Consider the following 72,089-nt stretch of genomic DNA (forward strand, 5'->3'; position numbering starts at 1 on the left):
TGTACCCTCTACCATCCCAAACCAGGAATATAACCCCTACATTACTGTACCCTCTACCATCCCAAAACCAGGAATATAACCCCTACATTACTGTACCCTCTACCATCCCAAACCAGGAATATAACCCCTACATTACTGTACCCTCTACCATCCCAAACCAGGAATATAACCCCTACATTACTGTACCCTCTACCATCCCAAACCAGGAATATAACCCCCTACATTACTGTACCCTCTACCATCCCAAACCAGGAATATAACCCCCTACATTACTGTACCCTCTACCATCCCAAACCAGGAATATAACCCCCTACATTACTGTACCCTCTACCATCCCAAACCAGGAATATAACCCCCTACATTACTGTACCCTCTACCATCCCAAACCGGGAATATAACCCCTACATTACTGTACCCTCGACCATCCCAAACCGGGAATATAACCCCTACATTACTGTACCCTCTACCATCCCAAACCAGGAATATAACCCCTACATTACTGTACCCTCTACCATCCCAAACCAGGAATATAACCCCTACATTACTGTACCCTCTATCATCCCAAACCGGGGAATATACCCCTACATTACTGTACCGTCTACCATCCCAAACCAGGAATATAACCCCTACATTACTGTACCCTCTACCATCCCAAACCAGGAATATAACCCCTACATTACTGTACCCTCTACCATCCCAAACCGGGAATATAACCCCCTACATTACTGTACCCTCTACCATCCCAAACCGGGAATATAAACCCCTACATTACTGTACCCTCGACCATCCCAAACCGGGAATATAACCCCTACATTACTGTACCCTCTACCATCCCAAACCGGGAATATAAACCCCTACCATACTGTACCCTCTACCATCCCAAACCGGGAATATAACCCCTACATTACTGTACCCTCTACCATCCCAAACCAGGAATATAACCCCTACATTACTGTACCCTCCACCATCCCAAACCAGGAATATAACCCCTACATTACTGTACCCTCTACCATCCCAAACCAGGAATATAACCCCTACATTACTGTACCCTCTACCATCCCAAACCAGGAATATAACGCCTCGTACATTACTGTACCCTCTACCATCCCAAACCAGGAATATAACCCTACATTACTGTACCCTCTACCATCCCAAACCAGGAATATAACCCCTACATTACTGTACCCTCTACCATCCCAAACCAGGAATATAACCCCTACATTACTGTACCCTCTACCATCCCAAACCAGGAATATAACCCCCTACATTACTGTACCCTCTACCATCCCAAACCAGGAATATAACCCCCTACCATTACTGTACCCTCTACCATCCCAAACCAGGAATATAACCCCTACATTACTGTACCCTCTACCATCCCACACCAGGAATATAACCCCCTACATTACTGTACCCTCTACCATCCCAAACCAGGAATATAAACCCCTACATTACTGTACCTCTACCATCCCAAACCGGAATATAACCCCTACATTACTGTACCCTCTACCATCCCAAACGCAGGAATATAACCCCCTACATTACTGTACCCTCTACCATCCCAAACCAGGGAATATAACCCCCTACATTACTGTACCCTCTACCATCCCAAACCAGGAATATAACCACCTATATTACTGTACCCTCTACCATCCCAAACCAGGAATATAACCCCCTACATTACTGTACCCTCTACCATCCCAAACCAGGAATATAACCCCCTACATTACTGTACCCTCTACCATCCAAACCAGGAATATAACCCCCTACATTACTGTACCCTCTACCATCCCAAACCGGGAATATAACCCCCTACATTACTGTACCCTCTACCATCCCAAACCAGGAATATAACCCCTACATTACTGTACTCCTCGACCATCCCAAACCAGGAATATAACCCCTACATTACTGTACCCTCTACCATCCAAAACCGGGAATATAACCCCTACATTACTGTACCCTTCTACCATCCCAAACCAGGAATATAACCCCCTACATTACTGTACGCTCTACCATCCCAAACCGGGAATATAACCCCTACATTACTGTACCCTCTACCATCCCAAACCAGGAATATAACCCCTACATTACTGTACCCTCTACCATCCCAAACCGGGAATATAACCCCCTACATTACTGTACCCTCTACCATCCACAAACCGGGAATATAACCCCTACATTACTGTACCCTCTACCATCCCAAACCAGGAATATAACCCCCTACATTACTGTACCCTCTACCATCCCAAACCAGGAATATAACCCCTACATTACTGTACCCTCTATCATCCCAAACCGGGAATATAACCCCTACATTACTGTACCCTCTACCATCCCAAACCAGGAATATAACCCCCTACATTACTGTACCCTCTACCATCCCAAACCAGGAATATAACCCCTACATTACTGTACCCTCGACCATCCCAAACCGGGAATATAACCCCCTACATTACTGTACCCTCTACCATCCCAAACCGGGAATATAAACCCCTACATTACTGTACCCTCTACATCCCAAACCAGAATATAACCCCTACATTACTGTACCCTCGACCATCCCAAACCGGGAATATAACCCCTACATTACTGTACCCTCTACCATCCCAACCAGGAATATAACCCCCTACATTACTGTACCCTCTACCATCCCAACCGGGAATATAACCCCCTACATTACTGTACCCTCGACCATCCCAAACCAGGATATAACCCTACATTACTGTACCCTCTATCATCCCAAACCGGGAAATATAACCCCCTACATTACTGTACCCTCTACCATCCCAAACCAGGAATATAACCCCTACATTACTGTACCCTCTATCATCCCAAACCTGGGAATATAAACCCCTACATTACTGTACCCTCTACCATCCCAAACAGGAATATAACCCCTACATTACTGTACCCTCGACCATCCCAAACCGGGAATATAACCCCCTACATTACTGTACCCTCTACCATCCCAAACCAGGAATATAACCCCCTACATTACTGTACCCTCTACCATCCCAAACCGGGAATATAACCCCCTACATTACTGTACCCCTCTACCATCCCAAACCAGGAATATAAACCCCTACATTACTGTACCCTCTACCATCCCAAACCGGGAATATAAACCCCTACATTACTGTACCCTCGACCATCCCAAACCAGGAATATAACCCCCTACATTACTGTACCCTCGACCATCCCAAACCGGGAATATAACCCCCTACATTACTGTACCCTCTACCATCCCAAACCAGGAATATAACCCCTACATTACTGTACCCTCTACCATCCCAAACCGGGAATATAACCCCCTACATTACTGTACCCTCTACCATCCCAAACCAGGAATATAACCCCTACATTACTGTACCCTCTACCATCCCAAACCGGGAATATAACCCCCTACATTACTGTACCCTCGACCATCCCAAACCGGGAATATAACCCCTACATTACTGTACCCTCTACCATCCCAAACCAGGAATATAACCCCTACATTACTGTACCCTCTACCATCCCAAACCAGGAATATAACCCCTACATTACTGTACCCTCTATCATCCCAAACCGGGAATATAACCCCTACATTACTGTACCGTCTACCATCCCAAACCAGGAATATAACCCCCTACATTACTGTACCCTCTACCATCCCAAACCAGGAATATAACCCCTACATTACTGTACCCTCTACCATCCCAAACCGGGAATATAACCCCCTACATTACTGTACCCTCTACCATCCCAAACCGGAATATAAACCCCTACATTACTGTACCTCGACCATCCCAAACCGGGAATATAACCCCCTACATTACTGTACCCTCTACCATCCCAAACCGGGAATATAACCCCCTACATTACTGTACCCTCTACCATCCCAAACCGGGAAATATAACCCCTACATTACTGTACCCTCTACCATCCCAAACCAGGAATATAACCCCTACATTACTTGTACCCTCCACCATCCCAAACCAGGAATATAACCCCTACATTACTGTACCCTCTACCATCCAAACCAGGAATATAACCCTACATTACTGTACCCTCTACCATCCCAAACCAGGAATATAACCCTCTACATTACTGTACCCTCTACCATCCCAAACCAGGAATATAACCCCTACATTACTGTACCCTCTACCATCCCAAACCAGGAATATAACCCCTACATTACTGTACCCTCTACCATCCCAAACCAGGAATATAACCCCCTACATTACTGTACCCTCTACCATCCCAAACCAGGAATATAACCCCCTACATTACTGTACCCTCTACCATCCCAAACCAGGAATATAACCCCCTACATTACTGTACCCTCTACCATCCCAAACCAGGAATATAACCCCCTACATTACTGTACCCTCTACCATCCCACACCAGGAATATAACCCCCTACATTACTGTACCCTCTACCATCCCAAACCAGGAATATAAACCCTACATTACTGTACCTCTACCATCCCAAACGGGAATATAAACCCCTACATTACTGTACCCTCTACCATCCCAAACCAGGAATATAACCCCCTACATTACTGTACCCTCTACCATCCCAAACCAGGAATATAACCCCCTACATTACTGTTCCCTCTACCATCCCAAACCAGGAATATAACACCTATATTCTGTACCTCTACCATCCCAAACCAGGAAGTATAACCCCTACATACTGTACCCCTCTACCATCCCAAACCAGGAATATAACCCCCTACATTACTGTAACCCCTCTACCATCCCAAACCAGGAATATAACCCCCTACATTACTGTACCCTCTACCATCCCAAACCGGGAATATAACCCCCTACATTACTGTACCCTCTACCATCCCAAACCAGGAATATAACCCCTACATTACTGTACCCTCGACCATCCCAAACCAGGAATATAACCCCCTACATTACTGTACCCTCTACCATCCCAAACCGGGAATATAACCCCTACATTACTGTACCCTCTACCATCCCAAACCAGGAATATAACCCCCTACATTACTGTACGCTCTACCATCCCAAACCGGGAATATAACCCCTACATTACTGTACCCCTCTACCATCCCAAACCAGGAATATAACCCCCTACATTACTGTACCCTCTACCATCCCAAACCGGGAATATAACCCCCTACATTACTGTACTCTCTACCATCCCAAACCGGGAATATAACCCCTACATTACTGTACCCTCTACCATCCCAAACCAGGAATATAACCCCTACATTACTGTACCCTCTACCATCCCAAACCAGGAATATAACCCCTACATTACTGTACCCTCTATCATCCCAAACCGGGAATATAACCCCTACATTACTGTACCCTCTACCATCCCAAACCAGGAATATAACCCCCTACATTACGTACCCTCTACCATCCCAAACCAGGAATATAACCCCTACATTACTGTACCCTCGACCATCCAAACCGGAATATAACCCCCTACATTACTGTACCCTCTACATCCAAACCGGGAATATAAACCCCTACATTACTGTACCCTCTACCATCCCAAACCAGGAATATAACCCCTACATACTGTACCCTCGACCATCCCAAACCGGGAATATAACCCCCTACATTACTGTACCCTCTACCATCCCAACCAGGAATATAACCCCCTACATTACTGTACCCTCTACCATCCCAAACCGGGAATATAACCCCGCTACATTACTGTAACCCTCGACCATCCAAACCAGGATATAACCCCTACATTACTGTACCCTCTATCATCCCAAACCGGGAATATAACCCCCTACATTACTGTACCCTCTACCATCCCAAACCAGGAATATAACCCCTACATTACTGTACCCTCTATCATCCCAAACCGGGAATATAAACCCCTACATTACTGTACCCTCTACCATCCCAAACCAGGAATATAACCCCTACATTACTGTACCCTCGACCATCCCAAACCGGGAATATAACCCCCTACATTACTGTACCCTCTACCATCCCAAACCAGGAATATAACCCCTACATTACTGTACCCTCTACCATCCCCAAACCGGGAATATAACCCCTACATTACTGTACCCTCTACCATCCCAAACCAGGAATATAAACCCCTACATTACTGTACCCTCTACCATCCCAAACCGGGAATATAAACCCCTACATTACTGTACCCTCGACCATCCCAAACCAGGAATATAACCCCCTACATTACTGTACCCTCGACCATCCCAAACCGGGAATATAACCCCCTACATTACTGTACCCTCTACCATCCCAAACCAGGAATATAACCCCTACATTACTGTACCCTCTACCATCCCAAACCGGGAATATAACCCCCTACATTACTGTACCCTCTACCATCCCAAACCAGGAATATAACCCCTACATTACTGTACCCTCTACCATCCCAAACCGGGAATATAAACCCCTACATTACTGTACCCTCTACCATCACAAACCAGGAATATAACCCCTACATTACTGTACCCTCTACCATCCCAAACCGGGAATATAAAACCCCTACATTACTGTACCCTCGACCATCCCAAACCAGGAATATAACCCCCTACATTACTGTACCCCTCGACCATCCCAAACCGGGAATATAACCCCCTACATTACTGTACCCTCTACCATCCCAAACCAGGAATATAACCCCCTACATTACTGTACCCTCTACCATCACAAACCAGGAATATAACCCCTACATTACTGTCCCCTCTACCATCCCAAACCAGGAATATAACCCCTACATTACTGTACCCTCTACCATCCCAAACCGGGAATATAAACCCCTACATTACTGTACCCTCTACCATCCCAAACCAGGAATATAACCCCCTACATTACTGTACCCTCTACCATCCCAAACCAGGAATATAACCCCCTACATTACTGTACCCTCTACCATCCCAAACCAGGATTATAACACCCTACATTACTGTACCCTCTATCATCCCAAACCAGGAATATAACCCCCTACATTACTGTCCCCTCTACCATCCCAAACCAGGAATATAACCCCTACATTACTGTACCCTCTACCATCCCAAACCAGGAATATAACCCCCTACATTACTGTACCCTCTACCATCCCAAACCGGGAATATAACCCCCTACATTACTGTACCCTCTACCATCCCAAACCAGGAATATAACCCCTACATTACTGTACCCTCTACCATCCCAAACCAGGAATATAACCCCTACATTACTGTACCCTCTACCATCCCAAACCAGGAATATAACCCCTACATTACTGTACCCTCTATCATCCCAAACCGGGAATATAACCCCTACATTACTGTACCCTCTACCATCCCAAACCAGGAATATAACCCCCTACATTACTGTACCCTCTACCATCCCAAACCAGGAATATAACCCCTACATTACTGTACCCTCGACCATCCCAAACCGGGAATATAACCCCCTACATTACTGTACCCTCTACCATCCCAAACCGGGAATATAAACCCCTACATTACTGTACCCTCTACCATCCCAAACCAGGAATATAACCCCTACATTACTGTACCCTCGACCATCCCAAACCGGGAATATAACCCCCTACATTACTGTACCCTCTACCATCCCAAACCAGGAATATAACCCCCTACATTACTGTACCCTCTACCATCCCAAACCGGGAATATAACCCCCTACATTACTGTACCCTCGACCATCCCAAACCAGGAATATAACCCCTACATTACTGTACCCTCTATCATCCCAAACCGGGAATATAACCCCCTACATTACTGTACCCTCTACCATCCCAAACCAGGAATATAACCCCTACATTACTGTACCCTCTATCATCCCAAACCGGGAATATAAACCCCTACATTACTGTACCCTCTACCATCCCAAACCAGGAATATAACCCCTACATTACTGTACCCTCGACCATCCCAAACCGGGAATATAACCCCCTACATTACTGTACCCTCTACCATCCCAAACCAGGAATATAACCCCCTACATTACTGTACCCTCTACCATCCCAAACCGGGAATATAACCCCCTACATTACTGTACCCTCTACCATCCCAAACCAGGAATATAAACCCCTACATTACTGTACCCTCTACCATCCCAAACCGGTAATATAAACCCCTACATTACTGTACCCTCGACCATCCCAAACCAGGAATATAACCCCCTACATTACTGTACCCTCGACCATCCCAAACCGGGAATATAACCCCCTACATTACTGTACCCTCTACCATCCCAAACCAGGAATATAACCCCTACATTACTGTACCCTCTACCATCCCAAACCGGGAATATAACCCCCTACATTACTGTACCCTCTACCATCCCAAACCAGGAATATAACCCCTACATTACTGTACCCTCTACCATCCCAAACCGGGAATATAAACCCCTACATTACTGTACCCTCTACCATCACAAACCAGGAATATAACCCCTACATTACTGTACCCTCTACCATCCCAAACCGGGAATATAAACCCCTACATTACTGTACCCTCGACCATCCCAAACCAGGAATATAACCCCCTACATTACTGTACCCTCGACCATCCCAAACCGGGAATATAACCCCCTACATTACTGTACCCTCTACCATCCCAAACCAGGAATATAACCCCCTACATTACTGTACCCTCTACCATCACAAACCAGGAATATAACCCCTACATTACTGTCCCCTCTACCATCCCAAACCAGGAATATAACCCCTACATTACTGTACCCTCTACCATCCCAAACCGGGAATATAAACCCCTACATTACTGTACCCTCTACCATCCCAAACCAGGAATATAACCCCCTACATTACTGTACCCTCTACCATCCCAAACCAGGAATATAACCCCCTACATTACTGTACCCTCTACCATCCCAAACCAGGATTATAACACCCTACATTACTGTACCCTCTATCATCCCAAACCAGGAATATAACCCCCTACATTACTGTCCCCTCTACCATCCCAAACCAGGAATATAACCCCTACATTACTGTACCCTCTACCATCCCAAACCAGGAATATAACCCCCTACATTACTGTACCCTCGACCATCCCAAACCGGGAATATAAACCCCTACATTACTGTTCCCTCTACCATCCCAAACCGGGAATATAACCCCCTACATTACTGTACCCTCTACCATCCCAAACCAGGAATATAACCCCTACATTACTGTACCCTCGACCATCCCAAACCAGGAATATAACCCCTACATTACTGTACCCTCTACCATCCCAAACCAGGAATATAACCCTCTACATTACTGTACCCTCTACCATCCCAAACCAGGAATATAACCCCTACATTACTGTACCCTCTACCATCCCAAACCAGGAATATAACCCCCTACATTACTGTACCCTCTACCATCCCAAACCGGGAATATAACCCCCTACATTACTGTACCCTCTACCATCCCAAACCGGGAATATAACCCCTACATTACTGTACCCTCTATCATCCCAAACCAGGAATATAACCCCTACATTACTGTACCCTCTACCATCCCAAACCGGGAATATAACCCCTACATTACTGTACCCTCTACCATCACAAACCAGGAATATAACCCCTACATTACTGTACCCTCTACCATCCCAAACCGGGAATATAACCCCCTACATTACTGTACCCTCTACCATCCCAAACCGGGAATATAACCCCTACATTACTGTACCCTCTACCATCCCAAACCAGGAATATAACCCCCTACATTACTGTACCCTCTACCATCCCAAACCGGGAATATAACCCCCTACATTACTGTACCCTCTACCATCCCAAACCAGGAATATAACCCCCTACATTACTGTACCCTCTACCATCCCAAACCAGGAATATAACCCCTACATTACTGTACCCTCTACCATCCCAAACCAGGAATATAACCCCTACATTACTGTACCCTCTACCATCCCAAACCAGGAATATAACCCCTACATTACTGTACCCTCTACCATCCCAAACCAGGAATATAACCCCCTACATTACTGTACCCTCGACCATCCCAAACCAGGAATATAACCCCCTACATTACTGTACCCTCTACCATCCCAAACCAGGAATATAACCCCCTACATTACTGTACCCTCTACCATCCCAAACCTGGAATATAACCCCTACATTACTGTACCCTCTACCATCCCAAACCAGGAATATAACCCCTACATTACTGTACCCTCTACCATCACAAACCAGGAATATAACCCTCTACATTACTGTACCCTCGACCATCCCAAACCAGGAATATAACCCCTACATTACTGTACCCTCGACCATCCCAAACCGGGAATATAACCCCTACATTACTGTACCCTCTACCATCCCAAACCAGGAATATAACCCCTACATTACTGTACCCTCTACCATCCCAAACCAGGAATATAACCCCCTACATTACTGTACCCTCTACCATCCCAAACCGGGAATATAACCCCCTACATTACTGTACCCTCTACCATCCCAAACCGGGAATATAACCCCTACATTACTGTACCCTCTACCATCCCAAACCAGGAATATAACCCCCTACATTACTGTACCCTCTACCATCCCAAACCGGGAATATAACCCCCTACATTACTGTACCCTCTACCATCCCAAACCAGGAATATAACCCCCTACATTACTGTACCCTCTACCATCCCAAACCAGGAATATAACCCCTACATTACTGTACCCTCTACCATCCCAAACCAGGAATATAACCCCTACATTACTGTACCCTCTACCATCCCAAACCAGGAATATAACCCCTACATTACTGTACCCTCTACCATCCCAAACCAGGAATATAACCCCCTACATTACTGTACCCTCGACCATCCCAAACCAGGAATATAACCCCCTACATTACTGTACCCTCTACCATCCCAAACCAGGAATATAACCCCTACATTACTGTACCCTCTACCATCCCAAACCAGGAATATAACCCCCTACATTACTGTACCCTCGACCATCCCAAACCAGGAATATAACCCCTACATTACTGTACCCTCAACCATCCCAAACCAGGATTATAACCCCTACATTACTGTACCCTCTACCATCCCAAACCAGGAATATAACCCCTACATTTCTGTACCCTCTACCATCCCAAACCAGGATTATAACCCCTACATTACTGTACCCTCGACCATCCCAAACCAGGAATATAACCCCTACATTACTGTACCCTCGACCATCCCAAACCAGGATTATAACCCCTACATTACTGTACCCTCTACCATCCCAAACCAGGAATATAACCCCCTACATTACTGTACCCTCTACCATCCCAAACCAGGAATATAACCCCCTACATTACTGTACCCTCTACCATCCCAAACCAGGAATATAACCCCCTACATTACTGTACCCTCTACCATCCCAAACCAGGAATATAACCCCCTACATTACTGTACCCTCTACCATCCCAAACCAGGAATATAACCCCTACATTACTGTACCCTCTAACATCCCAAACCAGGAATATAACCTCTACATTACTGTACCCTCTATCATCCCAAACCAGGAATATAACCCCTACATTACTGTACCCTCTACCATCCCAAACCAGGAATATAACCCCTACATTACTGTACCCTCTACCATCCCAAACCAGGAATATAACCCCTTCATTACCCAACCCTCTACCATCCCAAACCAGGAATATAACCCCCTACATTACTGTACCCTCGACCATCCCAAACCAGGAATATAACACCTACATTACTGTACCTTCTACCATCCCAAACCAGGAATATAACCCCTACATTACTGTACCCTCTACCATCCCAAACCAGGAATATAACCCCCTACATTACTGTACCCCCTACCATCCCAAACCAGGAATATAACCCCTACATTACTGTACCCTCTACCATCCCAAACCAGGAATATAACCCCCTACATTACTGTACCCCCTACCATCCCAAACCAGGAATATAACCCCTACATTACTGTACCCTCTACCATCCCAAACCAGGAATATAACACCTACATTACTGTACCCTCTACCATCCCAAACCAGGAATATAACCCCTACATTACTGTACCCTCTACCATCCCAAACCAGGAATATAACCCCTACATTACTGTACCCTCGACCATCCCAAACCAGGAATATAACCCCTACATTACTGTACCCTCGACCATCCCAAACCAGGAATATAACCTCTACATTACTGAATCCTCTACCATCCCAAACCAGGAATATAACCCCTACATTACTGTACCCTCTACCATCCCAAACCAGGAATATAACCCCTACATTACTGTACCCTCTACCATCCCAAACCAGGAATATAACCCCCTAGATGTCTGTCCCCTCCTGATTTATCACCCTGTCATGTCCCCACTGTCCGATATAAAGTTTGAATTGTGAACTGATTTATTGTTGTTGGTTTCTCTTGGAATGGTCGCGATGTGGTTGAAGGTGAACACGGGCACAACTCTCCCAGTGCTGCCGGCGCAGAGTTTGGAGTGTGGGAGAGATTGGTCAGGGGAGAGAGAGCCATCCCTATCACAGACTGTTGGATGATGGGGGGGGTGAGAGGGTGGGGATTCAATCCGGGGTCCCAGGCTGGGTGAGACAGCAGCACTAACCTCTGTCCCCGTGAAGGGGCAGTCTGGGTTCCCTGCTCAGTGATCTCCCCAAGAACAGCCGATACCCTCTGGGATCTGAGTGCTGTCCGATACCCACGGTGCGGTGATATGCTGCAGATCCTGATCCACCAGGAGGGAAGCTCGCTCTTGGATTCTCCTTGGGACTGGAGCAGTGAGATTAGCTGCACAAACTGCATTGTGGTCGCGAAGGGAACTGGGACACTTCCTACTTTCAGTTTGAGGTTGGGGACTGCTCTGACTCACCGAGGGAGGAAGTGGTTGGAAGGGGGATAAGACTGGCATTTCCCTTCCCCATTCCCGAAATCGAAAGGACAACTTGGGGGAGTGACTGGAAACAGCAAATACCAGCAGGACGCCATTGACGCTGAGATACAAAACGGTCCTCTGGGACACTGACCGACCCCTCAGATTGGGTTCCCCCCTCCCCCCCCACCACCGACCCTGGGTCTCTCTGAGAAACCAAACAAACACACAGGCACAGGGAGTGGGCACGGTCAGGGGGTCCGCGCTGAGGGAGTGGGCACGGTCAGGGGGTCCGCGCTGAGGGAGTGGGCACGGTCAGGGGGTCAGCGCTGAGGGAGTGGGCGCGGTCAGGGGGTCAGCGCTGAGGGAGTGGGCGCGGTCAGGGGGTCAGCGCTGAGGGAGTGGGCACGGTCAGGGGGTCAGCGCTGAGGGAGTGGGCACGGTCAGGGGGTCAGCGCTGAGGGAGTGGGCACGGTCAGGGGGTCCGCGCTGAGGGAGTGGGCACGGTCAGGGGGTCAGCGCTGAGGGAGTGGGCACGGTCAGGGGGTCCGCGCTGAGGGAGTGGGCACGGTCAGGGGGTCAGCGCTGAGGGAGTGGGCACGGTCAGGGGGTCAGTGCTGAGGGAGTGGGCGCGGTCAGGGGGTCAGCGCTGAGGGAGTGGGCACGGTCAGGGGGTCAGCGCTGAGGGAGTGGGCACGGTCAGGGGGTCAGCGCTGAGGGAGGGGGCACTGTCGGAGGGTCAGCGCTGAGGGAGTGGGCACGGTCAGGGGGTCCGCGCTGAGGGAGTGGGCACGGTCAGGGGGTCAGCGCTGAGGGAGTGGGCACGGTCAGGGGGTCAGCGCTGAGGGATTGGGCACGGTCAGGGGGTCAGCGCTGAGGGAGTGGGCACGGTCAGGGGGTCCGCGCTGAGGGAGTGGGCACGGTCAGGGGGTCAGCGCTGAGGGAGTGGGCACGGTCAGGGGGTCAGTGCTGAGGGAGTGGGCACAGTCAGGGGGTCCGCGCTGAGGGAGTGGGCACGGTCAGGGGGTCCGCGCTGAGGGAGTGGGCACGGTCAGGTGGTCAGCGCTGAGGGAGTGGGCACAGTCAGGGGGTCAGCGCTGAGGGAGTGGGCACGGTCAGGTGGTCAGCGCTGAGGGAGTGGGCACTGTCGGAGGGTCAGTGCTGAGGGAGTGGACACTGTTGGAGGGTCAGTGCTGAGGGAGTGGGCATTGTCGGAAGGTCAGTGCTGAGGGATTGGGCACTGTCGGAGGGTAGTGCTGAGGGAGTGGGCACGGTCAGGGGGTCAGCGCTGAGGGAGTGGGCACTGTCGGAGGGTCCGTGCTGAGGGAGTGGGCACTGTCGGAGGGTCAGTGCTGAGGGAGTGGGCACTGTCGGAGGGTCAGTGCTGAGGGAGTGGACACTGTTGGAGGGTCAGTGCTGAGGGAGTGGGCACTGTCGGAGGGTCAGTGCTGAGGGAGTGGACACTGTCGGAGGGTAGTGCTGAGGGAGTGGGCACGGTCAGGGGGTCAGCGCTGAGGGAGTGGGCCCTGTCGGAGGCTCCGTGCTGAGGGAGTGGGCACTGTCGGAGGGTCAGTGCTGAGGGATTGGGCACTGTCGGAGGGTCAGTGCTGTGGGAGTGGGCACGGTCAGGGGGTCAGCTCTGAGGGAGTGGGCACTGTCGGAGGGTCAGTGCTGAGGGAGTGGGCACTGTCGGAGGGTCAGTGTTGAGGGAGTGGGCACTGTCGGAGGGTCAGTGCTGAGGGAGTGGACACTGTCGGAGGGTCAGTGCTGAGGGAGTGGGCACTGTCGGAGGGTCAGTGCTGAGGGAGTGGGCACTGTCGGAGGGTCAGTGCTGAGGGAGTGGGCACTGTCGGAGGGTCAGTGTCGAGGGAGTGGGCACTGTCGGAGGGTAGTGCTGAGGGAGTGGGCACGGTCAGGGGGTCAGCGCTGAGGGAGTGGGCACTGTTGGAGGGTCAGTGCTGAGGGAGTGGGCACTGTCGGAAGGTCAGTGCTGAGGGAGTGGGCACTGTCGGAGGGTCAGTGCTGAGGGAGTGGGCCCTGTCGGAGGGTCAGTGCTGAGGGAGTGGGCACTGTCAGAGGGTCAGTGCTGAGGGAGTGGGCACGGTCAGGGGGTCAGCGCTGAGGGAGTGGGCACTGTTGGAGGGTCAGTGCTGAGGGAGTGGACAATGTTGGAGGGTCAGTGCTGAGGGAGTGGGCACTGTCGGAAGGTCAGTGCTGAGGGAGTGGGCACTGTCGGAGGGTCAGTGCTGAGGGAGTGGGCCCTGTCGGAGGGTCAGTGCTGAGGGAGTGGGCCCTGTCGGAGGGTCAGTGCTGAGGGAGTGGGCACTGTCAGTGGGTCAGTGCTGAGGGAGTGGGCACTGTCGGAGGGTCAGTGCTGAGGGAGTGGGCACTGTCGGAGGGTCAGTGCTGAGGGAGTGGGCACTGTTGGAGGGTCAGTGCTGAGGGAGTGCCGCACTGTTGGAGGGTCAGTGCTGAGGGAGTGGGCACTGTCGGAGGGTCAGTGCTGAGGGAGTGGGCCCTGTCGGAGGGTCAGTGCTGAGGGAGTGGGCACTGTCGGAGGGTCAGTGTCGAGGGAGTGGGCACTGTCGGAGGGTCACTACTGAGGGAGTGGGCACTGTCGGAGGGTCAGTGCTGAGGGAGTGGGGACTGTCAGAGGGTCAGTGCTGAGGGAGTGGGGACTGTCAGAGGGTCAGTGCTGAGGGAGTGGGCACTGTCGAAGGGTCATTGCTGAGGGAGTGGGCACTGTCGGAGGGTCAGTGCTGAGGGAGTGGGCACTGTCGGAGGGTCAGTGCTGAGGGAGAGGGCACTGTCGGAGTGTCAGTGCTGAGGGATTGGGCCCTGTCGGAGGGTCAGTGCTGAGGGAGTGGGCACTGTCGGAGGGTCAGTGCTGAGGGATTGGGCCCTGTCGGAGGGTCAGTGCTGAGGGAGTGGGCACTGTCAGAGGGTCAGTGCTGAGGGATTGGGCCCTGTCGGAGGGTCAGTGCTGAGGGAGTGGGCACTGTCAGAGGGTCAGTGCTGAGGGAGTGGGCACTGTCGGAGGGTCAGTGCTGAGGGAATGGGCCCTGTCGGAGGGTCAGTGCTGAGGGAGTGGGCCCTGTCGGAGGGTCAGTGCTGAGGGAGTGGGCACTGTCAGAGGGTCAGTGCTGAGGGAGTGGGCACTGTCGGAGGGTCAGTGCTGAGGGAGTGGGCACTGTCGGAGGGTCAGTGCTGAGGGAGTGGGCACTGTCGGAGGGTCAGTGCTGAGGGAGTGGGCACTGTCGGAGGGTCAGTGCTGAGGGAGTGGGCACTGTCGGAGGGTCAGTGCTGAGGGAGTGGGCACTGTCGGAGGGTCAGTGCTGAGGGAGTGGGCACTGTCGGAGGGTCAGTGCTGAGGGAGTGGGCACTGTTGGAGGGTCAGTGCTGAGGGAGTGGACAATGTTGGAGGGTCAGTGCTGAGGGAGTGGGCACTGTCGGAAGGTCAGTGCTGAGGGAGTGGGCACTGTCGGAGGGTCAGTGCTGAGGGAGTGGGCCCTGTCGGAGGGTCAGTGCTGAGGGAGTGGGCCCTGTCGGAGGGTCAGTGCTGAGGGAGTGGGCACTGTCAGTGGGTCAGTGCTGAGGGAGTGGGCACTGTCGGAGGGTCAGTGCTGAGGGAGTGGGCACTGTTGGAGGGTCAGTGCTGAGGGAGTGGACAATGTTGGAGGGTCAGTGCTGAGGGAGTGGGCACTGTCGGAAGGTCAGTGCTGAGGGAGTGGGCACTGTCGGAGGGTCAGTGCTGAGGGAGTGGGCCCTGTCGGAGGGTCAGTGCTGAGGGAGTGGGCCCTGTCGGAGGGTCAGTGCTGAGGGAGTGGGCACTGTCAGTGGGTCAGTGCTGAGGGAGTGGGCACTGTCGGAGGGTCAGTGCTGAGGGAGTGGGCACTGTCGGAGGGTCAGTGCTGAGGGAGTGGGCACTGTTGGAGGGTCAGTGTCGAGGGAGTGGGCACTGTCGGAGGGTCACTACTGAGGGAGTGGGCACTGTCGGAGGGTCAGTGCTGAGGGAGTGGGGACTGTCAGAGGGTCAGTGCTGAGGGAGTGGGGACTGTCAGAGGGTCAGTGCTGAGGGAGTGGGCACTGTCGAAGGGTCATTGCTGAGGGAGTGGGCACTGTCGGAGGGTCAGTGCTGAGGGAGAGGGCACTGTCGGAGTGTCAGTGCTGAGGGAGTGGGCACTGTCGGAGGGTCAGTGCTGAGGGAGAGGGCACTGTCGGAGTGTCAGTGCTGAGGGAGTGGGCCCTGTCGGAGGGTCAGTGTCGAGGGAGTGGGCACTGTCGGAGGGTCACTACTGAGGGAGTGGGCACTGTCGGAGGGTCAGTGCTGAGGGAGTGGGCACTGTCGGAGGGTCAGTGCTGAGGGAGTGGGCACTGTCGGAGGGTCAGTGCTGAGGGAGTGTGCACTGTCAGAGGGTCAGTGCTGAGGGAGTGGGCACTGTCGGAGGGTCAGTGCTGAGGGAGTCGGCACTGTCGGAGGGTCAGTACTGAGGGAGTGGGCACTGTCGGAGGGTCAGTGCTGAGGGAGTGGGCCCTGTCGGAGGGTCAGTGCTGAGGGAGTGGGCACTGTCGGAGGGTCAGTGCTGAGGGAGTGGGCACTGTCGGAGGGTCAGTGCTGAGGGAGTGGGCACTGTCGGAGGGTCAGTGCTGAGGGAATGGGCCCTGTCGGAGGGTCAGTGCTGAGGGAGTGGGCACTGTCGGAGGGTCAGTGCTGAGGGAGAGGGCACTGTCGGAGGGTCAGTGCTGAGGTAGTGGGCACTGTCGGAGGGTCAGTGCTGAGGGAGTGGGCCCTGTCGGAGGGTCAGTGCTGAGGGAGTGGGCACTGTCGGAGGGTCAGTGCTGAGGGAGTGGGCACTGTCGGAGGGTCAGTGCTGAGGGAGTGGGCACTGTCGAAGGGTCATTGCTGAGGGAGTGGGCCCTGTCGGAGGGTCAGTGCTGAGGGTGTGGGCACTGTCGGAGGGTCAGTGCTGAGGGAGTGGGCACTGTCGGAGGGTCAGTGCTGAGGGAGTGGGCACTGTCAGAGGTTCCCAGCGAGGGACAGACTGTGTGACACACACACAAACACCCACAGACAGAGACAGAGACAGGGAGCCAGTGTTCCCTGGGATGAGCCCTTCCCTGGGATGTGCCCGTCCCTGGGATGTGCCCTTCCCTGGGATCTCCCTGTCCCTGGGATGTACCCTTCCCTGGGATGTACCCTTCCCTGGGATGTGCCCTTCCCTGGGATGTGCCCTTCCCTGCGATGTGCCCTTCCCTGCGATGTGCCCTTCCCTGGGATGTGCCCTTCCCTGGGATCTCCCTGTCGCTGTGTTGTGTCCTTCTCTGGGATGTGCCCTTCCCTGGGATCTCCCTGTCGCTGTGTTGTGTCCTTCTCTGGGATGTGCCCTTCCCTGGGATGTGCCCTTCCCTGGGATCTCCCTGTCCCGGGGATGCACCCTTCCCTGGGATGTACTCTTCCCTGGGATGTGCCCTTCCCTGGGATCTCCCTGTCCCGGGGATGCACCCTTCCCTGGGATGTACTCTTCCCTGGGATGTGCCCTTCCCTGGGATCTCCCTGTCCCGGGGATGTACCCTTCCCTGGAATGTGCCCTTCCCTGGGATGTACCCTTCCCTGGGATCTCCCTGTCCTGGGATGTACCCTTCCCTGGGATGAGCCCTTCCCTGGGATGTGCCCTTCCCTGGGATCTCCCTATCCCTGGGATCTCCCTATCCCTGGGATCTCCCTATCCCTGACCCTGTCCCTGGGATCGCCCTGTCCCTGGGATGCTCCCGAACACTTACCCTGTGTTAACGGTGGGACGTCCGGTGTTTGTTGAAGTCTGGGTGTAGAGACGGTGCCCAGTCTCTCCCTGATTCCTGAGGACAGACCAGAGCAATCCCACAGTCAGGAATGTGATCTGTCTTCCCCAACCCCCACTCCCTGGAGCCTGGCCAAGGTCATTCACACAGTGAGCAGACTGAGCACTCACTCACTCACTCACACACACACACACTCACTCACACACACTCACACACACTCACACACACTCACACACACTCACTCACACACACACTCACTCACTCACACACTCACACACACACTCACTCACACACACTCACACACACACTCACTCACTCACACACACTCACACACACTCACACACACTCACTCACACTCACTCACACACACACTCACTCACACACACACTCACACACACTCACACACACTCACACACACTCACTCACACACACACTCACTCACTCACACACTCACACACACACTCACTCACACACACTCACACACACACTCACTCACTCACACACTCACACACACACTCACTCACTCACACACACTCACTCACACACACACTCACTCACTCACACACTCACACACACACTCACTCACTCACACACTCACACTCACTCACACACACTCACACACACACTCACTCACTCACACACTCACACACACACTCACTCACTCACACACACTCACTCACACACACACTCACTCACTCACACACTCACACACACACTCACTCACACACACTCACACACACTCACTCACTCACTCACTAACTCACACTCACTCACTCACACACACTCACACTCACTCACACACACTCACACACACTCACACACACACTCACTCACTCACACTCACTCACTCACACACTCACTCACTCACACTCACTCACTCACACTCACTCACACTCACTCACACTCACACACACTCACAGAGAGAGAGAGACCTTCACCAGGAGACAGGGCACAATCCCTCAGACTCACGGCACATCAACACCGGCTCCTGGAACATACTGTTCCCCGGCAACACATCCCAACCCCCTCACTATCCACGTCACCCCCACTACACCCCCTCCCTGTCTCTGTAACCCCCCTACACCCCCTCCCTGTCTCTCTAACCCCCTACACCCCCTCCCTGTCTCTGTAACCCCCTACACCCCCTCCCGATCTCTGGACCCCCCCTACACCCCCTCCCTATCTCTGTAACCCCATACACCCCCTCCCTGTCTCTCTAACCCCCTACACCCCCTCCCTGTCTCTGTAACCCCCTACACACCCTCCCTGTCTCTGTAACCCCCCTACACACCCTCCCTGTCTCTGTAACCCACCTTCACCCCCTCCCTGTCTCTGCAACCCCCCTCCACCCCCTCCCGGTCTCTGTAACCCCCTACACCCCCTCCCTGTCTCTGTAACCCCCCACACCCCCTCCCTAACTCTGTAACTCACTACTCCCCCAACCTGTCTCTGAAACCCCACTACACCCCCTCCCTGTCTCTGTAACCCCCCGAAACCCCCTCCCTATTCACGTCACCCCCACTACACCCCCTCCCTGTCTCTGTAACCCCCCTACACCCCCTGCCTGTCTCTGTAACCCCCACACACCCTCCATGTCTCTGTAACCCCCCTACACCCCCTGCCTGTCTCTGTAACCCCCTACACACCCTCCATGTCTCTGTAACCCCCCTACACCCACTTCCTGTCTCTGTAACCCCCTACACCCCCTCCCTATCTCTGTAACCCCCCTACACCCCCTTCCTGTCTCTGTAACCCCCTACACCCCCTCCCTATCCCTGTAACCCCCCTACACCCCCTCCCTGTCTCTGTAACCCCCCTACACCCCCTCCCTGTCTCTCTAACCCCCTACACCCCCTCCCTGTCTCTGTAACCCCCCTACACCCCCTCCCTATCTCTGTAACCCCCCTACACCCCCTTCCTGTCTCTGTAACCCCCTACGCCCCCTCCCTATCCCTGTAACCCCCTACACCCCCTCCCTATCTCTGTAACCCCCCTACACCCCCTCCCTATCTCTGTAACCCCCCTACACCCCCTTCCTGTCTCTGTAACCCCCTACGCCCCCTCCCTGTCCCTGTAACCCCCCTACACCCCCTCCCTGTCTCTGTAACCCCCCTACACCCCTTCCCTGTCTCTGTAACCCCCTACACCCCCTCCCTGTCTCTGTAACCCCCTACACACCCTCCATGTCTCTGTAACCCCCCTACACCCACTTCCTGTCTCTGTAACCCCCTACACCCCCTCCCTATCTCTGTAACCCCCCTACACTCCCTCCCTGTCTCTGTAAACCCCCTCCACCCCCGCCCTGTCTCTGTAACCCCCCCTACACCCCCTCCCTGTCTCTGTAACCCCCTACACCCCCTCCCTGTCTCTGTAAACCCCCTACACCCCCTCCCTGTCACTGTAACCCCCCTACACCCCCTCCCTGTCTCTGTAACCCCCTCCACCCCCTCCCTGTCTCTGTAACCCCCTACACCCCCTCCCTGTCTCTGTAACCCCCCTACACCCACTCCCTATCTCTGTAACCCCCCTACACCCCCTCCCTATCTCTGTAACCCCCCTACACCCCCTCCCTATCTCTGTAACCCCCTACACCCCCTCCCTATCTCTGTAACCCCCTACACCCCCTCCCTGTCTCTGTAACCCCCCTACACCCCCTCCCTATCTCTGTAACCCCCTACACCCCCTCCCTATCTCTGTAACCCCCTACACCCCCTCCCTATCTCTGTAACCCCCTACACCCCCTCCCTGTCTCTGTAACCCCCTACACACCCTCCCTATCTCTGTAACACCCCAACACCCCCTCCCTGTCTCTGTAACCCCCCTACACCCCCTCCCTATCTCTGTAACCCCCTACACCCCCTCCCTATCTCTGTAACCCCCCTACACCCCCTTCCTGTCTCTGTAACCCCCTACACCCCCTCCCTATCCCTGTAACCCCCTACACCCCCTCCCTAACTCTGTAACCCACTACTCCCCCTCCCAGTCTCTGTAACCCCCCTACACCCCCTCCCTGTCTCTGTACCCCCCTACACACCCTCCCTATCTCTGGAACCCCCCTACACCTCCTCCCTGTTTCTGTAACCCCCTACACCCCCTCGCAGTCTCTGTAACCCCCCTACACCCCCTCCCTGTCTCTGTAACCCCCTACACCCCCTCCCTGTCTCTGTAACCCCCCTACACCCCCTCCCTATCTCTGTAACCCCCCTACACCCCCTCCCTATCTCTGTAACCCCCCTACACCCCCTCCCGGTCTCTGTATCCCCCTACACCCCCTCCCTGTCTCTGTAACCCCCCTACACCCCCTCCCTATCTCTGTAACCCCCCTACACCCCCTCCCTATCTCTGTAACCCCCCCACACCACCTCCCTGACTCTGTAACCCCCCTACACCCCCCTCCCTGTCTCTGTAACCCCCCTCCACCTCCTCCCTGTCTCTATAAACCCCTACACACCCTCCCTGTCTCTGTAACCCCCCGAAACTCCCTCCCTGTCTCTGTAATCCCCTACACACCCGCCCTGTCTCTGTAACCCCCCACACCCCCTCCCTAACTCTGTAACCCACTACTCCCCCAACCTGTCTCTGTAACCCCCCTCCACCCCCTCCCGGTCTCTGTAACCCCCTACACCCACTACCTATCTCTGGAACCCCCTACCACCCCCTCCCTGTCCCTGTAACCCCCTACACCCCCTCCCTGTCTCTATAACCCCCCTACACACCCTCCCTGTCTCTGTAACCCACCTTCACCCCCTCTCTGTCTCTGCAACCCCCCTCCACCCCCTCCCGGTCTCTGTAACCCCCTACACCCACTCCCTATTTCTGTAACCCCCCTACACCCCTCCCTATCCCTGTAACTCCCCTACTCCCCCTCCCTGTCTCTGTAACCCCCTACACCCCCTCCCTGTCTCTGTAACCCCCCAACACCCCCTCCCGGTCTCTGTAACCCCCGACACACCCTCCCTATCTCTGTAACCCACTACTCCCCCAACCTGTCTCTGTAACCCCACTACACCCCCTCCCTGTCTCTGTAACCCCCTGAAACCCCCTCCCTATCCCTGTAACCCCCTACACCCCCTCCCTATTCACGTCACCCCCACTACACACCCTCCCTGACTCTGTAATCCCCCCTACACCCCCTCCCTATCTCTGTAACCCCCCTATACCCCCTCCCTATCTCTGTAACCCCCTACACCCTCTCCAGGTCTCTGTAACCCCCTATACACCCTCCCTATCTCTGTAACCCCCTACATCCTCTCCCTGTCTCTGTAACTCCCTACACCGCCTCCCTGTCTCTGTAACCCCCCTACACACCCTCCTGGTCTCTGTAACCCCCTACACCCCCTCCCTATCTCTGTAATCCCCTACACCCCCTCCCTGTCTCTGTAACCCCCCTACACCCCCTCCCTATCTCAGTAACCCCCTACACCCCCTCCCGGTCTCTGTAACCCCCTACACGCCCTCCCTGTCTCTGTAAACCCCTATACACCCTCCCTGTCTCTGTAACCCCCCTACACCCCCTCCCTGTCACTGTAACCCCCTACACCCCCTCCCTGTCTCTGTAACCCCCTCCACCCCCTCCCTGTCACTGTAACCCCCTACACACCCTCCCTGTCTCTGTAACCCCCTACACCCCCTCCCTGTCTCTGTAACCCCCTACACACCCTCCCTGTCTCTGTAACCCCCTACACCCCCTCCCTGTCTCTGTAACCCCCTACACCCCCTCCCTGTCTCTGTAACCCCCCTACACCCCCTCCCTGTCTTTGTAACCCCCTACACCCCCTCCCTATCTCTGTAACCCCCCTACACCCCCTCCCTGTCTTTGTAACCCCCTACACCCCCTCCCTGTCTCTGTAACCCCCCTACACCCCCTCCCTGTCTTTGTAACCCCCTACACCCCCTCCCTATCTCTGTAACCCCCCTACACACCCTCCCTGTGTCTGTAACCCCCTACACCCCCTCCCTAACTCTGTAACCCCCTACACCCCCTCGCAGTCTCTGTAACCCCCCTACACCCCCTCCCTGTCTCTGTAACCCCCTACACCCCCTCCCTGTCTCTGTAACCCCCCTACACCCCCTCCCTGTCTCTGTAACCCCCTACACCCCCTTCCTGTCTCTGTAACCCCCTACACCCCCTCCCTGTCTCTGTAACCCCCTACACCCCCTCCCTGTCTCTGTAACCCCCTACACCCCCTCCCTGTCTCTGTAACCCCCTACACCCCCTCCCTCTCTATGTAACCCCCCTACACCCCCTCCCTGTCTATGTAACCCCGCTACACCCCCTCCCTCTCTCTGTAACCCCCTACACCCCCTCCATGTCTCTGTAACCCCCTACACACCCCCCCTATCTCTGTAAACCCTTACACCCCCTCGCTATCTCAGTCACCCCCAAGACGCTTCCCTATCTTTGTAACACCCCTACATCACCTCCCTATCTCTGTTACCCCCCTACACCCCCCCTATCTCTGTAACCCCCTACACCCCCTATCTGTGTAACCCCCCACACCCCCTCCCTATCTCTGTAACCCCCCTACACCCCCTCCCTGTTTCTGTAACTCCCCTACACTCCCTCCCTATCTCTGTAAACCCCCTACACCCCCTTCCTGTCTCTGTAACCCCCCTACACCCCCTCCCTGTCTCTGTAACCCCCCTACACCCCCTCCCTGTCTCTGTAACCCCCCTGCACCCCCTCCCTATCTCTGTAACCCCCCTACACCCCCTCCCTATCTCTGTAACCCCCCTACACCCCCTCCCTGTCTCTGTAACCCCCCTACACCCCCTCCCTGTCTCTGTAACCCCCTACACCCCCTCCCTGTCTCTGTAACCCCCCTACACCCCCTCCCTGTCTCTGTAACCACCTACACCTTCTCCCTATCTCTGTAACCCCCTACACCCCCTCCCTATCTCTGTAACCACCTACACCCCTTCCCTATCTGTGTAACCCCCCTACACCCCTTCCCTATCTCTGTAACCACCTACACCCCCCTCCCTATCTCTGTAACCCCCCTACACCCCCTCCCTATCTCTGTAACCCCCCTACATCCCCTCCCTATCTCTGTAACCCCCCTACACCCCCTCCCTGTCTCTGTAACCCCCCTACATCCCCTCCCTGTCTCTGTAACCACCTACACCCTCTCCCTATCTCTGTAACCACACTCCAACCCCTAGCTATCTCTGAAAACCGTTACACCCCCTCCCTATCTCGGAAAATCCCAACACCTCCTCCCGATCTCTGTAACCCCCCCGACACCCACTCGCTGTCTGTGTAACCCCCAAGAGAACCACCCCATCTCTGTATCCCCCACTAAACCCCTCCATACATATCTCCCTGAGACAGAGAGAGAGGGGACTGAGAGACACTAGTCAGTGCACAGATATCTCCCCGAGAGAGAGAGAGGGGTCTGAGAGACACCAGTCAGTGTACAGATATCTCCCTGAGAGAGAGGGGACTGAGAGACACCAGTCAGTGTACAGATATCTCCCCGAGAGAGAGAGAGGGGACTGAGAGACACCAGTCAGTGTACAGATATCTCCCTGAGAGAGAGAGGGGACTGAGAGACACCAGTCAGTGTACAGATATCTCCCTGAGAGAGAGAGGGGACTGAGAGACACCAGTCAGTGTACAGATATCTCCCTGAGAGAGAGGGGGGACTGAGAGACACCAGTCAGTGTACAGATATCTCCCTGAGAGAGAGGGGGGACTGAGAGACACCAGTCAGTGTACAGATATCTCCCTGAGAGAGAGAGGGGACTGAGAGATACCAGTCAGTGTACAGATATCTCCCCGAGAGAGAGGGGAATGAGAGACACCAGTCAGTGTACAGATATCTCCCTGAGAGAGAGAGGGGACTGAGAGACACCAGTCAGTGCACAGATATCTCCCTGAGAGAGAGAGAGAGGGGACTGAGAGACACCAGTCAGTGTACAGATATCTCACTGCGAGAGGGGGAGGACTGAGAGACACCAGTCAGTGTACAGATATCTCCCTGAGAGAGAGAAGGGACTGAGAGACACCAGTCAGTGTACAGATATCTCCCTGAGATAGAGGGGACTGAGAGACATCAGTCAGTGCACAGATATCTCCCTGAGAGAGAGAGGGGACTGAGAGACACCAGTCAGTGTACAGATATCTCCCCGAGAGAGAGAGAGGGGACAGAGAGACACCAGTCAGTGTACAGATATCTCCCTGAGAGAGAGAGAGGGGACTGAGAGACACCAGTCAGTGTACAGATATCTCCCTGAGAGAGAGAGGGGACTGAGAGACACCAGTCAGTGTACAGATATCTCCCTGAGAGAGAGAGAGGGGACTGAGAGACACCAGTCAGTGTACAGATATCTCCCTGAGAGTGAGAGAGGGGATTGAGAGACACCAGTCAGTGTACAGATATCTCCCTGAGAGAGAGGGGACTGAGAGAAACCAGTCAGTGTACAGATATCTCCCTGAGAGAGAGAGGGGGGACTGAGAGACACCAGTCAGTGTACAGACATCTCCCTGAGAGAGGGGGGGGACTGAGAGACACCAGTCAGTGTACAGATATCTCCCGGAGAGAGAGAGGGGACAAAGAGACACCAGTCAGTGTAGAGATATCTCCCTGAGGGAGAGTGAGGGGACTGAGAGACACCAGTCAGTGTACAGTTATCTCCCTGAGACAGAGAGAGAGAGGCTTCTGAGAGACACCAGTCAGTGTACAGATATCTCCCTGAGAGAGGGGACTGAGAGACACCTGTCAGTGTACAGATATCTCCCTGAGAGGGAGAGGGGACTGAGAGACACGAGTCAGTGTACAGATATCTCCCTCAGAGAGAGAGGGGACTGAGAGACACCTGTCAGTGTACAGATATCTCCCTGAGAGAGAGGGGGGACGGAGAGATACCAGTCAGTGAACAGATATCACACTGAGAGAGAGGGGACTGAGAGACACCAGTCAGTGTACAGATATCTCCCTGAGAGAGAGAGAGGGGACAGAGAGACACCAGTCAGTGTACAGATATCTCCCTGAGAGAGAGAGAGGGGACTGAGAGACACCAGTCAGTGTACAGATATCTCCCTGTGAGAGAGGGGGCACTGAGAGACACCAGTTAGTGTACAGATATCTCCCTGAGAGCGAGGGCGCACTGAGAGACACCAGTCAGTGTACAGATATCTCCCTGAGAGAGAGAGAGGGGACGGAGAGACACCAGTCAGTGTACAGATATCTCCCTGTGAGAGAGGGGGCACTGAGAGACACCAGTTAGTGTACAGATATCTCCCTGAGAGCGAGGGGGCACTGAGAGACACCAGTCAGTGTACAGATATCTCACTGAGAGAGAGGGGACTGAGAGACACCAGTCAGTGTACAGATATCTCCCTGAGAGAGAGAGGGGACTGAGAGACACCAGTCAGTGTACAGATATCTCCCTGAGAGGGAGAGAGGGGACTGAGAGACACCAGTCAGTGTACAGATATCTCCCTGAGAGAGAGGGGGGACTGAGATACACCAGTCAGTGTACAGATATCTCCCTGAGAGAGAGAGAGGGGACTGAGAGACACCAGTCAGTGCACAGATATCTCCCTGAGAGACAGAGGGGACTGAGAGGCAACAGTCAGTGTACAGATATCTCACTGATAGAGAGAGGGGACTGAGAGACACCAGTCAGTGTACAGATATCTCCCTGAAAGAGAGTGGGGGGCCTGAGAGACACCAGTCAGTGTACAGATATCTCCCTCAGAGAGAAAGAGGACTGAGAGACACCAGTCAGTGTACAGATATCTCACTGAGAGAGAGGGGACTGAGAGACACCAGTCAGTGTACAGATATCTCCCTGAGAGAGAGGGGACTGAAAGACACCAGTCAGTGTACAGATATCTCCCTGAGAGAGAGGGGACTGAGAGACACCAGTCAGTGTACAGATATCTCCCTGAGATACAGAGGGGGGCCTGTGAGACACCAGTCAGTGTACAGATATCTCCCTGAGAGAGAGGGGACTGAGAGACACCAGTCAGTGTACAGAGATGTCCCTGAGATACAGAGGGGGGACTGAGAGACACCAGTCAGTGTACAGATATCTCCCTGAGAGAGAGAGAGAGAGGGGACTGAGAGACACCAGTCAGTGTACAGATATCTCCCTGAGAGAGAGGGGACTGAGAGTCACCAGTCAGTGTACAGATATCTCCCTGAGAGAGAGCGCGGGGACTGAGAGACACCAGTCAGTGTACAGATATCTCCCTGAGAGAGAGAGGGGGGACTGAGAGACACCAGTCAGTGCACAGATATCTCCCTGAGAGAGAGAGGGGACTGAGAGACACCAGTCAGTGTAAAGATATCTCCCTGAGAGAGAGAAGGGACTGAGAGACACCAGTCAGTGAACAGATATCTCCCTGAGAGAGAGGGGCGACTGAGAGGCAACAGTCAGTGTACACATATCTCCCTGAGTGAGAGAGAGAGGGGACTGAGAGACACCAGTCAGTGTACAGATATCTCCCTGAGAGTCAGAGGGGGTAATGAGAGACACCAGTCAGTGCACAGATATCTCCCTGAGAGGGAGGGGACTGAGAGACACCAGTCAGTGTACAGATATCTCCCTGAGAGAGAGTGGACTGAGAGACACCAGTCAGTGTACAGATATCTCCCTGAGAGAGAGGGGACTGAGAGACACCAGTCAGTGTACAGATATCTCCCTGTGAGAGAGAGAGGGGACTGAGAGACACCAGTCTGTGTACAGATATCTCCCAGAGAGAGAGGGGACTGAGAGACACCAGTCAGTGTACAGATATCTCACTGAGAGAGAGGGGACTGAGAGACACCAGTCAGTGTACAGATATCTCCCTGAGAGAGAGAGGGGACTGAGAGACACCAGTCAGTGTACAGATATCTCCCTGAGAGGGAGAGAGGGGACTGAGAGACACCAGTCAGTGTACAGATATCTCCCTGAGAGAGAGGGGGGACTGAGATACACCAGTCAGTGTACAGATATCTCCCTGAGAGAGAGAGGGGGGACTGAGAGACACCAGTCAGTGTACAGAAATCTCCCTGAAAGAGAGTGGGGGGCCTGAGAGACACCAGTCAGTGTACAGATATCTCCCTCAGAGAAAAAGGGGACTGAGAGACACCAGTCAGTGTACAGATATCTCCCTGAGAGAGAGGGGAAAGAAAGACACCAGTCAGTGTACAGATATCTCCCTGAGAGAGAGGGGACTGAGAGACACCAGTCAGTGTACAGATATCTCCCTGAGATACAGAGGGGGGACTGAGAGACACCAGTCAGTGTACAGATATCTCCCTGAGAGAGAGGGGACTGAGAGACACCAGTCAGTGTACAGAGATGTCCCTGAGATAGAGGGGACTGAGAGACACCAGTCAGTGTACAGATATCTCCCTGAGAGAGAGAGGGGACTGAGAGACACCAGTCAGTGTACAGATATCTCCCTGAGAGAGAGAGGGGGGACTGAGAGACACCAGTCAGTGTACAGATATCTCCCAGAGAGAGAGAGAGGACTAAGAGACACCAGTCAGTGTACAGATATCTCCCCGAGGGAGAGAGAGCGGACTGAGAGACACCAGTCAGTGTACAGATATCACCTTGAGACAGATACAGAGGGGGGACTGAGAGACACCAGTCAGTGTACAGAGATCTCCCTGAGAGAGAGAGGGGACTGAGAGACACCAGTCAGTGTTCAGATATCTCCCTGAGAGAGAGAGAGGGGACTGAGAGACACCAGTCAGTGTACAGATATCTCCCTCAGAGAGAGAGAGGGGACTCATCGACACCAGTCAGTGTACAGATATCTCCCTGAGAGAGAGAGGTGGGACTGAGAGACACCAGTCAGTGTACAGATATCTCCCTGAGAGAGAGAGGGGGGACTGAGAGACACCAGTCAGTGTACAGATATCTCCCTGAGAGAGAGAGGGGACTGAGAGACACCAGTCAGTGTCCAGATATCTCCCTGAGAGAGAGGGGACTGAGAGACACCAGTCAGTGTACAGATGTCTCCCTGAGAGAGAGGGAGGCTTCTGAGAGACACCAGTCAGTGTACAGATATCTCCCTGAGAGAGGGGACAGAGAGACACCAGTCAGTGTACAGATATCTCCCTGAGAGAGGGGACTGAGAGACACCAGTCAGTGTACAGATATCTCCCTGAGAGAGAGAGGGGGGACTGAGAGACACCAGTCAGTGTACAGATATCTCCCTGAGAGAGAGAGGGGACTGAGAGACACCAGTCAGTGTACAGATATCTCCCTGAGAGAGAGAGGGGGGACTGAGAGACACCAGTCAGTGTACAGATATCTCCCTGAGAGAGAGAGGGGACTGAGAGACACCAGTCAGTGAACAGATATCTCCCTGAGAGAGAGAGAGGGGAATGAGAGACACCAGTCAGTGTACAGATATCTCCCTGAGAGAGAGGGGACTGAGAGACACCAGTCAGTGTACAGAAATCTCCCAGAGAGAGAGGGGACTGAGAGACACCAGTCAGTGTACAGATATCTCCCTGAGAGAGAGAGAGGGGACTGAGAGACACCAGTCAGTGTACAGATATCTCCCTGAGAGAGAGAGGGGACTGAGAGACACCAGTCAGTGCACAGATATCTCCCTGAGAGAGAGGGGGCACTGAGAGACACCAGTCAGTGTACAGAAATCTCCCAGAGAGAGAGGGGACTGAGAGACACCAGTCAGTGTACAGATATCTCCCTGAGAGAGAGAGAGGGGACTGAGAGACACCAGTCAGTGTACAGATATCTCCCTGAGAGAGAGAGGGGACTGAGAGACACCAGTCAGTGTACAGATATCTCCCTGAGAGAGAGAGGGGACTGAGAGACACCAGTCAGTGTACAGATATCTCCCTGAGAGAGAGGGGGGACTGAGAGACACCAGTCAGTGTACAGATATCTCCCTGAGAGAGAGAGGGGACTGAGAGACACCAGTCAGTGTACAGATATCTCCCTGAGAGAGAGGGGGCACTGAGAGACACCTGTCAGTGTACAGATATCTCCCTGAGAAAGAGAGAGAGGGGACTGAGAGACACCAGTCAGTGTACAGATATCTCCCTGAGAGAGAGAGAGGGCACTGAGAGACATCAGGTAGTGTACAGATACCTTCCTGGGAGAGAGACGGGGGAACGAGAGACACCAGTCATTGTACAGTTATCTCCCTGTGAGAGAGAGGGAGGGGACTCATCGACACCAGTCAGTGTACAGATATCTCCCTGAGAGAGAGGGGACTGAGAGACACCAGTCATTGTACAGATATCTCCCTGAGAGAGAGAGAGGGGACTCATCGACACCAGTCAGTGTACAGATATCTCCCTGAGAGAGAGTGGGGACTGAGAGACACCAGTCAGTGTACCGATATCTGCCTGAGAGAGAGAGGGGATTGAGAGACACCAGTCAGTGTACAGATATCTCCCTGAGAGAAGGGGGTGTACTGAGAGACACCAGTCAGTGTACAGATATCTCCCTGAGAGAGAGGGGGGACTAAGAGACACCAGTCACTGTACAGATGTCTACCTGAGAGAGGGGGGACTCAGAGACACCAGTCAGTGTACAGATATCTCCCTGAGAGAGAGAGAGGGGACTGAGAGACACCAGTCAGTGTACAGATATCTCCCTGAGAGAGAGGGAACTGAGAGACCCCAGTCAGTGTGCAGATATCTTCCTGAGAGATACGGGGGACTGAGAGACACCAGTCAGTGTACAGATATCTCCCTTAGAGAGAGAGGGGGGATGGAGAGACACCAGTCAGTGTACAGAGAACTCCCTGAGAGAGGGGGGACTGAGAGACACCAGCCAGTGTACAGATATCTCCCTGAGAGAGAGAGAGTGAGAGGACTGAGAGACACCAGTCAGTGTACAGATATCTTCCTGAGAGAGAGGGGGGACTGAGAGACACCAGTCAGTGTACAGATATCTCCCTGATAGAGAGAGGGGACTGAGAGACACCAGTCAGTGTACAGATATCTCCCTGAGAGAGAGAGGGGACTGAGAGACACCAGTCAGTGTACAGATATCTCCCTGAGAGAGAGAGAGGAGACTGAGAGACACCAGTCAGTGTACAGATATCTCCCTGATAGAGAGAGGGGACTGAGAGACACCAGTCAGTGTACAGATATCTCCCTGAGAGAGAGGGGGGACTGAGAGACACCAGTCAGTGTACAGATATCTCCCTGAGAGAGAGAGGGGACTGAGAGCCACCAGTCAGTGTACAGATATCTCCCTGAGAGAGAGAGAGGGGACTGAGAGACACCAGTCAGTGTACAGATATCTCCCTGAGAGAGAGAGAGGGGACTGAGAGAAACCAGTCAGTGTACAGATATCTCCCTGAGAGAGAGAGAGGGGACTGAGAGACACCAGTCAGTGTACAGATAGCTTCCTGAGAGAGACGGGGTACTGAGAGACACCAGTCAGTGTCCAGATATCTCCCTTAGAGAGAGAGGGGGGATTGAGAGACACGAGTCAGTGTACAGATATCTCCCTGAGAGAGGGGGGACAGAGAGACACCAGTCAGTGTACAGATATCTCCCTGAGAGAGAGAGGGGACTGAGAGCCACCAGTCAGTGTACAGATATCTCCCTGAGAGAGAGAGAGGGGACTGAGAGACACCAGTCAGTGTACAGATATCTCCCTTAGAGAGAGAGAGGGGACTGAGAGAAACCAGTCAGTGTACAGATATCTCCCTGAGAGAGAGAGAGGGGACTGAGAGACACCAGTCAGTGTACAGATATCTTCCTGAGAGAGACGGGGGACTGAGAGACACCAGTCAGTGTACAGATATCTCCCTGAGAGAGAGGGGACTGAGAGACACCAGTCAGTGTACAGACATCTCCCTGAGAGAGAGAGGGGACTAAGAGACACCAGGCAGTGTACAGATATCTCCCTGAGAGAGAGAGGGGACTGAGAGACACCAGTCAGTGTACAGATATCTCCCTGAGATAGAGAGAGGGGACTGAGAGACACCAGTCAGTGTACAGATATCTCCCTGAGAGAGAGGGGACTGAGAGACACCAGTCAGTGTACAGATATCTCCCTGAGAGAAGAGAGGGGACTGAGAGACACCAGTCAGTGTACAGATATCTCCCTGAGAGAGAGAGGGGACTGAGAGACACCAGTCAGTGCACAGATATCTCCCTGAGAGAGAGGGGGCACTGAGAGAATCCAGTTAGTGTTCAGACATCTCCCCGAGAGAGAGGGGGAACTGAGAGACACCAGGTAGTGTACAGATATCTCCCTGAGAGAGAGGGGGCACTGAGAGACACCAGTCAGTGTACAGATATCTCCCTGAGAGAGAGAGAGGGCACTGAGAGACACCAGTCAGTGTACAGATACCTTCCTGGGAGAGAGACGGGGGAATGAGAGACACCAGTCATTGTACAGTTATCTCCCTGTGAGAGAGAGGGGGTACTGAGAGACACCAGTCAGTGTACAGATATCTCCCTGAGAGAGGGGGGACTGAGAGACACCAGTCAGTGTACAGATATCTCACTGAGAGAGAGAGGGGACTGAGAGACACCAGTCAGTGTACAGATATCTCCCTGAGAGAGAGAGAGGAGACTGAGAGACACCAGTCAGTTTACAGATATCTCCCTGAGAGAGGGAGAGAGGGGTCTGAGAGACACCAGTCAGTGTACAGATATCTCCCTGAGAGAGAGAGAGAGGGGTCTGAGAGACACCAGTCAGTGTACAGATATCTCCCTGAGAGAGAGGGGACTGAAAGACACCAGTCAGTGTACAGATATCTCCCTGAGAGAGAGGGGACTGAAAGACACCAGTCAGTGTACAGATATCTCCCTGAGAGAGAGGGGACTGAAAGACACCAGTCAGTGTACAGATATCTCCCTGAGAGAGAGAGAGAGGGGACTGAGAGACACCAGTCATTGTACAGATATCTCCCTGAGAGGGAGTGGGGACTGAGAGACACCAGTCAGTGTACAGATATCTGCCTGAGAGAGAGAGGGGACTGAGAGACACCAGTCAGTGTACAGATATCTCCCTGAGTGAGAGGGGACTCAGAGACACCAGTCAGTGTACAGATATCTCCCTGAGAGAGAGAGGTGTCTGAGGGACACCAGTCAGTGTACAGATATCTTCCTGAGAGAGACGGGGGACTGAGAGACACCAGTCAGTGTACAGATATCTCCCTGAGAGAGAGAGAGAGGGCACTGAGAGACACCAGTCAGTGTACAGATATCTCCCTGAGAGAGAGAGGGGAATGAGAGACACCAGTCAGTGTACAGATATCTTCCTGAGAGAGACGGGGGACTGAGAGACAACAGTCAGTGTACAGATATCTCCCTGAGAGAGAGGGGGGAGACTGAGAGACACCAGTCAGTGTACAGATATCTCCCTGAGAGAGAGAGGGGACTGAGAGACACCAGTCAGTGTACAGATCTCTCCCTGAGAGGGAGTGGGGACTGAGAGACACCAGTCATTGTACAGATATCTCCCTGAGAGAGAGGGGGGACTAAGAGACACCAGTCACTGTACAGATATCTCCCTGAGAGAGAGGTGACTCAGAGACACCAGTCAGTGTACAGATATCTCCCTGAGAGAGAGAGGGGTCTGAGGGACACCAGTCAGTGTACAGATATCTTCCTGAGAGAGACGGGGGACTGTGAGACACCAGTCAGTGGACAGATATCTCCCTGAGAGAGAGGGGGGAGACTGAGAGACACCAGTCAGTGTACAGATATCTCCCTTAGAGAGAGAGGGGGTATGGAGAGACACCAGTCAGTGTACAGAGAACTCCCTGAGAGAGGGGGGACTGGGAGAAACCAGTCAGTGTACAGATATCTCCCTGTGAGAGAGAGAGAGAGAGGACTGAGAGACACCAGTCAGTGTACAGATATTTTCCTGAGAGAGAGGGGGGACTGAGAGACACCAGTCAGTGTACAGATATCTCCCTGAGAGAGAGGGAGGACTGAGAGACACCAGTCAGTGTACAGATATCTCCCTGAGAGAGAGAGAGGGGACTGAGAGACACCAGTCAGTGTACAGATATCTCCCTGATAGAGAGACGGGGCTGAGAGACACCAGTCAGTGTACAGATATCTCCCTGAGAGAGAGGGGGGACTGAGAGACACCAGTCAGTGTACAGATATCTCCCTGAGAGAGAGAGGGGACTGAGAGACACCAGTCAGTGTACAGATATCTCCCTGAGAGAGAGAGAGGGGACTGAGAGACACCAGTCTGTGTACACATATCTCCCTGAGAGAGAGAGAAGGGACTGAGAGAAACCAGTCAGTGTACAGATATCTCCCTGAGAGAGAGAGGGGGGACTGAGAGACACCAGTCAGTGTACAGATATCTTCCTGAGAGAGACGGGGTACTGAGAGACGCCAGTCAGTGTACTGATATCTCACTTAGAGAGAGAGGGGGGATTGAGAGACACGAGTCAGTGTACAGATATCTCCCCGAGAGTGAGAGGGGACTGAGAGACACCAGGCAGTGTACAGATATCTCCCGGAGAGAGAGGGGACTGAGAGAAACCAGTCAGTGTACAGATATCTCCCTGAGAGAGAGAGGGGGGACTGAGAGACCCCAGTCAGTGTACAGATATCTCCCTGAGAGAGGGGGGACAGAGAGACACCAGTCAGTGTACAGATATCTCCCTGAGAGAGAGAGAGGGGACTGAGAGACACCAGTCAGTGTACAGACATCTCCCTGAGAGAGAGAGGGGACTGAGAGACACCAGGCAGTGTAGAGATATCTCCCGGAGAGAGAGGGGACTGAGAGACACCGCTCAGTGTACAGATATCTCCCTGAGAGAGGGGACTGAGAGACACCAGTCAGTGTACAGATATCTCCCTGAAAGAGAGAGAGGGGACTGAGAGACACCAGTCAGTGTACAGATATCTCCCTGAAAGAGAGAGAGGGGACTGAGAGACACCGCTCCGTGTACAGATATCTCCCTGAGAGAGGGGACTGAGAGACACCAGTCAGTGTACAGATATCTCCCTGAGAGAGAGGGGGGACTGAGAGACACCAGTCAGTGTACAGATATCTCCCTGAGAGAGAGAGGACTGAGAGACACCAGTCAGTGTACAGATATCTCCCTGAGAGAGAGGGGGGACTGAGAGACACCGCTGAGTGTACAGATATCTCCCTGAGAGAGAGAGGGGGGACTGAGAGACACCGCTGAGTGTACAGATATCTCCCTGAGAGAGAGAGGGGACTGAGAGACACCGCTGAGTGTACAGATATCTCCCTGAGAGAGAGAGGGGGGACTGAGAGACACGAGTCAGTGTACAGATATCTCCCTGAAAGAGAGAGAGGGGACTGAGAGACACCAGTCAGTGTACAGATATCTCCCTGAGAGAGAGAGAGAGGGGACTGAGAGACACCAGTCAGTGTACAGATATCTCCCTGAGAGAGAGAGGGGACTGAGAGACACCAGTCAGTGTACAGATATCTCCCTGAGAGAGAGAGAGGGGACTGAGAGACACCAGTCAGTGTACAGATATCTCCCTGAGAGAGAGAGAGGGGGCACTGAGAGACACCAGTCAGTGTACAGATATCTCCCTGAGAGAGAGGGGACTGAGAGACACCAGTCAGTGTACAGATATCTCCCTGAGAGAGAGCGGGGACTGAGAGACACCAGTCAGTGTACAGATATCTCCCTGAGAGAGAGAGGGGGGACTGAGAGACACCACCCACAGACCGATCACCGCGGGGTTTATTACCATACCCACAGACCGATCACCGCAGGGTTTGTTACCCACACCCACAGACCGATCACCGCGTGGTTTATTACCGCACCCACAGACCGATCACCGCGGGGTTAATTACCGCTCCCACAGACCGATCACCGTGGGGTTTATTACCCACACCCACAGACCGATCACCGCGGGGTTTATTACCCACACCCACAGAGTGATCACCGCGGGGTTTATTATCCACACCCACAGAGAGATCACCGCGGGGTTTATTACTGTACCCACAGACCGATCACCGCGAGGTTTATTACCCACACCCACAGACCGATCACCACGGGGTTTATTACCGTACCCACAGGCCGATCTCCGCGGGGTTTATTACCGCACCCACAGACCGATCACCGCGTGGTTTATTACCCACACCCACAGAGAGATCACCGCGGGGTTTATTACCGCACCCACAGAGTGATCACCGCGGGGTTTATTTTCCACACCCACAGAGAGATCACCGCGGGGTTTATTACTGTACCCACAGACCGATCACCGCGAGGTTTATTACCCACACCCACAGACCGATCACCACGGGGTTTATTACCGTACCCACAGACCGATCTCCGCGGGGTTTATTACCGCACCCACAGACCGATCACCGCGGGGTTTATTACCCACACCCAAAGAGAGATCACCGCGGGGTTTATTACCGCACCCACAGAGCGATCACCGCGGGGTTTATTTCCACACCCACAAACCGATCACCTCGGGGTTTATTACTTAACCCACAGACCGATCACCGCGAGGGTTATTACCCAAACCTACAGAGTGATAACCGCGGGGTTTATTACCGCACCCACAGACCGATCACCGCGGGGTTTATTACCCACACACACAGAGCGATCACCGCGGGGTTTATTACCCACACCCACAGACCAATCACCGCGGGGTTTATTACCGCACCCACAGAGCGATCACCGCGGGTTTTATTACCGCACCCACAGACCGATCCCCGCGAGGTTGATTACCCACACCCACAGAGCGATCACCGCGGGGTTTATTACCGCACCCACAGACCGATCACCGTGGGGTTTATTACCGCACCCACAGACCGATCACCGCGGGGTTTATTACCGTACCCACAGAGCGATCACCGTGGGGTTTATTACCGCACCCACAGACCGATCACCACGGGGTTTATTACCGGACCCACAGACCGATCACCGCGGGGTTTATTACCCACACCCACAGACCGATCACCGGGGGGTTTATTACCGCACCCACAGAGCGATCACCGCGGGGTTTATTACCGCACCCACAGAGCGATCACCGCGGGGTTTATTACCGCACCCACAGAGCGATCACCGCGGGGATTATTACCCCATCCACAGACCAATCACCGAGGGGTTTATTACTGCACCCACAGAGCGATCACCGCGGGGTTTATTACCCACACCCACAGAGCGATCACCGCGGGGTTTATTACTGCACCCACAGAGCGATCACCGCGGGGTTTATTACCCACACCCACAGACCGATCACCGCAAGGTTTATTACCCACACCCACAGACCGATCACCGCGGGGTTTATTACTGCACCCACAGAGCGATCACCGCGGGGTTTATTACCGTTCCCACAGAGCGATCACCGCGGTGTTTATTACCGCACCCACAGAGCGATCACCGCGGTGTTTATTACTGCACCCACAGAGCGATCACCGCGGGGTTTATTACCACACCCACAGAGCGATCACCGCGGGGTTTATTACCGCACCCACAGAGCGATCACCGCGGTGTTTATTACTGCACCCACAGAGCCATCACCGCGGGGTTTATTACCACACCCACAGAGCGATCACCGCGGGGTTTATTTCCGCACCCACAGACCGATCACCACGGGGTTTATTACCGCACCCACAGACCGATCACCGCGGGGTTTATTTCCGCACCCACAGAGCGATCACCGCGGGGTTTATTACCCACGCCCACAGACCGATCACCACGGGGTTTATTACTGCACCCACAGAGCGATCACCGCGAGGGTTATTAACCAAACCCACAGAGCGATCACCGCGGGGTTTATTACCGCACTCACAGAGCGATCACTGCGGGGTTTATTACCCACACCCACAGAGCGATCACCGCGGGGTTTATTACCGTACCCATAGACCGATCACCGCGGGGTTTATTTCCACACCCACAGAGCGATCACCACGGTGTTTATTACCGCACCCACAGAGCGATCACCGCGGGGTTTATTACCGCACCCACAGACCGATCACCGTGGGGTTTATTACCGCACCCACAGACCGATCACCGCGGGGTTTATTACCGTACCCACAGAGCGATCACCGTGGGGTTTATTACCGCACCCACAGACCGATCACCACGGGGTTTATTACCGGACCCACAGACCGATCACCGCGGGGTTTATTACCCACACCCACAGACCGATCACCGCGGGGTTTATTACCGCACCCACAGAGCGATCACCGCGGGGTTTATTACCGTACCCACAGAGCGATCACCGTGGGGTTTATTACCGCACCCACAGACCGATCACCACGGGGTTTATTACCGGACCCACAGAGCGATCACCGCGGGGTTTATTACCGCACCCACAGAGCGATCACCGCGGGGATTATTACCGCACCCACAGAGCGATCACCGCGGGGATTATTACCCCATCCACAGACCAATCACCGAGGGGTTTATTACTGCACCCACAGAGCGATCACCGCGGGGTTTATTACCCACACCCACAGAGCGATCACCGCGGGGTTTATTACTGCACCCACAGAGCTATCACCGCGGGGTTTATTACCCACACCCACAGACCGATCACCGCAAGGTTTATTACCCACACCCACAGACCGATCACCGCGGGGTTTATTACTGCACCCACAGAGCGATCACCGCGGGGTTTATTACCGCACCCACAGAGCGATCACCGCGGGGTTTATTACCGCACCCACAGAGCGATCACCGCGGTGTTTATTACTGCACCCACAGAGCGATCACCGCGGGGTTTATTACCACACCCACAGAGCGATCACCGCGGGGTTTATTACCGCACCCACAGAGCGATCACCGCGGTGTTTATTACTGCACCCACAGAGCGATCACCACGGGGTTTATTACCGCACCCACAGACCGATCACCGCGGGGTTTATTTCCGCACCCACAGAGCGATCACCGCGGGGTTTATTACCCACGCCCACAGACCGATCACCACGGGGTTTATTACCGCACCCACAGAGCGATCACCGCGAGGGTTATTAACCAAACCCACAGAGCGATCACCGCGGGGTTTATTACCGCACCCACAGACCAATCACCACGGGGTTTATTACCGCACCCACAGAGCGATCACCGCGAGGGTTATTAACCAAACCCACAGAGCGATCACTGCGGGGTTTATTACCCACACCCACAGAGCGATCACCGCGGGGTTTATTACCGTACCCATAGACCGATCACCGCGGGGTTTATTACACACACCCACAGACCGATCACCGCGGGGTTTATTACCGCACTCACAGAGCGATCACTGCGGGGTTTATTACCCACACCCACAGACCGATCACCGCGGGGTTTATTACCGCACCCACAGATTGATCACCGCGGGGTTTATTACCGCAACCACAGACCGATCACTGCGGGGTTTATTACCGCACCCACAGACCGATCAGCGCGGGGTTTATTACCGCACCCACAGACCGATCACCACGGGGTTTATTACCCACACTCACAGACCGATCACCGCGGGGTTTATTACCGCACCCACAGAGTGATCACCGCGGGGTTTATTTCCACACCCGCAGAGCGATCACCGCGGGGTTTATTACCGCACCCACAGACCGATCACCGCGGGGTTTATTACCCACACCCACAGAGAGATCACCGCGGGGTTTATTACCGCCCCCACAGACCGGTCACCGCGGGGTTTATTACACACACCCACAGACCGATCACCGCGGGGTTTATTACCCACACCCACAGACCGATCACCGCGGGGTTTATTTCCACACCCACAGAGCGATCACCGCGGGGTTTATTTCCACACCCACAGACCGATCACCGCGGGGTATATTACCCACACCCACAGAGAGATCACCGCGGGGTTTATTACCGCCCCCACAGACCGGTCACCGCGGGGTTTATTACACACACCCACAGAGCGATCACCACGGGGTTTATTACCTTACCCACAGATCGATCACCGCGGGGTTTATTACCCACACCCACAGACCGATCACCGCGGTGTTTATTCCCGCACCCACAGAGCGATCACCGCGGGGTTTATTACCCACACCCACAGACCGATCACCACAGGGTTTATTACCGTACCCACAGAGCGATCACCGCGGGGTTTATTACCCACACCCACAGACTGATCACCGCGGGGTTTATTACCCACACCCACAGACCGATCACCGCGGGGTTTATTACCCACACCCACAGATCGATCACCGCGGGGTTTATTACCTTACCCACAGACCGATCACCGCGGGGTTTATTACCGCACCCACAGACCGATCACCGCGGGGTTTATTACCCACACCCACAGAGCGATCACCGCGGGGTTTATTACCCACACCCACAGAGAGATCACCGCGGGGTTTATTACTGCACCCACAGAGCGATCACCACGGGGTTTATTACCGCACCCACAGAGCGATCACCGCGGGGTTTATTACCCACACCCACAGACCGATCACCGCGGGGTTTATTACCGCACCCACAGACCGATCACCGCGGGGTTTATTACCGCACCCACAGACCGATCACCACGGGGTTTATTACCCACACCCACAGAGCGATCACCGCGGGGTTTATTACCGCACCCACGGACCGATCACCGCGAGGTTTATTACCCACACCCACAGAGAGATCACCGCGGGGTTTATTACCGCACCCACAGAGCGATCACCGCGGGGTTTATTACCCACACCCACAGACCGATCACAGCGAGGTTTATTACCCACACCCTCAGAGCGATCACCGCGGGGTTTATTTCCGCACCCACGGACCGATCACCACGGGGTTTATTACCGCACCCACAGAGCGATCACCACGGGGTTTATTACCCACACCCACAGACCGATCACCGCGAGGTTTATTACCGCACCCTCAGAGCGATCACCACGGGGTTAATTACCGCACCCACAGAGTGATCACCGCGGGGTTTATTACCGCACCCACAGACCGATCACCACGGGGTTTATTACCCACACCCACAGTCCGATCACCGCGAGGTTTATTACCCACACCCTCAGAGCGATCACCGCGGGGTTTATTTCCGCACCCACGGACCGATCACCACGGGGTTTATTACCGCACCCACAGAGCGATCACCACGGGGTTTATTACCCACACCCACAGACCGATCACCGCGGGGTTTATTACCTTACCCACAGACCGATCACCGCGGGTTTTATTACCGCACCCACAGACCGATCACCGCGGGGTTTATTACCCACACCCACAGAGCGATCACCGCGGGATTTATTACTGCACCCACGGACCGATCACCGCAAGGTTTATTACCCACACCCACAGAGAGATCACCACGGGGTTTATTACCGCACCCACAGAGCGATCACCACGGGCTTTATTACCCACACCCACAGACCGATCACCGCGGGGTTTATTACCCACACCCACAGAGTGATCACCGCGAGGTTTATTACCGCACCCACAGACCGATTACCGCGGGGTTTATTACCGCACCCACAGAGCGATCACTGCGGGGTTTATTACCGCACCCACAGACCGATCACCGCGGGGTTTATTACCGCACCCACAGAGCGATCACCGCGGGGTTTATTACCGCACCCACAGACCGATCACCGTAGGGTTTATTACCCACACCCACAGAGCGATCACCGCGAGGGTTATTACCCAAACCCACAGAGTGATCACCGCGGGGTTTATTACCGTACCCACAGAGCGATCACCACGGGGTTTATTACCGCACCCACAGACCGATCACCGCGGTGTTTATTACTGCCCCCACAGAGCGATCACCGCGGGGTTTATTACCCACACCCACAGACCGATCACCACGGAGTTTATTACCGCACTCACAGAGCGATCACCGCGGGGTTTATTACCCACACCCACAGAGCGATCACCGCGGGGTTTATTACCACACCCACAGAGCGATCACCGCGGGGTTTATTACCCACACCCACAGACCGATCACCACGGGGTTTATTACCGCACCCACAGAGTGATCACCGCGGGGTTTATTACCGCACCCACAGACCGTTCACCGTGGGGTTTATTACCCACACCCACAGACCAATCACCGCGGGGTTTATTACCCACACCCACAGAGCGATCACCGCGGGGTTTATTACCGCACCCAAAGACCGATCACCGCGGGGTTTATTACCGCACCCACAGAGCGATCACCGCGGGGTTTATTACCGCACTCACAGAGTGATCACCGTGGGGTTTATTACCGCACCCACAGAGCGATCACCGCGAGGGTTATTACCCACACCCACAGACCGATCACCGCGGGGTTTATTACCGCACCCACAGAGCGATCACCACAGGGTTTATTACCCACACCCACAGACCGATCACCGCGGGGATTATTACCGCATCCACAGACCGATCACCGCGGGGTTTATTACTGCACCCACAGAGCGATCACCGCAGGGTTTATTACCGCACCCACAGACCGTTCACCGTGGGGTTTATTACCCACACCCACAGACCAATCACCGCGGGGTTTATTACCCACACCCACAGAGCGATCACCGCGGGGTTTATTACCGCACCCAAAGACCGATCACCGCGGGGTTTATTACCGCACCCACAGAGCGATCACCGCGGGGTTTATTACCGCACTCACAGAGTGATCACTGTGGGGTTTATTACCGCACCCACAGAGCGATCACCGCGAGGGTTATTACCCACACCCACAGACCGATCACCGCGGGGTTTATTACCGCACCCACAGAGCGATCACCACAGGGTTTATTACCCACACCCACAGACCGATCACCGCGGGGATTATTACCGCATCCACAGACCGATCACCGCGGGGTTTATTACTGCACCCACAGAGCGATCACCGCAGGGTTTATTACCGCACCCACAGAGCGATCACCGCGGGGATTATTACCGCATCCACAGACCGATCACCGCGGGGTTTATTACCGCATCCACAGACCGATCACCGCGGGGTTTATTACCGCACCCACAGAGCGATCACCGCGGGGTTTATTATCGTACCCACAGACCAATCACCGCGGGGTTTATTACCGCACCCACAGAGAGATCACCGTGGGGTTTATTTTCCACACCCACAGAGAGATCACCGCGAGGTTTATTATCCACACCCACAGAGTGATCACCGCGGGGTTTATTTTCCACACCCACAGAGAGATCACCGCGGGGTTTATTACTGTACCCACAGACCGATCACCGCGAGGTTTATTACCCACACCCACAGACCGATCACCACGGGGTTTATTACCGTACCCACAGACCGATCTCCGCGGGGTTTATTACCGCACCCACAGACCGATCACCGCGGGGTTTATTACCCACACCCAAAGAGAGATCACCGCGGGGTTTATTACCGCACCCACAGAGCGATCACCGCGGGGTTTATTTCCACACCCACAAACCGATCACCTCGGGGTTTATTACTTAACCCACAGACCGATCACCGCGAGGGTTATTACCCAAACCTACAGAGTGATAACCGCGGGGTTTATTACCGCACCCACAGACCGATCACCGCGGGGTTTATTACCCACACACACAGAGCGATCACCGCGGGGTTTATTACCCACACCCACAGACCAATCACCGCGGGGTTTATTACCGCACCCACAGAGCGATCACCGCGGGGTTTATTACCGCACCCACAGACCGATCACCGTGGGGTTTATTACCGCACCCACAGACCGATCACCGCGGGGTTTATTACCGTACCCACAGAGCGATCACCGTGGGGTTTATTACCGCACCCACAGACCGATCACCACGGGGTTTATTACCGGACCCACAGACCGATCACCGCGGGGTTTATTACCCACACCCACAGACCGATCACCGGGGGGTTTATTACCGCACCCACAGAGCGATCACCGCGGGGTTTATTACCGCACCCACAGAGCGATCACCGCGGGGTTTATTACCGCACCCACAGAGCGATCACCGCGGGGATTATTACCCCATCCACAGACCAATCACCGAGGGGTTTATTACTGCACCCACAGAGCGATCACCGCGGGGTTTATTACCCACACCCACAGAGCGATCACCGCGGGGTTTATTACTGCACCCACAGAGCGATCACCGCGGGGTTTATTACCCACACCCACAGACCGATCACCGCAAGGTTTATTACCCACACCCACAGACCGATCACCGCGGGGTTTATTACTGCACCCACAGAGCGATCACCGCGGGGTTTATTACCGTTCCCACAGAGCGATCACCGCGGTGTTTATTACCGCACCCACAGAGCGATCACCGCGGTGTTTATTACTGCACCCACAGAGCGATCACCGCGGGGTTTATTACCACACCCACAGAGCGATCACCGCGGGGTTTATTACCGCACCCACAGAGCGATCACCGCGGTGTTTATTACTGCACCCACAGAGCCATCACCGCGGGGTTTATTACCACACCCACAGAGCGATCACCGCGGGGTTTATTTCCGCACCCACAGACCGATCACCACGGGGTTTATTACCGCACCCACAGACCGATCACCGCGGGGTTTATTTCCGCACCCACAGAGCGATCACCGCGGGGTTTATTACCCACGCCCACAGACCGATCACCACGGGGTTTATTACTGCACCCACAGAGCGATCACCGCGAGGGTTATTAACCAAACCCACAGAGCGATCACCGCGGGGTTTATTACCGCACTCACAGAGCGATCACTGCGGGGTTTATTACCCACACCCACAGAGCGATCACCGCGGGGTTTATTACCGTACCCATAGACCGATCACCGCGGGGTTTATTTCCACACCCACAGAGCGATCACCACGGTGTTTATTACCGCACCCACAGAGCGATCACCGCGGGGTTTATTACCGCACCCACAGACCGATCACCGTGGGGTTTATTACCGCACCCACAGACCGATCACCGCGGGGTTTATTACCGTACCCACAGAGCGATCACCGTGGGGTTTATTACCGCACCCACAGACCGATCACCACGGGGTTTATTACCGGACCCACAGACCGATCACCGCGGGGTTTATTACCCACACCCACAGACCGATCACCGCGGGGTTTATTACCGCACCCACAGAGCGATCACCGCGGGGTTTATTACCGCACCCACAGAGCGATCACCGCGGGGTTTATTACCGCACCCACAGAGCGATCACCGCGGGGATTATTACCCCATCCACAGACCAATCACCGAGGGGTTTATTACTGCACCCACAGAGCGATCACCGCGGGGTTTATTACCCACACCCACAGAGCGATCACCGCGGGGTTTATTACTGCACCCACAGAGCTATCACCGCGGGGTTTATTACCCACACCCACAGACCGATCACCGCAAGGTTTATTACCCACACCCACAGACCGATCACCGCGGGGTTTATTACTGCACCCACAGAGCGATCACCGCGGGGTTTATTACCGCACCCACAGAGCGATCACCGCGGGGTTTATTACCGCACCCACAGAGCGATCACCGCGGTGTTTATTACTGCACCCACAGAGCGATCACCGCGGGGTTTATTACCACACCCACAGAGCGATCACCGCGGGGTTTATTACCGCACCCACAGAGCGATCACCGCGGTGTTTATTACTGCACCCACAGAGCGATCACCACGGGGTTTATTACCGCACCCACAGACCGATCACCGCGGGGTTTATTTCCGCACCCACAGAGCGATCACCGCGGGGTTTATTACCCACGCCCACAGACCGATCACCACGGGGTTTATTACCGCACCCACAGAGCGATCACCGCGAGGGTTATTAACCAAACCCACAGAGCGATCACCGCGGGGTTTATTACCGCACCCACAGACCAATCACCACGGGGTTTATTACCGCACCCACAGAGCGATCACCGCGAGGGTTATTAACCAAACCCACAGAGCGATCACTGCGGGGTTTATTACCCACACCCACAGAGCGATCACCGCGGGGTTTATTACCGTACCCATAGACCGATCACCGCGGGGTTTATTACCCACACCCACAGACCGATCACCGCGGGGTTTATTACCGCACTCACAGAGCGATCACTGCGGGGTTTATTACCCACACCCACAGACCGATCACCGCGGGGTTTATTACCGCACCCACAGATTGATCACCGCGGGGTTTATTACCGCAACCACAGACCGATCACTGCGGGGTTTATTACCGCACCCACAGACCGATCAGCGCGGGGTTTATTACCGCACCCACAGACCGATCACCACGGGGTTTATTACCCACACTCACAGACCGATCACCGCGGGGTTTATTACCGCACCCACAGAGTGATCACCGCGGGGTTTATTTCCACACCCACAGAGCGATCACCGCGGGGTTTATTACCGCACCCACAGACCGATCACCGCGGGGTTTATTACCCACACCCACAGAGAGATCACCGCGGGGTTTATTACCGCCCCCACAGACCGGTCACCGCGGGGTTTATTACACACACCCACAGACCGATCACCGCGGGGTTTATTACCCACACCCACAGACCGATCACCGCGGGGTTTATTTCCACACCCACAGAGCGATCACCGCGGGGTTTATTTCCACACCCACAGACCGATCACCGCGGGGTATATTACCCACACCCACAGAGAGATCACCGCGGGGTTTATTACCGCCCCCACAGACCGGTCACCGCGGGGTTTATTACACACACCCACAGAGCGATCACCACGGGGTTTATTACCTTACCCACAGATCGATCACCGCGGGGTTTATTACCCACACCCACAGACCGATCACCGCGGTGTTTATTCCCGCACCCACAGAGCGATCACCGCGGGGTTTATTACCCACACCCACAGACCGATCACCACAGGGTTTATTACCGTACCCACAGAGCGATCACCGCGGGGTTTATTACCCACACCCACAGACTGATCACCGCGGGGTTTATTACCCACACCCACAGACCGATCACCGCGGGGTTTATTACCCACACCCACAGATCGATCACCGCGGGGTTTATTACCTTACCCACAGACCGATCACCGCGGGGTTTATTACCGCACCCACAGACCGATCACCGCGGGGTTTATTACCCACACCCACAGAGCGATCACCGCGGGGTTTATTACCCACACCCACAGAGAGATCACCGCGGGGTTTATTACTGCACCCACAGAGCGATCACCACGGGGTTTATTACCGCACCCACAGAGCGATCACCGCGGGGTTTATTACCCACACCCACAGACCGATCACCGCGGGGTTTATTACCGCACCCACAGACCGATCACCGCGGGGTTTATTACCGCACCCACAGACCGATCACCACGGGGTTTATTACCCACACCCACAGAGCGATCACCGCGGGGTTTATTACCGCACCCACGGACCGATCACCGCGAGGTTTATTACCCACACCCACAGAGAGATCACCGCGGGGTTTATTACCGCACCCACAGAGCGATCACCGCGGGGTTTATTACCCACACCCACAGACCGATCACAGCGAGGTTTATTACCCACACCCTCAGAGCGATCACCGCGGGGTTTATTTCCGCACCCACGGACCGATCACCACGGGGTTTATTACCGCACCCACAGAGCGATCACCACGGGGTTTATTACCCACACCCACAGACCGATCACCGCGAGGTTTATTACCGCACCCTCAGAGCGATCACCACGGGGTTAATTACCGCACCCACAGAGTGATCACCGCGGGGTTTATTACCGCACCCACAGACCGATCACCACGGGGTTTATTACCCACACCCACAGTCCGATCACCGCGAGGTTTATTACCCACACCCTCAGAGCGATCACCGCGGGGTTTATTTCCGCACCCACGGACCGATCACCACGGGGTTTATTACCGCACCCACAGAGCGATCACCACGGGGTTTATTACCCACACCCACAGACCGATCACCGCGGGGTTTATTACCTTACCCACAGACCGATCACCGCGGGTTTTATTACCGCACCCACAGACCGATCACCGCGGGGTTTATTACCCACACCCACAGAGCGATCACCGCGGGATTTATTACTGCACCCACGGACCGATCACCGCAAGGTTTATTACCCACACCCACAGAGAGATCACCACGGGGTTTATTACCGCACCCACAGAGCGATCACCACGGGCTTTATTACCCACACCCACAGACCGATCACCGCGGGGTTTATTACCCACACCCACAGAGTGATCACCGCGAGGTTTATTACCGCACCCACAGACCGATTACCGCGGGGTTTATTACCGCACCCACAGAGCGATCACCGCGGGGTTTATTACCGCACCCACAGACCGATCACCGTAGGGTTTATTACCCACACCCACAGAGCGATCACCGCGAGGGTTATTACCCAAACCCACAGAGTGATCACCGCGGGGTTTATTACCGTACCCACAGAGCGATCACCACGGGGTTTATTACCGCACCCACAGACCGATCACCGCGGTGTTTATTACTGCCCCCACAGAGCGATCACCGCGGGGTTTATTACCCACACCCACAGACCGATCACCACGGAGTTTATTACCGCACTCACAGAGCGATCACCGCGGGGTTTATTACCCACACCCACAGAGCGATCACCGCGGGGTTTATTACCCACACCCACAGAGTGATCACCGCGGGGTTTATTACCGCACCCACAGACCGATCACCACGGGGTTTATTACCCACACCCACAGACCGATCACCACGGGGTTTATTACCGCACCCACAGAGTGATCACCGCGGGGTTTATTACCGCACCCACAGACCGTTCACCGTGGGGTTTATTACCCACACCCACAGACCAATCACCGCGGGGTTTATTACCCACACCCACAGAGCGATCACCGCGGGGTTTATTACCGCACCCAAAGACCGATCACCGCGGGGTTTATTACCGCACCCACAGAGCGATCACCGCGGGGTTTATTACCGCACTCACAGAGTGATCACCGTGGGGTTTATTACCGCACCCACAGAGCGATCACCGCGAGGGTTATTACCCACACCCACAGACCGATCACCGCGGGGTTTATTACCGCACCCACAGAGCGATCACCACAGGGTTTATTACCCACACCCACAGACCGATCACCGCGGGGATTATTACCGCATCCACAGACCGATCACCGCGGGGTTTATTACTGCACCCACAGAGCGATCACCGCAGGGTTTATTACCGCACCCACAGAGCGATCACCGCGGGGATTATTACCGCATCCACAGACCGATCACCGCGGGGTTTATTACCGCACCCACAGAGCGATCACCGCGGGGTTTATTATCGTACCCACAGACCAATCACCGCGGGGTTTATTACCGCACCCACAGAGAGATCACCGCGGGGTTTATTACCCACACCCACAGACCGATCACCGCGAGGTTTATTATCCACACCCACAGAGAGATCACCGTGGGGTTTATTACCGCACCCACAGACCGATCACCGCGAGGTTTATTACCCACACCCACAGAGAGATCACCGTGGGGTTTATTACCGCACCCACAGAGCGATCACCGCGGGGTTTATTACCGCACCCACAGACCGATCACCGCGAGGTTTATTACCCACACCCACAGACCGATCACCGCGACGTTTATTACCCACACCCACAGAGCGATCACTGCGGGGTTTATTACCGCACCCACAGACCGATCACCGCGGGGTTTATTACCCCACCCACAGACCAATCACCGCGGGGTTTATTACCGCACCCACAGAGTGATCACCGCGGGGTTTATTACCGCACCCACAGACCGATCACCGCGGGGTTTATTTCCGCACCCACAGAGCAACCACCGCAGGGTATATTATCGCACCCACAGAGTGATCACCGCGGGGTTTATTACCCATACCCACAGACCGATCACCGCGGGGTTTATTACCGCACCCACAGAGCGATCACCGCGGGGTATATTACCGCACCCACAGACCGATCACCGTGGGGTTTATTACCCACACCCACAGAGAGATCACCGCGGGGTTTATTACCGCACCCACAGAGCGATCACCCTGGCGTTTATTACCACACCCACAGAGTGATGCCGCGGTGTTTATTACCCACACCCACAGAGCGATCACCACGGGGTTTATTACCGCACTCACAGAGCGATCACCGCGGGGTTTATTACCCACACCCATAGAGCGATCACCGCCGGGTTTATTACCGCACCCACAGAGCGATCACCGCGGGGTTTATTCCCCACACCCACAGACCGATCACCACGGGGTTTATTACCGCACTCACAGAGCGATCAACGCGGGGTTTATTACCCACACCCACAGACCGTTCACCGTGGGGTTTAGTCCCCACACCCACAGACCAATCACCGCGGGGTTTATTACCCACACCCACAGAGCAATCACCGCGGGGTTTATTACCCACACCCACAGACCGTTCACCGTGGGGTTTATTACTCACACCCACAGACCGATCACCGCGGGGTTTATTACCAGACCCACAGACCGATCACCGCGGGGTTTATTACTGCACCCACAGACCGATCACCGCGGGGTTTATTACCGCACCCACAGAGTGATCACCGCGGGGTTTATTACCGCACCCACAGAGCGATCACCACGGGGTTTATTACCGCACCCACAGAGTGATCACCGCGGGGTTTATTACCGCACCCACAGAGCGATCACTGCGGGGTTTATTACCGTACCCACAGACCAATCACCGCGGGGTTTATTACCGCACCCACAGAGAGATCACCGCGGGGTTTATTACCCACACCCACAGACCGATCACCGTGAGGTTTATTACCCACACCCACAGAGCGATCACCGTGAGGTTTATTACCCACACCCACAGACCAATCACCGTGGGGTTTATTACCCACACCCACAGAGTGATCACCGCGGGGTTTATTACCGCACCCACAGACCGATCACCGTGAGGTTTATTACCCACACCCACAGACCAATCACCGCGGGGTTTATTACCGCACCCACAGAGTGATCCCGCGGGGTTTATTACCCAAACCCACAGAGAGATCACCGCGGGGTTTATTACTGTACCCACAGACCAATCACCGCGGGGTTTATTACCCACACCCACAGAGCGATCACCGCGGGGTTTATTACCCACACCCACAGACCGATCACCGCGGGGTTTATTACCCACACCCACAGACCGATCACCGCGGGGTTTATTATCCACACCCACAGACCGATCACCGCGAGGATTATTCCCCAAACCCACAGAGTGATCACCGCGGGGTTTATTACCACACCCACAGAGCGATCACCGCGGGGTTTATTACCCACACCCACAGAGTGATCACCGCGGGGTTTATTACCGCACCCACAGAGCGATCACCGCGAGGTTTATTACCCACACCCACAGAGCGATCACCGCGGGGTTTATTACCGCACCCACAGACCGATCACCACGGGGTTTATTACCCACACCCACAGACTGATCACCGCGGGGTTTATTACCGTACCCACAGAGCGATGTCCGCGGGGTTTATTCCCGCACCCACAGACCGATCACCGCGAGGTTTATTACCCACACCCACAGGGAGATCACCGCGGGGTTTATTACCGCACCCACAGAGCGATCACCGCGGGGTTTATTACCGCACCCACAGAGCGATCACCACGGGGTTTATTACCGCACCCACAGACCGATCACCGCGGGGTTTATTACCGTACCCACAGAGTGATCACCGCGGGGATTATTACCGCATCCACAGACCGATCACCGCGGGGTTTATTACCGCACCCACAGAGAGATCACCGCGGGGTTTATTACCGCACCCACAGACCTATCCCCGTGAGGTTTATTACCCACACCCACAGACCAATCACCGCGGGGTTTATTACCGTACCCACAGATTGATCCCGCGGGGTTTATTACCCAAACCCACAGAGCGATCACCGCGGGGTTTATTACCGCACCCACAGAGCGATCACTGCGGGGTTGATTACCCAAACCCACAGAGCGATCACCGCGGGGTTTATTACCGCACCCACAGAGCGATCACCGCGGGGTTTATTATCCACACCCACAGACCGATCACCGCGGGGTTTATTACCGCACCCACAGACCGATCACCGCGGGGTTTATTACCACACCCACAGACCGATCACCATGAGGTTTATTACCCACACCCACAGACCAATCACCACGGGGTTTATTACCGCACCCACAGGCCAATCACCGCGGGTTTATTACCGTACCCACAGAGTGATCCCGCGGGGTTTATTACCCACACCCACAGAGAGATCACCGCGGGGTTTATTACCGCACCCACAGAGCGATCACCGTGAGGTTTATTACCCACACCCACAGAGCGATCACCGCGGGGTTTATTACCCACACCCACAGAGCGATCACCGTGAGGTTTATTACCCACACCCACAGAGCGATCACCGCGGGGTTTATTACCCACACCCACAGACTGATCACCGCGGGGTTTATTACCGCACCCACAGAGCGATCACCGCGGGGTTTATTACCGCACCCACAGAGCGATCACCGCGGGGTTTATTACCCACACCCACAGAGCGATCACTGTGGGGTTTATTACCGGACCCACAGACCGATCACCGCGGGGTGTATTACCCGCACCCACGGAGCGATCACTGCGGGGTTTATTACCGGACCCACAGAGCGATCACCGCGGGGTTTATTGCCGCACCCACAGAACGATCACCGCGGGGTTTATTACCCACACCCACAGAGAGATCATCGCGGGGTTTATTACCGCACCCACAGAGCGATCACCGCGGGGTTTATTACCGCACCCACAGAGCGATCACCGCGGGGTTTATTACCGCACCCACAGAGTGATCACCGCGGGGATTATTACCGCATCCACAGACCGATCACCACGGGGTTTATTACCGCATCCACAGACCGATCACCGCGGGGTTTATTACCGCACCCACAGACCGATCACCGCGGGGTTTATTACCGCACCCACAGACCGATCCCCGTGAGGTTTATTACCCACACCCACAGACCAATCACCGCGGGGTTTTATTACCGCACCCACAGAGTGATCCCGCGGGGTTTATTACCCAAACCCACAGAGGGATCACCGCGGGGTTTATTACTGTACCCACAGACCGATCACCGCGGGGTTTATTACCGCACCCACAGGCCAATCTCCGCGGGGTTTATTACCGTACCCACAGAGTGATCCCGCGGGGTTTATTACCCACACCCACAGAGCGATCACCGCGGGGTTTATTACCGCACCCACAGACTGATCACCGCGGGGTTTATTACCGCACCCACAGAGCGATCACCGCGGGGTTTATTACCCACACCCACAGAGAGATCACCACGGGATTTATTACCGCACCCACAGACAGATCACCGTGAGGTTTATTACCGCACCCACAGAGCGATCACCGCGGGGTGTATTACCCACACCCACAGATCGATCACCGCGGGGTTTATTACCCTCACCCACAGAGCGATCACCACGGGGTTAATTACCCACACCCACAGACCGATCACCGCGGGGTTTATTACCCACACCCACAGACTGATCACCGCGGGGTTTATTACCGCACCCACAGACCGATCACCGCGGGGTTTATTACCGCACCCACAGAACGATCACCGCGGGGTTTATTACCCACACCCACAGACCGATCACCACGGGGTTTATTACCGCACCCACAGAGCGATCACTGCGGGGTTTATTACCGGACCCACAGACCGATCACTGCGGGGTTTATTACCCACACCGACAGAGCGATCACCGCGGGGTTTATTACCGCACCCACAGAGCGATCACCGCGGGGTTTATTACCCAAACCCACAGACCGATCACCGCGGGGTTTATTACCACACCCACAGAGCGATCACCGCGGGGTTTATTACCGCACCCACAGACCGAACACCGCGGGGTTTATTACCGCACCCACAGAGCGATCACCGCGGGGTTTATTACCAGACCCACAGACTGATCACCGCGGGGTTTATTACCCACACCCACAGACCGATCACCGCGGGGTTTATTACCGCACCCACAGAGCGATCACCGCGGGGTTGATTACCAGACCCACAGACTGATCACCGCGGGGTTTATTACCGCACCCACAGACCGATCACCGCGGGGTTTATTACCGCACCCACAGAGCGATCACCCTGGCGTTTATTACCGCACCCAAAGAGCGATCACCGCGGGGTTTATTACCCACACCCACAGAGCGATCACCGCGGGGTTTATTACCGTACCCACAGAGCGATCACCGCGGGGTTTATTACCGCACCCACAGAGTGATCACCGCGGGGGTGATTTCCGCACCCACAGACCGATCAGCGCGGGGTTTATTACCGCACCCACAGAGCGATCAACGCGGGGTGTATTACCCACACCCACAGACCGATCACCGCGGGGTTTATTACCCACACCCACAGACCGATCACCGCGGGGTTTATTACCGCACCCACAGAGCGATCACCGCGGGGTATATTACCGCACCCACAGACCGATCACCGTGGGGTTTATTACCCACACCCACAGGGAGATCACCGCGGGGTTTATTACCGCACCCACAGAGCGATCACCGCGGGGTTTATTACCGCACCCACAGAGCGATCACCACGGGGTTTATTACCGCACCCACAGAGCGATCACCGCGGGGTTTATTACCGTACCCACAGAGTGATCACCGCGGGGATTATTACCGCATCCACAGACCGATCACCGCGGGGTTTATTACCGCACCCACAGAGAGATCACCGCGGGGTTTATTACCGCACCCACAGACCTATCCCCGTGAGGTTTATTACCCACACCCACAGACCAATCACCGCGGGGTTTATTACCGTACCCACAGATTGATCCCGCGGGGTTTATTACCCAAACCCACAGAGCGATCACCGCGGGGTTTATTACCGCACCCACAGAGCGATCACTGCGGGGTTGATTACCCAAACCCACAGAGCGATCACCGCGGGGTTTATTACCGCACCCACAGAGCGATCACCGCGGGGTTTATTATCCACACCCACAGACCGATCACCGCGGGGTTTATTACCGCACCCACAGACCGATCACCGCGGGGTTTATTACCACACCCACAGACCGATCACCATGAGGTTTATTACCCACACCCACAGACCAATCACCACGGGGTTTATTACCGCACCCACAGGCCAATCACCGCGGGTTTATTACCGTACCCACAGAGTGATCCCGCGGGGTTTATTACCCACACCCACAGAGAGATCACCGCGGGGTTTATTACCGCACCCACAGAGCGATCACCGTGAGGTTTATTACCCACACCCACAGAGCGATCACCGCGGGGTTTATTACCCAAACCCACAGAGCGATCACCGCGGGGTTTATTACCGCACCCACAGAGCGATCACTGCGGGGTTGATTACCCACACCCACAGAGCGATCACCGCGGGGTTTATTACCCACACCCACAGACTGATCACCGCGGGGTTTATTACCGCACCCACAGAGCGATCACCGCGGGGTTTATTACCGCACCCACAGAGCGATCACCGCGGGGTTTATTACCCACACCCACAGAGCGATCACTGTGGGGTTTATTACCGGACCCACAGACCGATCACCGCGGGGTGTATTACCCGCACCCACGGAGCGATCACTGCGGGGTTTATTACCGGACCCACAGAGCGATCACCGCGGGGTTTATTGCCGCACCCACAGAACGATCACCGCGGGGTTTATTACCCACACCCACAGAGAGATCATCGCGGGGTTTATTACCGCACCCACAGAGCGATCACCGCGGGGTTTATTACCGCACCCACAGAGCGATCACCGCGGGGTTTATTACCGCACCCACAGAGTGATCACCGCGGGGATTATTACCGCATCCACAGACCGATCACCACGGGGTTTATTACCGCATCCACAGACCGATCACCGCGGGGTTTATTACCGCACCCACAGACCGATCACCGCGGGGTTTATTACCGCACCCACAGACCGATCCCCGTGAGGTTTATTACCCACACCCACAGACCAATCACCGCGGGGTTTTATTACCGCACCCACAGAGTGATCCCGCGGGGTTTATTACCCAAACCCACAGAGGGATCACCGCGGGGTTTATTACTGTACCCACAGACCGATCACCGCGGGGTTTATTACCGCACCCACAGGCCAATCTCCGCGGGGTTTATTACCGTACCCACAGAGTGATCCCGCGGGGTTTATTACCCACACCCACAGAGCGATCACCGCGGGGTTTATTACCGCACCCACAGACTGATCACCGCGGGGTTTATTACCGCACCCACAGAGCGATCACCGCGGGGTTTATTACCCACACCCACAGAGAGATCACCACGGGATTTATTACCGCACCCACAGACAGATCACCGTGAGGTTTATTACCGCACCCACAGAGCGATCACCGCGGGGTGTATTACCCACACCCACAGATCGATCACCGCGGGGTTTATTACCCTCACCCACAGAGCGATCACCACGGGGTTAATTACCCACACCCACAGACCGATCACCGCGGGGTTTATTACCCACACCCACAGACTGATCACCGCGGGGTTTATTACCGCACCCACAGACCGATCACCGCGGGGTTTATTACCGCACCCACAGAACGATCACCGCGGGGTTTATTACCCACACCCACAGACCGATCACCACGGGGTTTATTACCGCACCCACAGAGCGATCACTGCGGGGTTTATTACCGGACCCACAGACCGATCACTGCGGGGTTTATTACCCACACCGACAGAGCGATCACCGCGGGGTTTATTACCGCACCCACAGAGCGATCACCGCGGGGTTTATTACCCAAACCCACAGACCGATCACCGCGGGGTTTATTACCACACCCACAGAGCGATCACCGCGGGGTTTATTACCGCACCCACAGACCGAACACCGCGGGGTTTATTACCGCACCCACAGAGCGATCACCGCGGGGTTTATTACCAGACCCACAGACTGATCACCGCGGGGTTTATTACCCACACCCACAGACCGATCACCGCGGGGTTTATTACCGCACCCACAGAGCGATCACCGCGGGGTTGATTACCAGACCCACAGACTGATCACCGCGGGGTTTATTACCGCACCCACAGACCGATCACCGCGGGGTTTATTACCGCACCCACAGAGCGATCACCCTGGCGTTTATTACCGCACCCAAAGAGCGATCACCGCGGGGTTTATTACCCACACCCACAGAGCGATCACCGCGGGGTTTATTACCGTACCCACAGAGCGATCACCGCGGGGTTTATTACCGCACCCACAGAGTGATCACCGCGGGGGTGATTTCCGCACCCACAGACCGATCAGCGCGGGGTTTATTACCGCACCCACAGAGCGATCAACGCGGGGTGTATTACCCACACCCACAGACCGATCACCGCGGGGTTTATTACCCACACCCACAGACCGATCACCGCGGGGTTTATTACCGCACCCACAGAGCGATCACCGCGGGGTATATTACCGCACCCACAGACCGATCACCGTGGGGTTTATTACCCACACCCACAGGGAGATCACCGCGGGGTTTATTACCGCACCCACAGAGCGATCACCGCGGGGTTTATTACCGCACCCACAGAGCGATCACCACGGGGTTTATTACCGCACCCACAGAGCGATCACCGCGGGGTTTATTACCGTACCCACAGAGTGATCACCGCGGGGATTATTACCGCATCCACAGACCGATCACCGCGGGGTTTATTACCGCACCCACAGAGAGATCACCGCGGGGTTTATTACCGCACCCACAGACCTATCCCCGTGAGGTTTATTACCCACACCCACAGACCAATCACCGCGGGGTTTATTACCGTACCCACAGATTGATCCCGCGGGGTTTATTACCCAAACCCACAGAGCGATCACCGCGGGGTTTATTACCGCACCCACAGAGCGATCACTGCGGGGTTGATTACCCAAACCCACAGAGCGATCACCGCGGGGTTTATTACCGCACCCACAGAGCGATCACCGCGGGGTTTATTATCCACACCCACAGACCGATCACCGCGGGGTTTATTACCGCACCCACAGACCGATCACCGCGGGGTTTATTACCACACCCACAGACCGATCACCATGAGGTTTATTACCCACACCCACAGACCAATCACCACGGGGTTTATTACCGCACCCACAGGCCAATCACCGCGGGTTTATTACCGTACCCACAGAGTGATCCCGCGGGGTTTATTACCCACACCCACAGAGAGATCACCGCGGGGTTTATTACCGCACCCACAGAGCGATCACCGTGAGGTTTATTACCCACACCCACAGAGCGATCACCGCGGGGTTTATTACCCACACCCACAGACTGATCACCGCGGGGTTTATTACCGCACCCACAGAGCGATCACCGCGGGGTTTATTACCGCACCCACAGAGCGATCACCGCGGGGTTTATTACCCACACCCACAGAGCGATCACTGTGGGGTTTATTACCGGACCCACAGACCGATCACCGCGGGGTGTATTACCCGCACCCACGGAGCGATCACTGCGGGGTTTATTACCGGACCCACAGAGCGATCACCGCGGGGTTTATTGCCGCACCCACAGAACGATCACCGCGGGGTTTATTACCCACACCCACAGACCGATCACCGCGGGGTTTATTACCGCACCCACAGAGTGATCACCGCGGGGTTTATTACCGCACCCACAGAGCGATCACCGCGGGGTTTATTACCGCACCCACAGAGCGATCACCGCGGGGTTTATTACCGCACCCACAGACCGATCACCACAGGGTTTATTACCGCATCCACAGACCGATCACCGCGGGGTTTATTACCGCACCCACAGAGCGATCACCGCGGGGTTTATTACCGCACCCACAGAGTGATCACCGCGGGGATTATTACCGCATCCACAGACCGATCACCACGGGGTTTATTACCGCATCCACAGACCGATCACCGCGGGGTTTATTACCGCACCCACAGACCGATCACCGCGGGGTTTATTACCGCACCCACAGACCGATCCCCGTGAGGTTTATTACCCACACCCACAGACCAATCACCGCGGGGTTTATTACCGCACCCACAGAGTGATCCCGCGGGGTTTATTACCCAAACCCACAGAGGGATCACCGCGGGGTTTATTACTGTACCCACAGACCGATCACCGCGGGGTTTATTACCGCACCCACAGGCCAATCTCCGCGGGGTTTATTACCGTACCCACAGAGTGATCCCGCGGGGTTTATTACCCACACCATCAGAGCGATCACCGCGGGGTTTATTACCGCACCCACAGACTGATCACCGCGGGGTTTATTACCGCACCCACAGAGCGATCACCGCGGGGTTTATTACCCACACCCACAGAGAGATCACCACGGGATTTATTACCGCACCCACAGACAGATCACCGTGAGGTTTATTACCGCACCCACAGAGCGATCACCGCGGGGTGTATTACCCACACCCACAGATCGATCACCGCGGGGTTTATTACCCTCACCCACAGAGCGATCACCACGGGGTTTATTACCCACACCCACAGACCGATCACCGCGGGGTTTATTACCCACACCCACAGACTGATCACCGCGGGGTTTATTACCGCACCCACAGACCGATCACCGCGGGGTTTATTACCGCACCCACAGAACGATCACCGCGGGGTTTATTACCCACACCCACAGACCGATCACCACGGGGTTTATTACCGCACCCACAGAGCGATCACTGCGGGGTTTATTACCGGACCCACAGACCGATCACTGCGGGGTTTATTACCCAAACCCACAGACCGATCACCGCGGGGTTTATTACCACACCCACAGAGCGATCACCGCGGGGTTTATTACCGCACCCACAGACCGAACACCGCGGGGTTTATTACCGCACCCACAGAGCGATCACCGCGGGGTTTATTACCAGACCCACAGACTGATCACCGCGGGGTTTATTACCCACACCCACAGACCGATCACCGCGGGGTTTATTACCGCACCCACAGAGCGATCACCGCGGGGTTGATTACCAGACCCACAGACTGATCACCGCGGGGTTTATTACCGCACCCACAGACCGATCACCGCGGGGTTTATTACCGCACCCACAGAGCGATCACCCTGGCGTTTATTACCGCACCCAAAGAGCGATCACCGCGGGGTTTATTACCCACACCCACAGTGCGATCACCGCGGGGTTTATTACCGTACCCACAGAGCGATCACCGCGGGGTTTATTACCGCACCCACAGAGTGATCACCGCGGGGGTGATTTCCGCACCCACAGACCGATCAGCGCGGGGTTTATTACCGCACCCACAGAGCGATCACCGCGGGGTGTATTACCCACACCCACAGACCGATCACCGCGGGGTTTATTACCCACACCCACAGACCGATCACCGCGGGGTTTATTACCGCACCCACAGAGCGATCACCGCGGGGTATATTACCGCACCCACAGACCGATCACCGTGGGGTTTATTACCCACACCCACAGAGAGATCACCACGGGGTTTATTACCGCACCCACAGAGCGATCACCGCGGGGTTTATTACCCACACCCACAGAGTGATCACCGCGGGGTTTATTACCGCACCCACAGAGCGATCACCGCGGGGTTTATTACCCACACCCACAGACCGATCACCGCGGGGTTTATTACCGCACCCACAGAGCGATCACCGCGGGGTTTATTACCCACACCCACAGACCGATCACCACGGGGTTTATTACCGCACCCACAGACCGATCACCGTGGGGTTTATTAACGCACCCACAGACCGATCACCGCGGGGTTTATTACCCACACCCACAGACCGATCACCGCGAGGGTTATTACCGCACCCACAGAGCGATCACCGCGGGGTTTATTACCGTACCCACAGAGCGATCTCCACGGGGTTTATTACCCACACCCATAGAGCGATCACCACGGAGTTGATGACCGCACTCACAGAGCGATCACCACGGGGTTTATTACCGCACTCACAGAGCGATCACCGCGGGGTTTATTACCGTACCCACAGAGCGATCTCCACGGGGTTTATTACCCACACCCACAGAGCGATCACCGCGGGGTTTATTACCGCACTCACAGAGCGATCACCGCGGGGTTTATTACCCACACCCACAGACCGTTCACCGTGGGGTTTAGTCCCCACATCCACAGACCAATCACCGCGGGGTTTATTACCAGACCCACAGAGCGATCACCGCGGGGTTTATTACCTGCATCCACAGACTGATCACCGCGGGGTTTATTACCGCACCCACAGACCGATCACCGCGGGGTTTATTACCGCATCCACAGACCGATCACCGCGGGGTTTATTACTGCACCCACAGAGCGATCACCGCGGGGTTTATTACTGCACCCACAGAGCGATCACCGCGGGGTTTATTACCGCACCCACAGACCGATCACCGCAGGGTTTATTTCCGCACCCACAGAGCGATCACCGCGGGGTTTATTATCGCACCCACAGAGCGATCATCGCGGGGTTTATTACCGCACCCACAGAGCGATCACCGCGGGGTTTATTTCCACACCCACAGAGTGATCACCGCGCGGTTTATTACCCACACCCACAGACCGATCACCACGGGGTTTATTACCCACACCCACAGAGCGATCACCGCGGGGTTTATTACCCACACCCACAGACCGATCACCGCGGGGTTTATTACTCACACCCACAGAGCGATCACCGCGGGGTTTATTACCTCACCCACAGAGTGATCCCGCGGGGTTTATTACCCACACCCACAGAGAGATCACCGCGGGGTTTATTACTGTACCCACAGACCGATCACCGCGGGGTTTATTATCCACACCCACAGACCGATCACCGCGAGGGTTATTCCCCAAACCCACAGAGTGATCACCGCGGGGTTTATTACCGCACTCACAGAGCGATCACCGCGGGGTTTATTACCCACACCCACAGAGCGATCACCGCGGGGTTTATTACCCACACCCACAGAGTGATCACCACGGGGTTTATTACCGCACCCACAGACCGATCACCGCGGGGTTTATTACCGCACCCACAGACCGATCACCGCGGGGTTTATTACCGCACCCACAGAGCGATCACCGCGGGGTTTATTACCGCACCCACAGACCGATCACCGCGGGGATTATTACCGCATCCACAGACCGATCACCGCGGGGTTTATTACCGCACCCACAGAGCGATCACCGCGGGGTTTATTACCGCACCCACAGAGTGATCACCGCGGGGTTTATTACCGTACCCACAGAGCGATCACCGCGGGGATTATTACCGCATCCACAGACCGATCACCGCGGGGATTATTACCGCACCCACAGAGTGATCACCGCCGGGTTTATTACCGCACCCACAGACCGTTCACCGTGGGGTTTATTACCCACACCCACAGAGCGATCACCGCGGGGTGTATTACCGCACCCACAGACCGATCACCGCGGGGTTTATTACCGCACCCAAAGACCGATCACCGCGGGGTTTATTACCGCACCCACAGACCGATCACCGTGAGGTTTATTACCCACACCCACAAACCGATCACCGCGGGGTTTATTACCGTACCCACAGACCGATCACCGCGGGGTTTATTACCGCATCCACAGACCGATCACCGCGGGGTTTATTACTGCACCCACAGAGCGATCACCGCAGGATTTATTACCGCATACACAGACCGATCACCGCGGCGTTTATTACCGCACCCACAGAGTGATCACCGCGGGGTTTATTACCGCACCCACAGAGCGATCACCGCGGGGTTTATTACCGCACCCACAGAGTGATGACCGCGGGGTTTATTACCCACACCCACAGACCGATCACCACGGGGTTTATTACCGAACCCACAGACCGATCACCGTGAGGTTTATTACCCACACCCACAGAGAGATCACCGCGGGGTTATTTACCCACACCCACAGAGAGATCACCGCGGGGTTTATTACCGCACCCACAGAGCGATCACCGCGGGGTATATTACCGCACCCACAGAGCGATCACCGCGAGGGTTATTACCCAAACCCACAGAGTGATCACCGCGGGGTTTATTACCGCACCCACAGACCGATCACCGCGGGGTTTATTACCGCACTCACAGAGCGATCACCGCGGGGTCTATTACCCACACCCACAGAGCGATCACCACGGGGTTTATTACCGCACTCACAGAGCGATCACCGCGGGGTTTATTACCGCACCCACAGAGCGATCACCGCCGGGTTTATTACCGCACCCACAGACCGATCACCGCGGGGTTTATTACCCACACCCACAGAGCGATCACCGCCGGGTTTATTACCGCACCCACAGACCGTTCACCGTGGGGTTTATTACCCACACCCACAGACCGATCACCGCGGGGTTTATTACCGCACCCAAAGACCGATCACCGCGGGGTTTATTACCGCACCCACAGACCGATCACCGTGAGGTTTATTACCCACACCCACAAACCGATCACCGCGGGGTTTATTACCGTACCCACAGACCGATCACCGCGGGGTTTATTACCGCATCCACAGACCGATCACCGCGGGGTTTATTACTGCACCCACAGAGCGATCACCGCAGGATTTATTACCGCATCCACAGACCGATCACCGCGGCGTTTATTACCGCACCCACAGAGTGATCACCGCGGGGTTTATTACAGCACCCACAGAGCGATCACCGCGGGGTTTATTACCGCACCCACAGAGTGATGACCGCGGGGTTTATTACCGTACCCACAGAACAATCACCGCGGGGTTTATTACCGCACCCACAGAGAGACCACCGCGGGGTTTATTACCCACACCCACAGACCGATCACCACGGGGTTTATTACCGAACCCACAGACCGATCACCGTGAGGTTTATTACCCACACCCACAGAGAGATCACCGCGGGGTTTATTACCGCACCCACAGAGCGATCACCGCGGGGTATATTACCGCACCCACAGAGCGATCACCGCGAGGGTTATTACCCAAACCCACAGAGTGATCACCGCGGGGTTTATTACCGCACCCACAGACCGATCACCGCGGGGTTTATTACCGCACTCACAGAGCGATCACCGCGGGGTCTATTACCCACACCCACAGAGCGATCACCACGGGGTTTATTACCGCACTCACAGAGCGATCACCGCGGGGTTTATTACCGCACCCACAGAGCGATCACCGCCGGGTTTATTACCGCACCCACAGACCGATCACCGCGGGGTTTATTACCCACACCCACAGAGCGATCACCGCCGGGTTTATTACCGCACCCACAGACCGTTCACCGTGGGGTTTATTACCCACACCCACAGAGCGATCACCGCGGGGTTTATTACCGCACCCACAGACCGATCACCGCGGGGTTTATTACCGCACCCACAGAGCGATCACCGCAGGGTTTATTACCGCACCCACAGAGCGATCACCGCAGGGATTATTACCGTAACCACAGACCGATCACCGCAGGGTTTATTTCCGCACCCACAGAGCGATCACCGCGGGGTTTATTACCGCACCCACAGAGCGATCACCGCGGGGTTTATTTCCGCACCCACAGACCGATCACCGCAGGGTTTATTTCCGCACCCACAGAGCGATCACCGCGGGGTTTATTATCGCACCCACAGAGCGATCATCGCGGGGTTTATTACCGCACCCACAGAGCGATCACCGCGGGGTTTATTTCCGCACCCACAGACCGATCACCGCGGGGTTTATTACCCACACCCACAGAGCGATCACCGCGGGGTTTATTACCGCACCCACAGAGCGATCACCGCGGGGTTTATTACCGGACCCACAGACCGATCACCGCGGGGTTTATTACCCACACCCACAGAGCGATCACCGCCGGGTTTATTACCCACACCCACAGAGTGATCACCGCGCGGTTTATTACCCACACCCACAGACCGATCACTGCGGGGTTTATTACTCACACCCACAGACCGATCACCGCGGGGTTTATTACCGCACCCACAGAGTGATCCCGCGGGGTTTATTACTCACACCCACAGACCGATCACCGCGGGGTTTATTACTCACACCCACAGAGCGATCACCGCAGGGTTTATTACCTCACCCACAGAGTGATCCCGCGGGGTTTATTACCCACACCCACAGAGAGATCACCGCGGGGTTTATTACTGTACCCACAGACCGATCACCGCGGGGTTTATTATCCACACCCACAGACCGATCACCACGAGGGTTATTCCCCAAACCACAGAGTGATCACCGCGGGGTTTATTACTCACACCCACAGACCGATCACCGCGGGGTTTATTACTCACACCCACAGAGCGATCACCGCGGGGTTTATTACCCACACCCACAGAGCGATCACCGCGGGATTTATTACCCACACCCACAGAGTGATCACCGCGGGGTTTATTACCGCACCAACAGACCGATCACCGCGGGGTTTATTACCGCACCCACAGACCGATCACCGCGGGGTTTATTACCGCACCCACAGACCGATCACCGCGGGGTTTATTACCGCACCCACAGACCGATCACCACGGGGTTTATTACCCACACCCACAGAGCGATCACCGCGGGGATTATTACCGCATCCATAGACCGATCACCGCGGGGTTTATTACCGCACCCACAGACCGATCACCGTGAGGTTTATTACCCACACCCACAGACCAATCACCGCGGGGTTTATTACCCACACCCACAGAGCGATCACCGCGGGGATTATTACCCACACCCACAGACCAATCACCGCGGGGTTTATTACCCACACCCACAGACCAATCACCGCGGGGTTTATTACCGCACCCACAGAGTGATCCCGCGGGGTTTATTACCCAAACCCACAGACCGATCACCGCGGGGTTTATTACCCACACCCACAGACCGATCACCGCGAGGGTTATTACCCAAACCCACAGAGTGATCACCGCGGTGTTTATTACCCACACCCACAGAGCGATCACCGCGGGGTTTATTTCCGCACCCACAGAGCGATCACCGCGGGGTTTATTACCGCACCCACAGAGCGATCACCGCGGGGTTCATTACCCGCACCCACAGAGCGATCACCGCGGGGTTTATTTCCGCACCCACAGAGCGATCACCACGGGGTTTATTACCGCACCCACAGAGCGATCACCGCGGGGTTTATTACCCACACCCACAGACCGATCACCGCGGGGTTTATTACCGCACCCACAGACCGATCACCGCGGGGTTTATTACCGCACCCACAGACCGATCACCATGGGGTTTATTACCGCACCCACAGACCGATCACCGTGAGGTTTATTACCCACACCCACAGGCCAATCACCGCGGGGTTTATTACCGTACCCACAGAGTGATCCCGCGGGGTTTATTACCCACACCCACAAACCGTTCACCGTGGGGTTTATTACCCACACCCACAGACCGATCATCGTGGGGTTTATTACCAGACCCACAGAGCGATCACCGCGGGGTTTATTACCCGCATCCACAGACGGATCACCGCGGGGTTTATTACCGCACCCACAGACCGATCACCGCGGGGTTTATTACCGCACGCACAGACCGATCACCGCGGGGTTTATTACCGCATCCACAGACCGATCACCGCGGGGTTTATTACTGCACCCACAGAGCGATCACCGCAGGATTTATTACCGCACCAACAGACCGATCACCGTGGGGTTTATTACCGCACCCACAGAGTGATCACCGCGGGGTTTATTACCGCACCCACAGAGCGATCACCGCCGGGTTTATTACCGCACCCACAGAGTGATCACCGCGGGGTTTATTACCGCACCCACAGAGTGATGACCGCGGGGTTTATTACCGCACCCACAGAGTGATCACCGCGGGGTTTAATACCATACCCACAGAACAATCACCGCGGGGTTTATTACCGCACCCACAGAGAGATCACCGCGGGGTTTATTACCCACACCCATAGACCGATCACCACGGGGTTTATTACCGCACCCACAGACCGATCACCGTGAGGTTTATTACCCACACCCACAGACCAATCACCGCGGGGTTTATTACCGCACCCACAGAGTGATCCCGCGGGGTTTATTACCCAAACCCACAGAGCGATCACCGCGGGGTTTATTACTGTACCCACAGACCGATCACCGCGGGGTTTATTACCGCCCCCACAGACCGATCACCGCGGGGTTTATTACCCACACCCACAGACCGATCACCGCGGGGTTTATTACTGCACCCACAGAGAGATCACCGCGGGGTTTATTACCCACACCCACAGAGCGATCACCGCGGGGTTTATTACCCACACCCACAGACCGATCACCGCGAGGGTTATTACCCAAACCCACAGAGTGATCACCGCGGGGTTTATTACCACACCCACAGAGCGATCACCGCGGGGTTTATTACCCACACGCACAGACCGATCACCGCGGGGTTTATTACCCACACCCACAGACCGATCACCACGGGGTTTATTGCCCACACCCACAGAGTGATCACCGCGGGGATTATTACCGCATCCACAGACCGATCACCTCGGGGTTTATTACCGCACCCACAGACCGATCACCACGGGGTTTATTACCGGACCCACAGACCGATCACCGCGGGGTTTATTGCCCACACCCACAGAGTGATCACCGCGGGGATTATTACCGCATCCACAGACCGATCACCTCGGGGTTTATTACCGCACCCACAGACCGATCACCACGGGGTTTATTACCGCACCCACAGAGCGATCACCGTGGGGTTTATTACCGCACCCACAGACCGATCACCGCGGGGTTTATTGCCCACACCCACAGAGTGATCACCGCGGGGATTATTACCGCATCCACAGACCGATCACCTCGGGGTTTATTACCGCACCCACAGACCGATCACCACGGGGTTTATTACCGCACCCACAGAGCGATCACCGTGGGGTTTATTACCGCACCCACAGAGTGATCGCGCGGGGTTTAGTACCCAAACCCACAGAGAGATCACCGCGGGGTTTATTACCGCACCCACAGACCGATCACCGCGGGGTTTATTACCGCACCCACAGACCGATCACCGTGGGGTTTATTACCGCATCCACAGAGTGATCCCGCGGGGTTTATTACCCAAACCCACAGAGTGATCACCGCGGGGTTTATTACCGCACCCACAGACCGATCACCGCGGGGTTTATTACCGCACCCACAGACCGATCACCGTGGGGTTTATTACCGCACCCACAGAGTGATCCCGCGGGGTTTATTACCGTACCCACAGAACAATCACCGCGGGGTTTATTACCGCACCCACAGAGAGACCACCGCGGGGTTTATTACCCACACCCACAGACCGATCACCACGGGGTTTATTACCAAACCCACAGACCGATCACCGTGAGGTTTATTACCCACACCCACAGAGAGATCACCGCGGGGTTTATTACCGCACCCACAGAGCGATCACCGCGGGGTATATTACCGCACCCACAGAGTGATCGCGCGGGGTTTAGTACCCAAACCCACAGAGAGATCACCGCGGGGTTTATTACCGCACCCACAGACCGATCACCGCGGGGTTTATTACCGCACCCACAGACCGATCACCGTGGGGTTTATTACCGCATCCACAGAGTGATCCCGCGGGGTTTATTACCCAAACCCACAGAGTGATCACCGCGGGGTTTATTACCGCACCCACAGACCGATCACCGCGGGGTTTATTACCGCACCCACAGACCGATCACCGTGGGGTTTATTACCGCACCCACAGAGTGATCCCGCGGGGTTTATTACCCACACCCACAGAACAATCACCGCGGGGTTTATTACCGCACCCACAGAGAGACCACCGCGGGGTTTATTACCCACACCCACAGACCGATCACCACGGGGTTTATTACCGAACCCACAGACCGATCACCGTGAGGTTTATTACCCACACCCACAGAGAGATCACCGCGGGGTTTATTACCGCACCCACAGAGCGATCACCGCGGGGTATATTACTGCACCCACAGACCGTTCACCGTGGGGTTTATTACCCACACCCACAGAGCGATCACCGCGGGGTTTATTACCGCACCCACAGACCGATCACCGCGGGGTTTATTACCGCACCCACAGAGCGATCACCGCAGGGTTTATTACCGCACCCACAGAGCGATCACCGCGGGGATTATTACCGTAACCACAGACCGATCACCGCAGGGTTTATTTCCGCACCCACAGAGCGATCACCGCGGGGTTTATTACCGCACCCACAGAGCGATCACCGCGGGGTTTATTTCCGCACCCACAGACCGATCACCGCAGGGTTTATTTCCGCACCCACAGAGCGATCACCGCGGGGTTTATTATCGCACCCACAGAGCGATCATCGCGGGGTTTATTACCGCACCCACAGAGCGATCACCGCGGGGTTTATTTCCGCACCCACAGACCGATCACCGCGGGGTTTATTACCCACACCCACAGAGCGATCACCGCGGGGTTTATTACCGCACCCACAGAGCGATCACCGCGGGGTTTATTACCGGACCCACAGACCGATCACCGCGGGGTTTATTACCCACACCCACAGAGCGATCACCGCCGGGTTTATTACCCACACCCACAGAGTGATCACCGCGCGGTTTATTACCCACACCCACAGACCGATCACTGCGGGGTTTATTACTCACACCCACAGACCGATCACCGCGGGGTTTATTACCGCACCCACAGAGTGATCCCGCGGGGTTTATTACTCACACCCACAGACCGATCACCGCGGGGTTTATTACTCACACCCACAGAGCGATCACCGCAGGGTTTATTACCTCACCCACAGAGTGATCCCGCGGGGTTTATTACCCACACCCACAGAGAGATCACCGCGGGGTTTATTACTGTACCCACAGACCGATCACCGCGGGGTTTATTATCCACACCCACAGACCGATCACCACGAGGGTTATTCCCCAAACCACAGAGTGATCACCGCGGGGTTTATTACCGCACCCACAGAGCGATCACCGCGGGGTTTATTACCCACACCCACAGAGCGATCACCGCGGGGTTTATTACCCACACCCACAGAGTGATCACCGCGGGGTTTATTACCGCACCAACAGACCGATCACCGCGGGGTTTATTACCGCACCCACAGACCGATCACCACGGGGTTTATTACCGCACCCACAGACCGATCACCGCGGGGTTTATTACCGCACCCACAGACCGATCACCACGGGGTTTATTACCGCACCCACAGACCGATCACCGCGGGGTTTATTACCGCACCCACAGACCGATCACCGCGGGGTTTATTACCGCACCCACAGACCGATCACCACGGGGTTTATTACCCACACCCACAGAGCGATCACCGCGGGGATTATTACCGCATCGATAGACCGATCACCGCGGGATTTATTACCGCACCCACAGACCGATCACCGTGAGGTTTATTACCCACACCCACAGACCAATCACCGCGGGGTTTATTACCCACACCCACAGAGCGATCACCGCGGGGATTATTACCCACACCCACAGACCAATCACCGCGGGGTTTATTACCGCACCCACAGAGTGATCCCGCGGGGTTTATTACCCAAACCCACAGACCGATCACCGCGGGGTTTATTACCCACACCCACAGACCGATCACCGCGAGGGTTATTACCCAAACCCACAGAGTGATCACCGCGGGGTTTATTACCCACACCCACAGAGCGATCACCGCGGGGTTTATTTCCGCACCCACAGAGCGATCACCGCGGGGTTTATTACCGCACCCACAGAGCGATCACCGCGGGGTTTATTTCCGCACCCACAGAGCGATCACCACGGGGTTTATTACCGCACCCACAGAGCGATCACCGCGGGGTTTATTACCCACACCCACAGACCGATCACCGCGGGGTTTATTACCGCACCCACAGACCGATCACCGCGGGGTTTATTACCGCACCCACAGACCGATCACCATGGGGTTTATTACCGCACCCACAGACCGATCACCGCGGGGTTTATTACCGCACCCACAGACCGATCACCATGGGGTTTATTACCGCACCCACAGGCCAATCACCGCGGGGTTTATTACCGTACCCACAGAGTGATCCCGCGGGGTTTATTACCCACACCCACAAACCGTTCACCGTGGGGTTTATTACCCACACCCACAGACCGATCATCGTGGGGTTTATTACCAGACCCACAGAGCGATCACCGCGGGGTTTATTACCCGCATCCACAGACGGATCACCGCGGGGTTTATTACCGCACCCACAGACCGATCACCGCGGGGTTTATTACCGCACGCACAGATCGATCACCGCGGGGTTTATTACCGCATCCACAGACCGATCACCGCGGGGTTTATTACTGCACCCACAGAGCGATCACCGCAGGATTTATTACCGCACCAACAGACCGATCACCGCGGGGTTTATTACCGCACCCACAGAGCGATCACCGCCGGGTTTATTACCGCACCCACAGAGTGATGACCGCGGGGTTTATTACCGTACCCACAGAACAATCACCGCGGGGTTTATTACCGCACCCACAGAGAGATCACCGCGGGGTTTATTACCCACACCCATAGACCGATCACCACGGGGTTTATTACCGCACCCACAGACCGATCACCGTGAGGTTTATTACCCACACCCACAGACCAATCACCGCGGGGTTTATTACCGCACCCACAGAGTGATCCCGCGGGGTTTATTACCCAAACCCACAGAGAGATCACCGCGGTGTTTATTA

This window comes from Chiloscyllium punctatum, chromosome 51, assembly GCF_047496795.1.
Source record: "Chiloscyllium punctatum isolate Juve2018m chromosome 51, sChiPun1.3, whole genome shotgun sequence".
NCBI classification, from domain to species: domain Eukaryota; kingdom Metazoa; phylum Chordata; class Chondrichthyes; order Orectolobiformes; family Hemiscylliidae; genus Chiloscyllium; species Chiloscyllium punctatum.